This window comes from Electrophorus electricus, unplaced genomic scaffold, assembly GCF_041902795.1.
Source record: "Electrophorus electricus isolate QZ-2024a unplaced genomic scaffold, ASM4190279v1 Scaffold37, whole genome shotgun sequence".
Lineage (NCBI taxonomy): Eukaryota > Metazoa > Chordata > Actinopteri > Gymnotiformes > Gymnotidae > Electrophorus > Electrophorus electricus.
In genome coordinates, this window is record NW_027658660.1 from 1,554,021 (window position 1) to 1,626,109 (window position 72,089).

The 72,089-nt window shown below is 40.9% G+C and overlaps 2 protein-coding genes across 2 annotated transcripts; both read left to right on the forward strand.

Annotated features, from left to right (window-relative positions):
* The first annotated feature begins 1,485 nt into the window (after positions 1 to 1,485).
* On the forward strand, positions 1,486 to 4,023 carry LOC145655855 (uncharacterized). Its single transcript, XM_081709319.1, has 3 exons — positions 1,486 to 1,556; positions 1,647 to 1,702; positions 1,794 to 4,023. The coding sequence occupies exons 1-3, from the start codon at positions 1,525 to 1,527 to the stop codon at positions 3,941 to 3,943; spliced, it is 2,238 nt and encodes a 745-aa protein (XP_081565445.1). The 5' UTR covers positions 1,486 to 1,524; the 3' UTR covers positions 3,944 to 4,023.
* Positions 4,024 to 5,739: 1,716 nt separating this feature from the next.
* LOC145655851 (ubiquitin carboxyl-terminal hydrolase 29-like) lies at positions 5,740 to 48,804 on the forward strand. The gene is made up of 10 exons (XM_081709316.1): positions 5,740 to 5,790; positions 43,906 to 44,188; positions 44,280 to 44,319; positions 44,541 to 44,711; positions 44,959 to 45,090; positions 45,213 to 45,339; positions 45,498 to 45,634; positions 46,063 to 46,156; positions 46,285 to 46,364; positions 46,483 to 48,804. The coding sequence occupies exons 1-10, from the start codon at positions 5,740 to 5,742 to the stop codon at positions 46,610 to 46,612; spliced, it is 1,245 nt and encodes a 414-aa protein (XP_081565442.1). The 3' UTR covers positions 46,613 to 48,804.
* Positions 48,805 to 72,089: the final 23,285 nt, after the last annotated feature.

Sequence of the window (72,089 nt, forward strand, 5' to 3'; positions counted from 1 at the left end):
TACTAATCTCCTTCCCAGTTGTCTCTGCTCTCCCACCGTCTCCCCTCCTCTGGTGCTTCTCTCCATTATCATCTAAGGCATCTCTTAAATTGTCACTTGTCCCTGTCCTGTTTAGTGGCTTCATACCCTCCTTTTTACTCTCAATGAACCAGATTGGACAGGAAAAATATATTTTAGTCAACAAGTGACAGCCTCTCGGTGCATCTATGAAGCCTATATGAGTGTGTACAGCAGGATGAGAAGAGTGTAATGGCATTATGGGCTCTATCTCTCTCCTTCACCTACCGGTATCCTCATACACTCTCCTTTGAATGAAAGCATGACCATGAAAAACAGCAGTAAACAATGAGGAATGGATTATTGGTGATTTATCTGATTGGTAGTTGTCAGGAAAGACTGAGGACTCTCTTCAACATTTGTATCTGACTAGTATTCATTTTCTCACGGTGAATTTTTTTTTTTCTGAAAATATGTTATTGCCACTCTTCCTCTTGTGCATGCCTTGCTGTGAATGAAAGCTGACTAATGAGAATCTTTCACTTTTTAAAAGTAACACCAATAAAGCCATTTATCATAAACAGGTACAGCTACACAGGATATTATATGAGCATACAATACATTAAAACTGCTACTCTACATGTTCACATGCATCACTACAATGACTGACGCATTAGACTTCATGTGGGATTTCTAATATATATAACTAAATATCAAAGCATTGTTAGTTGGATATGACGGTGAGTGTTGTTGGATTCTGCATGGACCACCACAAACCCAGAACTGTACAGTACATCCCTCCCCTACCAGATCTCTATCAGGTCCTGTAAAATATACAGAACACTTCTACATGTTTATCTCTGTTTAAAGTGAAGAGACACGTCCATGCAGTGTCTCTGTTTAAGCATGTCCATCTGACATTAATAAGATCAATGTAATACATTTTCATGGAAAGGAAAAATAAAATTCTATCTGAAAAGGATGTTAGGACGTTTTGAGAAACAACCTTCATGTTGTTATAATTTTGATCATAATTCTGTGTCTGAAAGATAATTTTGTATTCCTCACAACTCCAGCCTACATCTAACCTTCATCAAGACTAGATGTATGAAAGGAATAACAATGGCTCCAAAATATTTCTAAACAAAAATAAAGTGAAACATGGATATTTGATGGATTCAAATGCTCAACAAACAAACAGCCAAACTCAATTCCACCCATGTGAGAAGGAAACAAACAAACCAGAAGTGAACATTAAGGCCTGTACAATTAATGCAGCCTCTGGTACTACCGCAATATTACTGTTATGCTTAATATCAGCCCATTATCATTTCTAGCTCTTGGTACTCACTCGTAGGTTCCTTTAATTGGTTAGATAATGGCTGAAAAGAGTTTGAACAGGTGATTCTTATGAGCTAACTTTAATGAGAGGCTTAAAAGGAATGCAGACAAACTGGGATCTTGTGTCTGTCTGTGCTTCTCCCAGGGGGAAGGGTTGGTGTATGAAACTGGGTATTGGGGTTTCCCATGTCTAGCAGTACAATGTGGTGGAGCAGAAGGTAGTCATATCCTATGCTTATGTTATGGCGTTACCTTGTATGTGTTTAAGAGAGTTGATTTTCATGTTTAAATGCCTTTTTGTCTTGTAGGTTCTGGTTACTCCTCCCTGTCATATTTCAGCTGAGGGATGCAGAGGGGCTTGGTGGTAAGAAACTGTTCAGATCAAACCACAAATGGTGATGCTTTGTGTCTATTCAGGAATTTAAGCAATCTCTGCTCTGTTCATCCCCTTCAAGTGTGGAACAAATCTGCACCACATTGGTATGGTGTAGCAACATCAGCTTCTGTGGCTCAGCCCCAAGAAGTTGGCTACCTACCTTATCTGACCAAGATGGAGGGCTCTCCTTCCAGTGTTGCATCTAAGCAAAGTAGCTCTGTGTTCCCTCAGCAAGGCCTGGAACCCAGTCAGACTGCGGGTGGATGTTTAAGGAGCGGTTCCAGAAGTCAAATGGATTCAAGTGCACAGACTGCAAGTGGCTCTGCTGGGTATTACCAGTCTGTGTTCCAAGGTGGCCAGCAATTCCCTGGACTTGTAGCCAAAGCTCAACTGCAGGATTCTTCTGGTAATGGTGAAATTCAGTTTCAGGGGCAGAGTGCTAATCGTGTCTTTGGCACCCCCCAGACTTCTAGTGGTCTGTTTCAACAAGGTGTCTGGCATCAGGGGTCTGCTGGCAGCTTGGACTCTATATCCAGTGCTCAAGGTTCCCCAATTCAGTATACTGGTTCAACAATGCACACTGTGTCTGTTCAATCTGCTCCTACCCATCAGGGAGACTACAGGGCTCCATCCTCAGGCCACCCAACATACCATCCTTCAAAGAAGGTCCAACCTTCTCGTGTTCCTTCCCCTCAATCTCAAAGCTACACACAGCTGAAATCCAGACTCTTAGCTAGCCAAAGTGCCAGTGGGAGTTCTGGTGTAACCTCTACTAGCCGACAGCCCGTCAAGGATACTGAACAACATGGCAGCTCTCGCGGGGCTGTTCCTTTTCGGTTTGCAAATGGATGGCAGACATGGAGAGGGCAGACTAGCCAGTTGCAGATGCAGGGCTCCAGTGCTGGTTCTTCTATTGCCTCTACAAGCCAACAGTCTGCCAGTGATGCTCCACAAAAAAGCAGCTACTATGGGCCTTTGCCAGCCCAGGGTGCAGGTACAGGGCAGACCACTGGCTGGCAGTCTGCAATGCAACCTGCCCAGTTCCAAATGCAGGGCTCCTGTGTGGATTCTGGCTTGACCTCTACTAGCCAACAGCCTGTCAAGAATGCAGCGCAACATGGCAGCTGTCGTGGGTCTGGTCCTTCTCAGACTGCAAGTAGATGGCTGACATCGAGCAAACCATTTGCATCACAGACGCGGGGCTCCAGTGTGAGTTCAAATGTCTTTACTAGCCAACAGTCTGCCAGTGATGCTCCACAAAAAAGCAGCTACTATGGGCCTCTGCCAGTCCAGGGTGCAGGCACAGGGCAGAACACTGGCTGGCAGTCTGCACAGCAAGCTGGTCAGTCTCAAATGCAGAGGTTGAGCTCCACCCACCAGCAGTCAGCTGGTGATGTGCAAAAAAGCAGCAGTTATTATGCACCTGTGCTTACCCACAGTGTAGGAACCCAGCCCTCTAGTTATGATCATGCTTCAATACAGACTGGACCTGTGCTGGGTACAGGTATGTGGCAGTCCACTAGCCAACAGTCTGCACTACAGACTGCCCAGTCCCAAATGCAGGGCTCCAGTGCTGGTTCTGGTGTGACATCTAGTAGCCAACAGTCTGTCAGTAATGCTCCACAAAAAAGCAGCTCCTCTAGGTTCCTCCATTCTCAGGTTGGGAGTACATGGCAGACAGGAAGCCACCAGTCTGCCCAGGCCCAGTTGCAGGGTTCCGGTACAAGTTCTGCCATGACCTCCCCCAGCCAGCGATCCAATGATGCTGCTCAAAGCAGCAGCTCATGTAGGGCCTCCCCTTCACAGGTTGGGAGCGTGGGCCAAACTTGGAGCCACCAGACTGCATTGCACACTGACCAGTCCCAGAAGGGGGTCCCAAATCCTCCCCAAACTGCCTCCCGCACAGTAACCTTCAACCAATACAACCCAGCAAGTCAGACCCCATCCAGCATGAATGGGTTGTCCAAAGGGCATCTTGGCAGCTACTCTAGTGGGTGGGGACAGAATGCTGTGATGCAGGCAGGTAGAAGACAGCCAGTATTTGCTGTAGATTTTAATGTGGGCCAACAGTCTTCTGACGTGCAGTTACCCTACACTGGTTCCCCATCAAGTGTGTCCAGTGGTTCTAGCAGCTACAGCTTCACTCAGGACTTGCCTAGTCACTCCAACTACCACCACAGTAAACCCCAACTGCCTCCTACTCAGTTCAGTGGGATGGTCAAGCACTAGGCTCAGGCTAATGCTGTTCAACAAAATGATGCTGAAACTATTCTTGGTTCTTCTTAATCCTGCTTTCTTAAATAAAATGTGTTGGCAACACTGCTGTCTGCTTGGTTTCTGTTGGTTAAACAATGCTGTGTGAAATTTGAAGGGGACACTAGACAAACAGGGGACTCTGTAGTGAGGTGGCTCTTTGGTTTGTTTGTTTTTTTTGGCCCCCTTTTTCTTGTATGCCACAATTACACTAGTTAGAATGAGGATGTCCAAACTGCTTGAGGTCTAAAGCTGTGTGGGTTTAGTGCATGTTCAGCAGAATTCACTCTGACTGTTTACAGTTCACATTTTCACATGGACCTTCATAAGACTGTATTTGAAATGGGACCTGTGAAGTACACTGACAACTGTGTGGAAGTCCTCATTCTGAATTGAGGGTTGTTTAAAACTGGCTCATGTTTACCTAAATGGTGTTCACTTTAAGGTGTATGGGAAGTGTTTTCGTTTAGTTGGTTGGTTCCTCTGTAGTGATTCTATTGAGGCTGAAGGAGCAATGCAGTTTTAGTTGAACTTGGTTTAACACACAAATCACTTATGTAAAAATTGCGTGAGGTGCTGAGACACCACCCAGTCATTTTTAGAAGAGGGTGATTTTGAAAGAAGGTGAACATCCTCTTAAAGAACACTACAAAGTCTTCCTTTCTTGAGAAACTTATTTTTTTTCTTTTTTAAAAACATTTGTTGAAGGAAGAGGTTGGGGGCACAAACTTAAATCATTAAATTAATCTAATAGATAAGTCAGATTTTTTAAAAAACACAAATGCTTTATGAAACCTGGTTAAAGAGCTGGCTGAGGCTGTGTTCAACATAAAGTGCAGGATCTACAGTCCCTGTTTTCTCCTTGTCTTTATTGTTGATCTGTGTGAATGATGTTTCCACTTGTTTCTTGTAACCTGGCTCATGGTCCCTGTAACTTCTCTTTCCTAAGAAAGCAAAACAGGTTGAGCCTTATACTGAAATGAGGATGTAAACGCGTATGTACAATATATATTTATTTCAAGATGGCACCAGTGAAGTCGGCTGCCATCACGACTGCTCCATCCACACCTGTCACTTTTCGCTATCTTCTTTGCCCTTTTTGTTCTTCCTGCTATTCCTGACATCTATAAAGCCCTTCTTTCTTTCTTCACCACGATACGCATCTCATACAGCAGAGATGCTCTTATTTCTCTTAGTCTACATAGCACTCACCTCAAGCCGTCTCTAACCCCAGACCCAAGATGGCCGACGGAGATCCTGAAGGAGAACAAAAGACGCGACATTAGGAAAAGGCCTCGAGGAAAACGAGCCACCGTCAGGAACAGGCTGAGGGCTCAGGCACACCAAGCTCCCTTACCTAGCATCCTGCTAGCCAATGTCCAGTCTCTGGACAACAAGCTCGACGACCTCCGGGCCAGGATAAAGTTCCAGAGGGACATTCGGGACTGCAACCTCCTCTGCTTCACCGAGTCGTGGCTGAACTCAGCGGTACTAAGCTGAAACGGGAAACTCCAATTCAGAGGAAGGTCACATGCTGGACAGACCAATTGCTGGCTACTCTGCAGGACGCTCTGGATGACATGGACTGGGACATGTTTCAGTGCAGCAATGATGATGTCAGCGAATTTATGGAGGCAGTAGTAGGGTTTATTGGGATTCCAAGAGCCACTATCAAGAAGTTTCCCAACCTGAAGCCCTGGGTGGACAAAACCATCCACGAGGCTCTGAACTCTCACACTGCCACCTGCAACGCGGGGATCATCAGTGGGAACATGGAGGAGTACAAGTCTGTGGCATACAGAGTGTGCAGGGCAGTGAGGGAGGTGAAGCAGTGCTATGGGAGGAAACTAGAGACATAGTTCCAGCAGAGTGGCTCTAGATCCCTGTGGCAGGGAATATGGATGATCACGGACTACAGAAGCCCACCCTGCGGACTGATGAGTGCAGATGAGTCTCTGGTGAATGAGCTAAACATGTCCTTCGCTTGCTTCGAGGCTACATCTAGCAGTGCTAATGCTAACAGCGCTAGCGCTAACAATGCTAATGGTGCTATCGGAGCAGCCAACATGCGCAGAGCCCATCATAAGCCAGCGCCCTCTCATCATCATGGAGAGTGACGTGAGGAGAGTATTTAAAAGGGTGAATACCAGGAAGGCGGCGGTAGAGTCCTCAAAGCCTGCGCAGACCAGCTAGCCCTGGTATTCATTGACATCTTCAACCTCTCCCTGATGCTCGGTATCGTCCCATCCAGCTTCAAGTGATCCACCATCGTCCACGTCCCAAAGAAAGCTCGACCCTCTGGCCTCAATGACTACCACCCCATTGCCCTCACATCAGTCGTGATGAAGTGTTTTGAAAAGGTAGTCAGAGACTTCATCACCTCTTCACTGCCAGCCTCCATGGACCCACTGCAGTTTGCATACCGCCACAACCGCTCCACTGATGATGCAATTGCACATCTGCTCCACACCACACTGACCCACCTGGACAAAGGGAAGGGTAATTATGTTAAAATGCTGTTTGTCAACTACAGTTCAGCATTTAATACCCTCATCCCCTCCAGACTCACTACTAAGTTGGAGGATCCAGGATTGCATCCATATGACAAGAGGGCCTACCTGGAGGAGATTAAACACCTGGAGAGCTGGTGCCAGGAAAATAATCTCCTCCTTAACATCAGCCAGACAAAGGAGCTGATTGTGGACTGCAGCAAGAAGCAGGAGCGGCACTACCAACCTGTGAGGATCAATGGAACCACGGTGGAGAGAGGAGACAGTTTCAGGTACCTTGGAGTTCACATCTCGCAGGACCTGTCCTGGTCCCGCCACACCGACTGCCTGGCAAAGAAGGCTCGTCAGCGTCTTTACCACCTCAGATGCTTAAGAGAAAGAGATCATTCCAAATTACCTCTATAAGGCTTCATATAATAAGCTCTGTTAGCTTCAGAGATGTACTATATCTGTAGCCTTTAACAGCAGGCTACGCTTCACACCACGTCTCTTCTGCCCTCAGGCGGTTGGCAGAGATTGCTAACCTGCAGGAGTACCTGGAGAAAGAGGACATCAAGAAGGAGTTATCAACAATTCTTATCAATGCACATGTTCTGGAAAAAACTTATGTGAGGGAAAGGCTATCATGTTATTTAAATAGTCAGAATTTTAGCACAGAGTTACTGTGTGTGGTTCCCACAAGTGGATATATTTCAAAACACTATAAAACTCTTTATGACAGTCCTGTGAACTTGAATAAAGCCTTTTCCAACCCTTCAATGATGCACCGGTGTGATGTTGAATTGTCTTTGAAAACTGAAACATTCTCACAAAACAAATTCAGTGCATTGCAAGCATGTTTTGCATCGATTCTAGTGTTAAATCAAAGATGAGAAATAATACCCGTTTCTTGAAATATTGCAAAATTTGTCTTTGAATTTGGATAAGCAATGCTATTTACTCATATTTACATAGTGCACTATGTTGTCAAATTTTTATACCAGCGTCTGATTAGCTTTCGATTTCAACAGGAAAAAAAAGGAAAAAAGAAAATGGTATATATTTTGCAAAATGAGTGAGACCTTTCTCTGGGACAGCTCCTTTTTAAACAGCATGCTGATCTCTTGCCAATAAATTCATTGAATGAACTCTAAATTGATAAAAGGAAAATTGTAACAAATCAATAATACCAACTGACCAGAATGTGGACAAGAGCCAAAAGTCGAAACACTAACAAAACTAGCTGCAGGAAATGGGCTCGTTGGTCTAGGTGTCTGATTTTTGCTTAGGGTGTGAGTGGTCCCAGGTTCAATTGGTTGATGAGCCTTTCATCTTTACTTCTGATACATAGTTGCACTGCACCATGCGTCATTGTCTCCTTATGAAATGAGCAAAATAAATGACTTCTGCTTCTTACGAATGTCCAGTAAAAATGGCACTAGATTGCCCTACTAAGAGGCTTGTTATTCTAGGCTTGCGATAGTAGCTTTGGGTGCAAGAGTTCCTATGTTCAACTGGCCCAAAAGCCCACCTTGACCTTGAAACACTGGTTGCTGTGAGAGCATTTAGGTTTGTGTTTAATTTTGGTAAGTGAAGTTCAGCTTCAGACAAAGCAATGGTGCCCACGTCCTTTCCTGGTGATCCAGTTTCCCACAGAGAATACATTTTGTACTGTTTACTCTAAAATAAATGAAAGAGTGCATTAACTCTAACACTTGTGTTACCTTGGGTTTAGAAATAAACTCTCTGGGTCCAAAATTGGCTTGTTATGTTTTTAGGAATTTACAATGGCAACCCTCACCTTAAAGCAATGTCTATGTCTAGAGATAAATGGGTCGTCCTAGGAACAACATTAAAGCTAGCGCTTTAAAAGTCGGTGACTTCCCTCTGTCCAAGGCCTAGATTAAAGCCATTAAATTTCATGTGGCTAAATGAAATCATTGATGCACAAGCCTCACGGTCATGTTTTTTTTTTTAAGTGCATTTTGCCCTGTCATTTCCAATGTGTATTTCACAGGCTAAACACGTTGAGGCCGAATGATGCAGCGCCAAGAAAATCTCCGTGCACCATCTGGTCAAGGCTTAGATTAGAGCCAGCAAGTTTGGTGTCGATAGGTCAAAGCACTAGTGTGCAGGCCTTAGGAGTGTTCTTTTCAAAGGCTATGTAAAGATGATATCGAAGGACTGGCTATAATATAACAGTCAAGTTATATTTGGCTTGCAACTAGACTCTGTAGGATGGAAGAACTACAGGGCCAGAAATGGGTTGTCTTTCGGTACCTATTACAGATACACCTCTTCGTAACAATTGGGTGAAGTAAGAAAGCCAGCTATGGTCGAAACACAGCATAGCCAAAGGCATAAAAAAAGCCTGAAATTATCATGCCTTTGATAGCCAAATAAGACAGCTCAGCACATAGAAGGTCACAATGAGAAGATGGCTTGGATTCCCTCACAGACAGCAAAGTGAGTTTTGAGTGCAGACTCACAGATCATGAACAGTAGAGCACACTCACATAGTCAGCAGGACTCAAAACTGCACAGGGAAACCCCAATGGATTTCTAGTCCATTGTCCTCTCGGCCATGGCTACGACATAAATCATCAACAATTCTTATCAGTGCACATGTTCTGGAAAAACCTTTGTGAGGGTAAGGCTATCATGTTATTTGAATAGTCAAAATTTTAGCACAGAGTTACTGTGTGTGGTTCCCACAAGTGGATATATTTCAAAACACTATAAAACTCTTTATGACAGTCCTCTGAACTTGCATAAAGCCTATTCCTTACCCTTCAATGATCCACTGGCGTGATGTTGAATAGTCTTTGAAAACTGAAACATTCTCATAAAACAAATTCAGTGCATTGCAAGCATGTTTAGCATTGATTCTAGTCTTAAATCAAAGATGAGGAATAATACCCGTTCCTTGAAATATTGCAAAATTTCTCTTTGAATTTGGAAAAGAAATGCATTTTAGTCATTTTACATATTTTTGAACCCTGAGTGATACCTTAAACCGTGGACAGCTCCTTTTTAAACAGCAGGCTGATCTCTTGCCAATAAAGTCATCAAATGAACTCTAAGTTGATAAAAAAAAATAATTAAAAATTGTAACAAATCAGTAATGCCAATTAACCCCTATATGCGCCAACGCCCCCTAGCTGGCCAGCCCAAAAGGGCATACTCAAATAAATAAATATTGAATATTCTTAACGTTGTGAGATGGGGTTAGTGATGAAAGGCACGTGACATAGCATGAAGTATAGAATGTGGGCGAGTAATTACATTGCATTATTAAAAGGGTGAGCGATATTAGATAATGCATAGGCTTGTTAACTTCTAACAATACAGCGCATTTGGTAATGGGACATCCAATCACGGTACTAACCACACAAAGTGTAATAGCATACGTGAACTCACAAGCCTTCACCTTGACAGCACTAAGGCAACAGAGGATCAGCAAAATTTTGGAAGCACCACACATCACGTACACGCATGACGGAATCAACATGGCAGACATGATGGGAGGAGAAGAGCCTCATCAGTGCGAACAGGAAGTCAAAAAGCAGGAGAAGGTGAGACCAGACCTAGAAGGAGAACCAATTCCAGGAGCAGGGAACATGTTCACTGATGGATGTGGATTTAGACGACCAGATGGGGATATAAAAGCAGGGTGTGCAGTGGTGGCAGAAACACAGGGAGAAGTAGATGAATTTTGGACGGTGAAAGCAGAAAGGCTGAAAGGTTAGCAATCAGCACAGCGAGCTGAGGTAATGGCAGTAGTGGAGGCCTTGAAGTTAGCAAAGGGCAAGGAAGTGAATATTTATACTGACTCTGCTTACACGATAGGGGCAGCACATGTGGAGCTAAGACAATGGATGAAAGCAGGGTTTAGGACAGTGGGAAACAAACCAATTAAACATGAGGCAGAAATGAGGGAGCTGGGAAAGGCCTTGCAGGGACCAAAAAGAGTAGCTATCATAAAGTGCAGGGGACATGTAGAGTATGTCAACAGTACAATCCCAAACCTACAATTAAGGTGGCACCCGGTAAGTATCCGTTGTCAATAACACCAGGGGAAGAGATAGTAATTGACTACACAGACATGGTGGACTCAGCATAGGAAGACAGTGCTTCAGTGGTAAATTTCCTGGTGAACCAGTACATTCCTCACCATGGGTTTCCGAGAAAAGTGAGATCAGATAATGGCACTCATTTTACAGTGCGCAATTTGCAGGAGTTAGAGAAAATGCTGGGTCTGAAACATTCATTTGGGGCAGTGTATCATCCTCAGTCTCAAGTTAAGGTGGGAAGGATTAATCTAAATGTGAAAAACAAAGTGGCCAAAATCTGTGCACAGACAAAATTAAATTGGGTTGACGCCTTACCTTTGGCATTAATGCAAATTAGATGTTCAGTAAATGCAACAACTGGTTTTACCCCTTTTGAATTGCAGACAGGTTGAGGATTTCCAGGACCGCAGGGACCCTTAACAATAAATGAGAAAAGAAAAACATCTCACACACACATCATATTTTAATGAATTGCAAAGTATAGTTTCAGCTTTCTCCACGCAGGAGGGGGACCGGACGGGGAGCAGACAAACACAGACGATACCCGTTACGGACTGGGGGCTGCTGAGAGTCATCAAGAGAAAATGGAGTGAGCCGAGGTGGACAGGTCCATTCCAGGTGACAGAAAGAACCAGCCACGCCGTACGCCTGAAGGGTAAAGGGGAAACGTGGTTTCATCTGAGCCAGTGCGCCGCCGCAGAGTCACCGCAGAGGAGTCTGCAAGAGACAGCGAGGGACCTTGCTGAAACATCACCTAACTCACCTGACCCGGAAGGGGCAGAATAATCCCCGGGAGCAAAAGGGTCAAGGTAGTCCACCCTTAGACCCCGAAGTAAGAAGAACAGAACACCAGTGATGACTTCTGGACAATTGTGTTGTTTGATTATTTGTTGGTGTATTGTGTTGTGTGTTTCCATTTACAGTTTGGTCACGCTTGGGTTAAATAATAGCATGGCAGTAGGAAAGGATTAAAACATTAACAACAAGATGGTGAAGAAGAATGGGGGTAGAGATTGGTGGATGTGTAGCATGTGCAGCCGCAAGACCCAGACTTATAACCACCCCGGCACCCCTATTCCCACAAAAAGACCCCAAGGGTTATGCGTGCATGATTGGCCTGACTAAGGAAAGAAACCCTAAGAATTGTGACACTTTGAGCGTTATTTTCCCCCCCATCAGTAACAGAACCAGGACAGGACTATTTTCACCCGAAAAGGGGGAGGGGAACTACACGTGCTTCGTTAGAAGTTCAAGCACACCTCAAGTACGCTTGGGGCACATCCCGGCGGAATGGTGTAACCGCACGGTCACTGGGAACGAGTCTGTGGGTTCATGGGCAAGAGCAGGATTGTATGATTATTGTGGAAGGATGACTTTGGTTGTTAACATGCCAGAGAACTCGGAGGGGACATGCGCCATGGTCAGGTTAGCAGCTCCTTTATTACTGATAGGCAAAAAACTACACAGGGACCCGGTAACTGATGCAGCAAGACAGTAGCGAGAGGCATACCATTTTGATTTAACAAGGAATACCCCACATACATAGATGCAATAGGAATACCTCGCGGAGTTCCGGACAGATATAAGTTAGCAGACCAGATAGCAGGGGGATTTGAGAATATTCCGATACTTTCTGCATTATTCCCCATTACTCCAAATAAAAATGTGGATCGGATTAACTATGTACATTATAATGTCCTCAGGCTAGCCAACCTGACTAGGGATGCAGTGGAAGGACTTAGAGATCAGCTGGGACCAACCTCACTGATGGCGGTGCAAAATCGTATGGCATTAGACATGTTGTTGGCGGAAAAGGGGGGTGTCTGCGCTATGCTTGAGGATGTGTGTTGTACATTCATTCCTAATAATACCGCTCCGTATGGGTCAGTTAGAAGAGCATTGGATGGTTTGAAGACCCTATCAGAGGAAATGCATGAGAATTCAGGCATAAACAACCAGTTGGAATCCTGGATGGTGAGCCGGTTCGGTCAGTGGAAAGACTTAATTGTGTCATTGATGGTTTCATTAGCCACATTCACAGGAATTGCTGTGACATGCGGGTGCTGCTGTATTCCATGTATTAGGGCGTTAATGGTTAGACTAATCTCAGCTATGATAGAAAGGAAAGATGTGCATGAGGGTACGACGATGATGCCACTGATACAGGGGGAAAGGGACGTAGAGACAGGAGATGCCAGAATAAAGGAGTGTGATTGGTGATCTCTTTGTAGAGATCAGAAGGGGGAATTGTGGAGTTTCAAAAATTAAATGAATGCTAAGCTTACACTAGTAGAGAATAATGTGCAGAATGGAATAGGACTAATGCTTGAATAAATAAAATAATTACTGTATGTCCAGACATAACAGGAAATGCCCTAGACGTGCATATGTGTGATTATGCAAGAAGACGTGTGTACGAGACGGTCAAACAGAGGTGACGGCTGAGATGGAAAAACACAAAAGCAGAAGTGGCACAAGGCGAGAGAAATATAAGTCTGTCTGTTGCAAAGTTATGCTTTAGATCTCACTCGCACTGTGTTGTGAAGTGACATCTCCAGAGCTCTGCATTAATAAAAGGCCACAGGGTAACGCACTGTTTCCTGTCTCTTCTTTCCTGCATCAACGGACACGACACTAACTAATGATATAACAGAATCTGGCCCTTAGATATTTTATTAGCTTTTTATCAGGGCACGCTTAGTAAAACGTCACATCTCTACATCAACTTTTTTAAAAAAATTAACAGGCAATCAAATTATTTTGGCTATACTAAAACCTGTCCTGGAGCAATGCCTAGCTAGCTGGATAGCTAACACTAACATGCAAGACTGGGTTTGTTTTGCAGAAGTAGCAGACGCTAAATAGCTGCCTTGTAAAAGAGGTTTGCATTGGGGACTGTTTGAATTTGATGTATGCACTTTAGGTATTATTGCATAACGCTATTTGTGATGTATTTTTGTTTTTCAATCAGTCACATTCCGAGCCAAACTTCTCTTAGGTATCTTGTATCAGTGGAGAACTACTTTTGAAGGCATTGTTACTAGCTAACTGTTAGCTAGCAAGGTAACAAGGTAACTCTTTTTAAACAACAAAAAGAAAAAACACTTTACTGTGATTAACAACTATGAATTTACTAAGTTGTGATTGTTTCATAGAAGGTCTGATTAGCTAGCCTAGCTAAAGCTATGTTTGATACGTTTTGATACGTCTAACGACACTGGCATTTTTGGACAAGAGTAGCTTTATAGTTGCTTAGCTAATGTCACAGAATTAAAAGTAGAATCAGAAGGAAATGTTGAATATTGTGTCATTGCACCAGCCATGAGGCATTAAAGTGTCTGGACAAGAACATAGCTAGCTAGCTAACTGGCTTAGATCACTACTGCAGCTCTCACACCTCGGTTTATTACATCATAATAGGTAATGTGGAATTTTTAAAGACCATTGTTGCGTCCGATAACCCGTTCAGAAAAGGTGTTCTTCAGCTGAATGAACAGATACTGAAACGAACACTAAAGAGATCATCCAACATTCAAGATATTTCAGTAGACACACTAGTGGAAGAGCTGCTGAGGTTCCTGAGCCATGAATGTCCGGCCTCCAGCATCTACTCTGGACAGGTATGTCACCGCCTTGCACCAGGACGCAGAGATCCATGAGCATGACTGAGATGTAATTATAACTATATACACCTCATTAGTCTGATGCTAATGAGCACACATGCACACCTGCCGTCCAGTTCTTTAACATCCATATCCGTCACCTTGATTTATCTTAGTAAGTTGCTGCTGAAGCTCTGTCTCTCTTTCTCTCTTTCCCCATGCCTCCTTCCCTTCCTGTAGGAGTGTGGATACACCACTGGCGTTGTTGCCTGATGCACCTCCTTTGGAAGAGGACACGGTCCACTGTCAGAACTGGCAGGAGACAGTGGAGCCGCACACACTCGCCTCTCTCGGCTCCCGGGAGATCGAACGGCAGGCTGTCATATATGGTAAAACAGCAAATGTGGTGCACAGCAACTGACTATAAAAGACAACTCCCAGTACACAGTTAACATGTAAAATGAAAACAATTATTTACTGATCTAACTTAAACTAAATAGCTACTAAATCTTTTGAACATACAGTATTCTATTTATTATGCACATATGATAATTCTATCCTGACTCATGAAAATGTGGAATTCTGAATTGTGTAACGTTTGTAAGAAATTGTAGTGACTTTGCTATATCCTCTTCCTCAGAGCTGTTCACAACGGAAGCATCTCACTTGCGGACTCTCAGGGTTCTCGATCAGGTGTTCTTCCAGAAGATGAGGAACCTTTTGACCGTCGAAGAACTTTCCTGTATCTTCCCCAACCTGCCCCAGGTCTACAGTCTTCATGGTCAGTCTCTCTGTGTGCGAGCGTGTGTGTGTGCGTGCAAATCTGCTCTATTTGTCTTAGTGTGTTTTCAAACCTAAATTTCTGAAGCCTACTTGGTGTCTAAATCATAATCAAGATTAAAGAAGTGTAAAACCCACCCAAACTGAGAATTTAATGACAGAACAATATCAGCTATCGGCACCATGCCATTACTGTGAGCAGGTATGGACTGGAGGCTGTACATGTTGTTTCTGCGGTGGCCTTCATGACACAAGTAGAGTTCTGTTGCCCACTGACACAACTTTCTAACAAACCACATATACACTGGCTCGCTTAAACAGATTCTGTTTTGTGGTGTTGCATTTGTGTTTCAGCGAATCTGTGTGAGTCCATGAAGAGGCTGAGGGACTCTTCTATAGTTCAAGGCATCGGAGACATCATGGTGTCTAGAGTGAGAGCTGGCTAGTGTTACTCCCTTTCTAGTTCACATCATCTTTTGGTGCTGTCTAAAATGAAGGGGTTGTTCTGTGTAGTGTGGGATATACTTGTTGCTTTACTTGATATGTCAGTAGCTCATGTGTTTGTGTGTGTGCATGATAGTTTGAAGACGCTGCAGGAGAGGAGTTCCAGGAGCAGGTGTCTCACCTGTGCAGTCAGCAGAGTCAGGCACTGGAGCTCATTAAAAATAAATGCAAAGACCCGCGTTTCGCGCACCTTATACAGGTAACACTTTTTAGAGGTATAAAGCCTTTGGACAAACCTACAAACACTAGAGCTTCTGCCATATTTGTTAGTGGGCTGGGTTGTGAATTGGTTGACCCATACTTTGAATTGGAGACTATCCAGTCTTTTATATTTGACTTTTATTGCAGCACATAACTTCTAGTGATGCTGTTTTAGGTATAAATTGGTGTTGCAGTCAACAGAATCCACATTTGGACTTAGATGTCCTTGGCTCATTCGTGTGTGTGTGTGTGTGTGTGTGTTAGGAATGTGAAGCCAGCCCTCACTGCCGCCGACTGCAATTAAAGGACCTTCTAGTGTCTGAGATGCAGAGACTCACCAAATACCCCTTGCTGCTGGATAACATCATCAGACACACAGAAGGCATGTATAGAAACACTCACACACAATGTATTGAACCATGAAAACACTTCAGTATACACACACATACCAGTTTACCAAGGAGGCAAGCACACACACCCTTTCTCCTGGATTAACACTAGTATGTGCCCCCACAACAGCTGGTTCTCCAGACCTGCAGACATTGGTGAGGGCACAGGCGTGCTGCCGTGGGATACTACGAGCTGTCAATGAGGTCGTCAGGGAGACGGAGCACCGGCGACTGCTCAGCCGTTATCAGCGCAGGCTAGACTTGTCCCCTCTGGAGAGGCAGGCCAGTCCTGTCGCTGCTCAGTTCAAGGTACGGCCTTACTATGTATCCACCATCTGCCTTCCAAACAGCTTCTCTGGTCTTGGAGCACCTGATCCAGAGTATGAATTATTAACTATATTCTTTTTCTATGTAGAATCTGGACCTGACCACTAAGAAAATGATCCACGAAGGACCGTTGACTTGGAAAGTTAGTAAAGATAAAGCTATAGGTAAGAGATCATCACAGCTGAACAAATCACATTTTTGTTTTTCCTCTTGCAAATGATTACTTGACAGGTCCATTCTCACTCTGTGTGTGTGTGTGTGTGTGTGTGTGTGTGTGTGTGTGTGTGTGTGTGTGTGTGTGTGTCAGACATTCATGCTCTGCTTCTCTCAGACCTGTTGGTGCTACTCCAAAGGGGTTCAGGTGACCGTTTGATCTTGCGATGTCCTGCGCGCTCACTGGGTGGGGTTTGGGGTAGGAACACGGACCTCAAAACCCCCTTTTGCCCCGTTGTTCGCTTGGATTCATCTCTTGTCAGATCTGTGGCTACAGGTATATTTGTAGTTATTCTTACAGCTATGAATAGCCAGAATAGATGAATGGGTCTGGAATAACTATGTCTTTATTTTATTTTTAAAAAATTAAGAAGCCAGTTACAAATTGCATTTGGGTTAGTTTGAATACATTGTTTGACAGCCTGCTCTTCTCTATCAGATAACAAGGCCTTGTATGTGATCAGTACATCAGAGAGACAGATATACGAGCTGGTGGCTGGGACTTCCTCTGAGAAAAACACGTGAGTTTGTTTTTTTGTCTCTCTCTGACCCACCATCTTCTCATCAAGGTCAACCAGTCAGCACTGCTGTGTCTGTTTTGTGATAACATTTATGGTGTCAGGCCATTTATGTTCAGATGATTTTAACAACATTGTGCTGTTGTAGAAATTGGGACCTGATGGCTTTAGCGATGTTTCCACAGATGGAAGAATCTGTTAGAAAAGACCATCTCCTCGGCCTCTGGAGGCATTGAAGCCACCGAGCAAGGATCAACAGCTCCGTAAGTACTCAGGATTTTTAAAGTTTTCTAATGCTGCTGTAATGCTGTTAAGAGAAGGCAGAATTTCAAAGATGCACTTACAATGATTGGACTCCTGACATCTCCTCTAGGTCTGCGGTTCTACGGTTGCATGGTAATCAAGTCGGTCGTCTAGGTAAGCCCATGTTTGTTTTTGTTTGTATACAATGTCATAGGATTTGCTCTCTGTGGTACTTATGGCTGATGCCTTTGGTCCCTAGATGGCTCCCTATCAGAAGAGTCTGGTTCGATAGAGAGAGATTCACAGAGTGATGATGAAAATGTTCTCACACCTACTATCCCAACTGACCAATCAGAAGCCTACATGCATACTGGTGGGCAGGGTTATGTGGGAGGACAAGCTAAAGTGGCTGATGCTGCTTTTCAAGATGGTAAGAATTTGTTACACTCCGTTACACAGTCATTGTTGCACTATGATAGTTAAACAGTATATTTCTGGTGGTGGTGGTGTTTTTATAAATAGAATTTTAGCAGGCTCAGATATTTACCAACTTTTTTGCACCCTTTGTGTTCTGCCAGTCAGGACACTAAGACTGTTGATCCTTGGATCCTTGGATCCTTTAGAGGCTGCCAGTCAGAAGCAGAAAGTGACATCATTGTCCTCACAGCAAGAAGGGCAGGAGATGCCTTGCCAGTCACCAAAAGGCCGTTCACACCTGGAGATGCTGAGGCATGAAACGAGGCCCTGCCAATCACGAGCAAGCATACGGCAGCGCATGATAAAAAATGTGGATGGAATCTTTCAAAGAATGGAGGGACTGATGAAAAACCTGCATCAGCTTAGGGTAAAGTGGATATATTACTCACTCTCTCTCAAACACACACACACACACACACACACACACACACACACACACTATCATTGCAGCTAGCTAGCACTTTCATGTTATGTTTTAAAAGAATGGCTTTGTGCACTTGTGAGATCCTGGTTAACTCCTTGTTTTCATTTTCATAGGAGATTGAAGCAGACCAGTGTAGACTGCTCACAATGGTGAGAAAAAAGTCACCTGTCAGTCAGTTCAGATGACACCATCCATGGGTCTTCCTCCATTATCAGGACACCATCTATTTATCTTGGGTTGAGCGATGGTAAGTGTGTCAAAGAAGCAATTTATAAATACTGGGGCTAAACCTGTTTAATGCTGTAGCACAATTCTTTTTGATTGTACCAAACAAAAAGAACTAATCTGGAATCACTGGGATAATTTGGGGTTGAGTTTAAATGGAGCACACAGTTGAATATTAAAACATTACCGCAGATCTTGGGTCTTGCTATTGCCAGACTGAAAACTGGCCTTCAAACCTGTAGCAATTCCTAATTTCAACTTTAAGAATTTTATGTATGTATTTGAATAATGTTTAGTATTGATTTTGGAGTTGATGTAATTATGTTGCTTATGGTGTACTACCCCTGCAGACTGTGACAATTGTATGGTCATCTTTCCAACCTGTTTAGGTAACGAAGAAGGGCCAACAGAACCAGCTCAGCCCGAGATCCATTCTACAGGATTCTGATTTATTACACGAGACATTGTAAAGAGTTTTACTTACACATTTGAAACATGAACACACACAATAAGGGTGTGGCATTCCTGCCATTTCATACATCCGGTGTAGCTCTTTACTAGAATCCCAGCATGCCTTTCTCCTGGGAGAAACCTGCAAATATTGTATTGTCTGCAACTGAGAAGAGAGAGACAGGACAGACGAACCTTCAGCACATGCACCGAGTTGGAATAAAAAGCATTCAAATGAAAGTCCAGATATGTGAGGTGTTTTTTTTTATCAGGTAAAGCTAAAGTTGGAACAAGGGAACTGAGGTGACAGTTTAAAAAAAAAATTAGTCAGTGAAGATGAAGAAGTGGAACTAAAATGAGACTGAAAATGTATGGCTGAGGAAATGAATCTGCCCACTAAAGGGACCCCCCCCCCCAAGCACTTTGCCCAATACATGTATGTTAATACTCACTCACGCCATCAGTGACAAACTGGCAATCCAACAGGTGCCATTTTGCTCGAGAACCCATAATGTGCCCATGTCAACTTGAGGCAAGATGGTGGTCTTCATCTCTCTTCGCCTTATGGAATGTGTGGATGGGTGACTTAAACAAATTCAGGTTCTTTTGCACTGGGACCCCTGCAAGACACATGGGCTCCAAGAGGGTATTTTGCATTAATATCATCATATGTCTATGTTGTATCCTTTATTTTATAAATTAACACTATGCGAGAGCAAAGAATAAAGAGTGTGGAAGGAGTTTATTTTATTTCTTTAAGCGTTCTACAGAATAGAAAATAAAGGTTTGGCCTCTCTTTGCGCACAATGGATAAGGCAGGGCTTACTGGGATTGCCATTGTGTTGTGGCAAGACATCATCTTCACTGCTCATTACTGTATACTTATTTGTGCAGCCCTGTTCTGGACTGACTCCTGTCAACATTGCAGGGGACATAAAGGAACATATTTGTTGTCTGATATCATGTCATTACCGATGAAGAGGCACATTCTGTGTAGTGTAAATACTGTGAAGCTCGTCCCTCACCTCTTGAAATGGCTCAGTGATGCCAGGGTTGGTTTTTGACACATATGAAAGGATTTATACTTTGATCTGTTAAGATGTTGGTAGAAGTGGCTCCTTTACACTGACTCCAGTTTGGCCTTTGTTGTATAATGGCTAATGTTATGGTTCAAAAAAGAATGAAATCGTCTAAGATCAGTGTTAAGGACTAAGGATTATGGTACTAATGTTTTAATTTAGGATTAGTTAAGAAATCAGTATTTGGTGGAATATCTCAGATTTTGATTGCAGCTTGTTCATGCATCTTGAGGTGTTCTCCACCAGTCTTTCACACTGCTTGTTAAATAAGCTTTGATTACCTAATCAGAATCTCATTAAATACAAAGAGCTGTACATGTGGTGGAATTCAACAGACTGTGGAATTGAAATCATTGCCAAACGCAGAGATACTAATTTGGACTGATCTCTTAATTTTCTTCGAGAGTTATGTTTTTATATATGAGTTTTTATTTTAAACTTTATCATAAAATGTATGGGGTTATGGTCCCATTCTATTCTGTTCAAATGTAGGCCTACTGTTTTTACAATTCCTGTGAGAAGCGTGTGTGTGTGTGTGTGTGTGTGTGTGTGTGTGTGTGTGTGTGTGTGTGTGTGAGAGAGAATCCAAGAGCCCCTATTTGAGATTGATGAGTGGCATGTGTTGGGAGTCTGCCCTCGACAAATAGTATCCTTGACTGTATTATCAGTTTTGTAAACAAACCCTGACAAGTGGGTGAGTGAGTAGTGCATGCACATAGACACAGCAGAAAGAGGAGGTCTGTGTTTTTGGCTTCCTAATCAAGTTTGCGTTCCCTTCATATACAGCCAATCAGAGAGAAGGGGACAGACATTTAGAAATAGAAAGTGAGGAAAGTTGTGGTTCTTCATTAAAGGAATTGGATTAAGAGTCACTATTCTTAAGAATGTGTTTAGTACCTACTCAGGCACACACAACAGCTTCTTCAATGACAGTTGCTGCTGTTATTTTAGAGCTGACCACACACACAAAGACCCAGGTAAACATACAAACAGCTCACTGACATATTTTTGCTCTCCCCAGAAATAGGGTTGTGTGGTTAAAGGTCATGTAACCATAGAAACCTAGCCCCCACACTGTTCACTGCTCCTGTACCCCCTTATTCATTCCCTTGGTAAGAGCCAAGCTTGGTAACCCTAGAGATGATGGGAGATGGCTGGGGAATGTGTGTGTGTGTGTGTGTATGTGTGTGTGTGTGTGTGTGTGTGTGTGTGTGTGTGTGTGTGTGTGTGTGTGTGTGTGTGTGTGTGTGATGAGACCTTGTGGTGAGTGTGAGAATTGTGAAAGCACTGATTCACAAAGTTGTTGAATGATGGGCCTGTTTTTGTAAATTGCTTCCTTAGGTTGAAACACATTTAATACCTTGAAGGTGAAGTAGTGTGTAATGCTATTTTCTGGTTTGTTCATTATTCTTGCACAGTTCAATTAATAGATGAAGACTACAACCTTTGTTTGAATTTTCAGTGTGTATTCAAGATGTTCATTTTCAAAATGTGACTTAATTTTATACTATCACTGTTCCGGGACATTAATGGATTCATTGAAATATATAAAAAGAGATCTTTATAGATCTCTACATATTATGGTGTTGCTCTGATTTTATATGCACTTGTTAATTCTGAATGAGAACAGATTGTAATGAAATTGTGGGCACTTGTAGCTCACCTTTAAGAGCAGATAGAGCTTTGTGCTGACACCACCAGTCTTTGGTTTGATTAACAGGGAGCGTGTTCACTCTGAGATGTGTTGCTCTGGATTATGGTATTTGCTTTAAAGGTATACTTATTTCTCTTCCTCCCTCAGGTTAGTCCTCCTCCTCTTCAGCCTTCAAAATAGATTCTCTCAGGAGTAAGGTTGAACTGCTGCAGCTGCCGCTGGCTCTATCCTCTAAATCTATCTCAGAGCGCAAAACTCAAATGCGCAGAGCAACAGAACGTTCCAGTGGCGGAGCTGGGGTCCACAAACCCCAGGCACTGGCCCCAGACATGGACAACGAGTCACAGTACTCAGGCTACTCCTACAAGTCCTCCCATTCCCGTAGCTCTCGCAAGCACAGGTGCGTATGCCATTTCCCGACATTCTTCCATTTTGCCTAAATGTGGGCGGGCATTGATGTTTTGTCTAGAACATACAAATGTGAATGTACACTACTGCAAACACTGAGGGTACCACCGTATCGTTATTTAACGATTATCCATTTTATGTTGCTTTATGTACCAACTTGGAGTATACTGTGTATATAAATGTTTATATACATCTGTGTGCGCGTGCGTATGTGGTGGTGTTTCAGGGATCGGAGAGACAGGCACCGCTCTAAGAGCAGGGACAGCAGAGGGGACAAATCGGTCACTATCCAGGCTCCTGGAGAGGCCCTGCTGGACACAGAGTCCACACGTGGAGATGATCGAGTCCGTGTTTTCACTTCATACCTCGTCCAGCCTGGAAAACCATTCCACTATAGCTTCAGACCATAAAAAGTCTATAGTGCTTCAAAATATGATTGACTGACTTTTTTTTTTTTTTTTTTACTGAAATGTTGGACTGGGCATCTCATGTCTCCTCATGCAGTGTCAGAGATTTTGCTCTAAAATCTTGCAGTACACATATACGCAACACGCGTATAAAAACAACCGATAAGGAACAGCCTGCCTTTTTGATGTCACATTTTTGTGACAAAAGCACAATATCTTAATGATCTAGCATGATAGTTTCCAGAAAATCTTTATCATGTAGTCTGATATTGAGAACAACCATCGATGTAGCACTGTGCCATGGAGTTTGGTCAAGGTTTCAGATGCATCATCTTGTACAGTTTGAAATGCAAAACAATGTGTAAGACTGCTGGAATTACACAGTGCAAAGGCAGGTTGGGGTGAGTACCAATGTTGTACTGCTGCTTCCTCAGAAATGTCCCACCTGGGCCCAGTAAAGTATTATTTGATCTTCTCACCACCAGCTCTGTATTGCATCAAGTGAGGATGAATTTTGCTGCACTGGTTTGTAGCTAACTGGGTTGACCTGAGAGGGTGAATGAGCAGGGTCAGACTTTCCTATTGAATACAAAGCATTTCTTCCACAGTAGTGGAAGTGTGTTTTTTGAACACACTCAAAATGCTTATTAAGTGTTATATTGGCACATATTTGCCATTCTCTTGTTGTGCCTTGCAAGTGCAAAAGAAGCAGCATGCAAAATGAAACTCTTGGCATTAAATTCATACTCATGTTAGCTGGCATGCTTTTGTTGTAGACTTGATGGCCGATTCATTGTCTTTTTTCCAAGTCAAGCTTCCACACTTTCACACTTGACACTGTAACCTCATCAGCATGGTATGTTTCTCTACCAGTCAAGTTTTCAAAACCAACTGATGGTGAATGACATCTCAAAACTATTCTTGAACGTACTTTTTCAGATTTGAATTCCTTACTGAGAAGTTTGAAAGAACTTAGGAGTCGTTGTTGAGTTACGAAAAAATGTGTCTGGAGTGTGAATGGCCATCATAACTTGCGTTTTTCATCGGAGCCTTGCTCACTAAAGCTGTTATTTTAACTAAGCCTACTCGCTGGTTGAGTTAGCTAAACAGGCAAGCTTGTTAAGGTTTAATTCCCGAAGTTTGGGCCCTGCTGTCGGCTTGTATGTCGACACGTAGCCCCCAGGAGAGAGAGTTTCGCCTGGTTTGGGCTCCTACGTGACAGCAAGGATTGTATTTTGCACTGGAAAACTTAAATCAGATTGTGAGCTAAGAAAAGGGGGAGAGAGACAAGTACTCATGCATGTGAGCACACAGCTTGACAACATGGAAAAAAGACACCCAACATGCAGCAGGAGTGGCTAAAGCCATACAGAAAACAGCGCATCTGGTAATGGGACATCCAATCATGGTACTAACCACACACAGTGTAATAGCATACGTGAACTCACAAGCCTTCACCTTGACAGCACTAAGGCAACAGAGGATCAGCAAAATTTTGGAAGCACCACACATCACGTACACACATGAAGGAATCAACATGGCAGACATGATGGGAGGAGGAGAGCCTCATCAGTGCGAACAGGAAGTCAAAAAGCAGGAGAAGGTGAGACCAGACCTAGAAGGAGAACCAATTCCAGGAGCAGGGAACATGTTCACTGATGGGTGTGGATTTAGAGGACCAGATGGGGATATAAAAGCAGGGTATGCAGTGGTGGCAGAAACACAGGGAGAAGTAGATGAATTTTGGACGGTGAAAGCAGAAAGGCTGAAAGGTTAGCAATCAGCACAGCGAGCTGAGGTAATGGCAGTAGTGGAGGCCTTGAAGTTAGCAAAGGGCAAGGAAGTGAATATTTATACTGACTCTGCTTACACGGTAGGGGCAGCACATGTGGAGCTAAGACAATGGATGAGAGCAGGGTTTAGGACAGCGGGAAACAAACCAATTAAACGTGCATATGTGTGATTATGCAAGAAGACATGTGTACGAGACGGTCAAACAGAGGTGACGGCTGAGATGGAAAAACACAAAAGCAGAAGTGGCACAAGGCGAGAGAAATATGTCTGTCTGTTGCAAAGTTATGCTTTAGATCTCACTCGCACTGTGTTGTGAAGTGACATCTCAAGAGCTCTGCATTAATAAAAGGCCACAGGGTAACGCACTGTTTCCTGTCTCTTCTTTCCTGCATCAACGGACATGACACTAACTAATGATATAACAGAATCTGGCCCTTAGCTATTTTATTAGCTTTTTATCAGGGCACGCTTAGTAAAATGTCACATCTCTACATCAACTTTTTAAAAAAATTAACAGGCAATCAAATTATTTTGGCTATACTAAAACCTGTCCTGGAGCAATGCCTAGCTAGCTGGATAGCTAACACTAACATGCAAGACTGAGTTTGTTTTGCAGAAGTAGCAGATGCTAAATAGCTGCCTTGTAAAAGAGGTTTGCATTGGGGACTGTTTGTATTTGATGCATGCACTTTAGGTATTATTGCATAACGCTATTTGTGATGTATTTTTGTTTTTCAATCAGTCACATTCGAGCCAAATTTCTCTTAGGTATCTTGTATCAGTGGAGAACTACTTTTGAAGGCATTGTTACTAGCTAACTGTTAGCTAGCAAGGTAACAAGGTAACTCTTTTTAAACAACAAAAAGAAAAAACACTTTACTGTGATTAACAACTATGAATTTACTAAGTTGTGATTGTTTCATAGAAGGTCTGATTAGCTAGCCTAGCTAAAGCTATGTTTGATACGTTTTGATACGTCTAACGACACTGGCATTTTTGGACAAGAGTAGCTTTATAGTTGCTTAGCTAATGTCACAGAATTAAAAGTAGAATCAGAAGGAAATGTTGAATATTGTGTCATTGCACCAGCCAGGAGGCATTAAAGTGTCTGGACAAGAACATAGCTAGCTAGCTAACTGGCTTAGATCACTACTGCAGCTCTCACACCTCGGTTTATTACATCATAATAGGTAATGTGGAATTTTTAAGGACCATTGTTGCGTCTGATAACCCGTTCAGAAAAGGTGTTCTTCAGCTGAATGAACAGATACTGAAACGAACACTAAAGAGATCATCCAACATTCAAGATATTTCAGTAGACACACTAGTGGAAGAGCTGCTGAGGTTCCTGAGCCATGAATGTCCGGCCTCCAGCATCTACTCTGGACAGGTATGTCACCGCCTTGCACCAGGACGCAGAGATCCGTGAGCATGACTGAGATGTAATTATAACTATATACACCTCATTAGTCTGATGCTAATGAGCACGCATGCACACCTGCCGTCCAGTTCTTTAACATCCATATCCATCACCTTGATTTATCTTAGTAAGTTGCTGCTGAAGCTCTGTCTCTCTTTCTCTCTTTCCCCATGCCTCCTTCCCTTCCTGTAGGAGTGTGGATACACCACTGGCGTTGTTGCCTGATGCACCTCCTTTGGAAGAGGACACGGTCCACTGTCAGAACTGGCAGGAGACAGTGGAGCCGCACACACTCGCCTCTCTCGGCTCCCGGGAGATCGAACGGCAGGCTGTCATATATGGTAAAACAGCAAATGTGGTGCACAGCAACTGACTATAAAAGACAACTCCCAGTACACAGTTAACATGTAAAATGAAAACAATTATTTACTGATCTAACTTAAACTAAATAGCTACTAAATCTTTTGAACATACAGTATTCTATTTATTATGCACATATGATAATTCTATCCTGACTCATGAAAATGTGGAATTCTGAATTGTGTAACGTTTGTAAGAAATTGTAGTGACTTTGCTATATCCTCTTCCTCAGAGCTGTTCACAACGGAAGCATCTCACTTGCGGACTCTCAGGGTTCTCGATCAGGTGTTCTTCCAGAAGATGAGGAACCTTTTGACCGTCGAAGAACTTTCCTGTATCTTCCCCAACCTGCCCCAGGTCTACAGTCTTCATGGTCAGTCTCTCTGTGTGTGAGCGTGTGTGTGTGCGTGTAAATCTGCTCCATTTGTCTTAGTGTGTTTTCAAACCTAAATTTCTGAAGCCTACTTGGTGTCTAAATCATAATCAAGATTAAAGAAGTGTAAAACCCACCCAAACTGAGAATTTAATGACAGAACAATATCAGCTATCGGCACCATGCCATTACTGTGAGCAGGTATGGACTGGAGGCTGTACATGTTGTTTCTGCGGTGGCCTTCATGACACAAGTAGAGTTCTGTTGCCCACTGACACAACTTTCTAACAAACCACATATACACTGGCTCGCTTAAACAGATTCTGTTTTGTGGTGTTGCATTTGTGTTTCAGCGAATCTGTGTGAGTCCATGAAGAGGCTGAGGGACTCTTCTATAGTTCAAGGCATCGGAGACATCATGGTGTCTAGAGTGAGAGCTGGCTAGTGTTACTCCCTTTCTAGTTCACATCATCTTTTGGTGCTGTCTAAAATGAAGGGGTTGTTCTGTGCAGTGTGGGATATACTTGTTGCTTTACTTGATATGTCAGTAGCTCATGTGTTTGTGTGTGTGCGTGATAGTTTGAAGACGCTGCAGGAGAGGAGTTCCAGGAGCAGGTGTCTCACCTGTGCAGTCAGCAGAGTCAGGCACTGGAGCTCATTAAAAATAAATGCAAAGACCCGCGTTTCGCGCACCTTATACAGGTAACACTTTTTAGAGGTATAAAGCCTTTGGACAAACCTACAAACACTAGAGCTTCTGCCATATTTGTTAGTGGGCTGGGTTGTGAATTGGTTGACCCATACTTTGAATTGGAGACTATCCAGTCTTTTATATTTGACTTTTATTGCAGCACATAACTTCTAGTGATGCTGTTTTAGGTATAAATTGGTGTTGCAGTCAACAGAATCCACATTTGGACTTAGATGTCCTTGGCTCATTCGTGTGTGTGTGTGTGTGTGTGTGTTAGGAATGTGAAGCCAGCCCTCACTGCCGCCGACTACAATTAAAGGACCTTCTAGTGTCTGAGATGCAGAGACTCACCAAATACCCCTTGCTGCTGGATAACATCATCAGACACACAGAAGGCATGTATAGAAACACTCACACACAATGTATTGAACCATGAAAACACTTCAGTATACACACACATACCAGTTTACCAAGGAGGCAAGCACACACACCCTTTCTCCTGGATTAACACTAGTATGTGCCCCCACAACAGCTGGTTCTCCAGACCTGCAGACATTGGTGAGGGCACAGGCGTGCTGCCGTGGGATACTACGAGCTGTCAATGAGGTCGTCAGGGAGACGGAGCACCGGCGACTGCTCAGCCGTTATCAGCGCAGGCTAGACTTGTCCCCTCTGGAGAGGCAGGCCAGTCCTGTCGCTGCTCAGTTCAAGGTACGGCCTTACTATGTATCCACCATCTGCCTTCCAAACAGCTTCTCTGGTCTTGGAGCACCTGATCCAGAGTATGAATTATTAACTATATTCTTTTTCTATGTAGAATCTGGACCTGACCACTAAGAAAATGATCCACGAAGGACCGTTGACTTGGAAAGTTAGTAAAGATAAAGCTATAGGTAAGAGATCATCACAGCTGAACAAATCACTGTTCACTCTGGGGAATGCAGCTATTGAGAGCATGGTGCTATGCTGACTTGGAGTTATTTGGTTCCCTGCTACCTCACACATGACATCGTCTGAATAACTGTGTGTGTGTGTGTGTGTGTGTGTGTGTGTGTGTGTGCACCTGCATCTGCCTGTATGCTCATATGTGTGTATGCACATGTTTCAAGGACTTTTAATGTGAATGGATGCTTTCAGTGATCTGTGTGCAAGCTTGCATACATTTTTGTTTTTCCTCTTGCAAATGATTACTTGACAGGTCCATTCTCACTCTGTGTGTGTGTGTGTGTGTGGGTTCCAGACATTCATGCTCTGCTTCTCTCAGACCTGTTGGTGCTACTCCAAAGGGGTCCAGGTGACCGTTTGATCTTGCGATGTCCAGCGCGCTCACTGGGTGGGGTTTGGGGTGGGAACCCGCACCTCAAAACCACCTTTTGCCCCGTTGTTCGCTTGGATTCATCTCTTGTCAGATCTGTGGCTACAGGTATATTTGTAGTTATTCTTACAGCTATGAATAGCCAGAATAGATGAATGGGTCTGGAATAACTATGTCTTTATTTTATTTTTAAAAAATTAAGAAGCCAGTTAGAAATTGCATGTGGGTTACGTTGAATACATTGTTTGACAACCTGCTCTTCTCTATCAGATAACAAGGCCTTGTATGTGATCAGTACATCAGAGAGACAGATATACGAGCTGGTGGCTGGGACTTCCTCTGAGAAAAACACGTGAGTTTGTTTTTTTTCCTCTCTCTGACCCACCATCTTCTCATCAAGGTCAACCAGTCAGCACTGCTGTGTCTGTATTGTGATAACATTTATGGTGTCGGGCCATTTATGGTTTAAATGACAAACCAGGCACCCAGAAGTATAGAAACCAAGCCTTAAGTGAAGTAGATATTGTGCATGAATGGATAACCATTTGAATTTCCCGCAAAATCAGCTCAGAAATATGGCAAGTATTTCTTTGAATACTATGCCCATATGTTCAGATGATTTTAACAACATTGTGCTGTTGTAGAAATTGGGACCTGATGGCTTTAGCGATGTTTCCACAGATGGAAGAACCTGTTAGAAAAGACCATCTCCTCGGCCTCTGGAGGCATTGAAGCCACCGAGCAAGGATCAACAGCTCCGTAAGTACTCAGGATTTTGAAAGTTTTCTAATGCTGCTGTAATGCTGTTAAGAGAAGGCAGAATTTCAAAGATGCACTTACAATGATTGGACTCCTGACATCTCCTCTAGGTCTGCGGTTCTACGGTTGCATGGTAATCAAGTCGGTCGTCTAGGTAAGCCCATGTTTGTTTTTGTTTGTATACAATGTCATAGGATTTGCTCTCTGTGGTACTTATGGCTGATGCCTTTGGTCCCTAGATGGCTCCCTATCAGAAGAGTCTGGTTCGATAGAGAGAGATTCACAGAGTGATGATGAAAATGTTCTCACACCTACTATCCCAACTGACCAATCAGAAGCCTACATGAATACTGGTGGGCAGGGTTATGTGGGAGGACAAGCTAAAGTGGCTGATGCTGCTCTTCAAGATGGTAAGAATTTGTTACACTCCGTTACACAGTCATTGTTGCACTTTGATAGTTAAACAGTATATTTCTGGTGGTGGTGGTGGTGTTTTTATAAAAATAATTTTAGCAGGCTCAGATATTTACCAACTTTTTTGCACCCTTTGTGTTCTGCCAGTCAGGACACTAAGACTGTTGATCCTTGGATCCTTGGATCCTTTAGAGGCTGCCAGTCAGAAGCAGAAAGTGACATCATTGTCCTCACAGCAAGAAGGGCAGGAGATGCCTTGCCAGTCACCAAAAGGCCGTTCACACCTGGAGATGCTGTGGCATGAAACGAGGCCCTGCCAATCACGAGCAAGTATACGGCAGCGCATGATAAAAAATGTGGATGGAATCTTTCAAAGAATGGAGGGACTGATGAAAAACCTGCATCAGCTTAGGGTAAAGTGGATATATTACTCACTCTCTCTCAAACACACACACACACACACACACACACACACACACACACACACACTATCATTGCAGCTAGCTAGCACTTTCATGTTATGTTTTAAAAGAATGGCTTTGTGCACTTGTGAGATCCTGGTTAACTCCTTGTTTTCATTTTCATAGGAGATTGAAGCACTGTAGACTGCTTACAATGGTGAGAAAAAAGTTACCTGTCAGTCAGTTCAGATGACACCATCCATGGGTCTTCCTCCATTATCAGGACACCATCTATTTATCTTGGGTCGAGCGATGGTAAGTGTGTCAAAGAAGCAATTTATAAATACTGGGGCTAAATCTGTTTAATGCTGTACCACAATTCTTTTTGATTGTACCAAAAAAAAAAAAGATCTAGTCTGGAATCACTGGGATAATTTGGGTTGAGTTTAAATGGAGCCCACTGTTATCACTCATAATCCGGTTTCAGTTGTGAACTGTCTTTTGTGATGTTTCTTTAACCCAGTCCCCCACTGCGAGTAAGCCTGAAAGGCTGGGCCAGGCCGGCACTGAAAGCATGCCTAGACTGCTCATGCAGTCCTCCACCAACGAGCTGCTCACATGCCTGGGTGTGTTCTTGTGCCGGCGTTGCTGCCTGCTGAAGGACCTGACTGCTGACGAGCCTGTGCAGTGGCTGCACATTGTGGACCGCTACGTGACACTGACAGAATGGCAGGAGCAAAGCTTCCTCATTCCAAGCACCGTGGTCTTTCTCTACATGCTGTGCCGTGACATCATTTCAGCTGAGGTGGCCACCAAGGAGGAGTTGCAGGCCGTGCTGCTCACATGCTTGTATGTGTCTTGCTCCTACATGTGTGAGGAGATCAGCTACCCAGCCAAAGCTTTCCTGGTGGAGGAAAACAAAGGGGCCTTCTGGGCCCGATCCCTGGACATTGCTAACCGCATGAGTGGCAAGATGCTGCAGATTAACAATGACCCGCACTATTTTTGGCAGGTCTTCACTGACCTGAAGAACAAGATGGTTCATTAAAGGATTAAACAATAAAATATTTTATTAATTAAACATTTTGTTAAAAAGTTCAAGTTCAAGAGGTTTTATTGTCATTTCAGCTATATACAAGTACACAAAAAAAACAAGACAATGTTCCTCCAGGACCATGGTGCAACATAAAAACAACAGTGCAACAGACAACATGCTACACAAGTGCAAACAGTCCAATATACTGCAAAATGTCATTAAATAAACATTAAATAAACAATAATAAATACAGGACAGGACAAATACAAAATACAAAATGAGTAGACAGTGCAATTTAGTACAGTACACAGTACTGGGCATATGTAAAGCGAGTTGTGCATAGCAATCAGTGATATGCTACCCTGAACATAGCAGTCACCGGTAGCAGCCAGAACAGTTCAGAGTACAGTGCTGGTTTAGTACAGTACTCTAGCAGCAAGTAGGATAATGTGCAAGACTGCAACAGGAGTGCATAGTTTATTTGTGTGATGTTTGACTTCAGCACTAGTCCGATGCAAAACAATGTGTGAGTGTGTGTATAGATATGTATGTATGTACGTATGTATGTGTGTGTGTGTGTGTGTGTGTGTGTGTGTGTGTGTGTGTGTGTGACTGTCTATAAGCATGTATAAAAGTGCCCATTTTGGAATCTGAATTGGAATTGGAGTTAGCCAGAGTTCAGGAGTCTAATGGCTTTAGGAACGACACTAGCGTTGATTTTGATTCTAGCCACAGTTCTAGTAATAAGCAGAGTTACAACTCTGCATGCAAAGTCACTGAACGTTTGACTGTTAATTCTGTAGCAAGCATAATTGAAAAAATTACATGTCCTAAATGCATGTGTGGTAAATACATTGACATTAGTATTTTTAATTAATTTCTAACATTCGGAGACATTCAGAGGTGTTTCTATTAGGCCCAGAGTTAGCTAGGTCCCCACTGTCTAATTACTCAATGAACCTCAATGGTCTCCCAATCACATCTTATCTAACGGTTAAAGATCTTGGAGTTATGGATCCCACTCTCTCGTTCAAAGCTCATGTAAATAAATAATGTTTCTAGGACCGCCTTTCTCCATTTTTAAATTGACTTTATTAAGAAAATTCAATTCAATTCAATACAAACACTCCATCACAAAAACCTCACAAACAATATCTACCAGAGGACACAGACTACCTTCACTCTATACATTAATAATTAACAATACAATTTACATCTGTAAATTAGGTATACATCCATTTATATGTCCAAAAGAGTCCAGGGAATTTTTCCTCTCATATCAAACGTCTTCAACCTTTTTAACTCACACACAATCTGTTTAAAAACTATTTCTGCAGGTATTATACATTGCTCAATAATCATCTTACATTGTGTTTTCCAAATCTTCGAATTTGGCACACAAACAATCATCCAACAAAGGTCCTTCACATTCTCAGTCAAATTCTCATTAAACACTCCATACATAATACTTTTCCTGTTACGATCCCATTTAAACCCAATACCTTTCATTTTCTCCCAAATTTCAATAGTCCTTGTGCACTGCAGTAATATATGTTCTATCATTTCATCGGCTATGCAATTTTACATCGTACAGGCAATCTTCCAACAGATATAAGCCATGCAGTATCTCGAACATTTTCCGAGATACTTTTAGACTGCACATCTTTAACACAGGTTTCACATTCTGTCACTGTCAGACCCTTATAATTGACATTCCCCCAAAATCACAGTCTTGTATTGTTTTATCTATCATTTTATTTGGGGACTTATTCCAATCAATATTAAGCTGCCCATATTTAAACAAAAAATCTCCATATAGTAATTTAAAATAAGGAGCATGTTTCCTTGACTTGCCTCTTTTCTTTCCACTGATTTACATCTCCTACCCAAATTTCTTTCCGAAATATAGCTTTCGTTACATTTTTGCAAAAGGCATTTTCTAATTTCTGAGCTAACTCAACTCCCCCTAATCCGCCTTTATTTTTTGACTTGTACATAATTTCCCTTTTTGTCACTTCTGTTATTTCCCCAAATAAAACCAACACACATTTTATTCAGCCTCTTAATACATTTCTCATCCGGAGGGAAAACCATAGCCAAAAACAACAATTTCGAAAAAATAAAGGTCTTAACCTCCTGTATTCTAGTCTTATAGTTTGACACCCTCCATTTTCCCAATTCTAGTTTAATTTCACACTCCTTTTTCTCCCAATTCCGTTCGCTACATCTACCATTTACTACCATCAAACCTAATATTTTTATTTCAGTTTTTATTTCTACATCTATTGGTACAGGTTGCCCATCTCCTATCCATACCCCTTCACTTTTACTTTCATTTAATTTTGCTCCAGCCACAACTTCATACATTTCAAAGTGCCTCTTAACTATATGAAACTCATTTTGATTCTTGACATAAGCCGTCACATCATCTGCGTACGCAGATATTTTCCATCTTTCCATACCTAACATGTGAACACCTTGTAATTGCTGATCATTTTTAATTTTATATAATAGTGGGCTAATAGTGATGACATATAATGCAGCACTCAATGGGCATCCTTGTTTAACCCCTCTATGTATTTCAAAATCTTCAGTTAACACACCATTAACATTAATTTGGACTTTTGATTTACTATACAATAATTTAATCATATTTACAAACCTCTCTGGAAATCCATAATGTTCCAATGTACACCATAAGTAGTCTCTAGAAATATAATCAAAGGCCTTTTTCTGATCCAGTCCTATTATATAAAAATCCCTCTCAGACCCTTCAATAACCAAACTCCTTATTACCCCTAAACTATCCCACATGTATCTTACTCTTATCACACATATCTGTTCCAACTCTATGATATCATTCAATATTTCTGACATCCTATTAACAATTATTTTTGCACAAATTTTGTACTCCAAGTTTAATAGGCTGACCTGTCTCCAATTATCCAACTTACAAGGATCTCCTTTTTTTATATATTAATGATATCACACTATGATAAAATGAATCATGCAATTGCCCCCCATCTAATGCTTCATTAAAAACATCAGCTAGAAGATCAGCAATTTCACTAACGCACACCTTATGAAATTCAGCAGGTAAACCATCGGCTCTAGGATTCTTGCGTGGGTTTCATTCCTCTATTGCTCTGATAACTTATTTTTTCCTAATTCATTCTTCCAACTCCTGCAGCTCCTCCCCTTGAATTCTAAAATAATCACTTGGAATGTAAACCTAGCCGAGGTCCACAACGAGGTGCAATTTGTAAAAGGACTTTTTTATTTCTCTCAGAGATAGAAATCTGGAGAAATAAATATATAAATGTATTACCCCCCATCAGAGGACCTTTAGAGCTTTATTATTAAAAATAAGACAGACAGATGAACAGACAAACGCAAAATGTATATAGAATATTTTTAAGCATTCGCCATCTGCACCATTACAGGAATGATGTGCGTGTGTGTATGTATGTATGTATGTATGTATATATATATATATATATATATATATATATATATATGTGTGGTTATGTGCGAGTACATGTATGTTGGATTAGAGTGTGATATTTATCGTTTATTGATTCGCTCTGTATGGATTTTATCAAAGGTGTCCAGTCTAGATTATTGGTTCTGTTATTGATTAATTCTGAGAATTATTCTATAGATATATAGTCTATCAATAGATTTTTCTAATGGGTGACACTAACATTATTTTTTGTTTTCCAGTTCATGAGTATGTTTTTTTTTGTTTGCTGTTTTTTTGCAATAATATTTTTATTATATCAATATAATAATGTTATACATAGTATCCTGTCATATTGGTTGATGATATGTCTCCTAGGAGACATAAAGATGGTGTTGGATGGATATGGTTATTTAAAGCATGGGATATGTTGGTGATGACGACTTGCCAAAATTGCTTGATTGTTGTGCTCTGCCATTGTGCGTGAATGTAATCGTCAGCTGTGTTTTGAGTAAAGTATGTACAGATTGCTGAGCTTGTGAAACCAATTTTAAACATCCAATGTGTAGTATAATGTACTCTGTATTATTTTGTACTGAATGCATTGTAGGTTAGTGTTGCTGTCACGTGGTAATTATTATTACACATTTTAATCCAAACTGCAGCGTCGGGGGCTGGTAATAAATCTTCTTCCCATTGTCTCGATGGGAGGGTAACTGTGAGATTTGATTTCACTATTATTTTGTATATCTTAGATAATAGGTTTTTTGTATTAAGAATGTTTGTTTATAAATTCTGATATGGATGTAGGTATCGGAATTGATTTTTGAACACATAGGTGATTTTAGCTGATGGTATTGTAGGAACTGGGTGCTTTCTATTCCGTATTTTGGGGCTAGTTGTGGGCGTGACATGAAAGAAGTCTTATGATAAATATGTTTAAGGTGTGTAATGCCCTTTTCTATCCAAGATGTAAAGTTTAATATTTTTGTTCATGGTAAAGTCTGGATTGTTCCAAATGGGAGAATGACTAGTTTGTGTGAGTGTGGAGTTTGATATCTTGTGGAATTTCCACCAGACTGTTAGTTTCATGGCCACCTTCAAACTGTCGAAACATGGAAATTTTTTAATATGAGTCTGGGCACATTTGAAAAACCTGCCGCAAACATTACTGACATTATATCTTGTTTATGTGATTGACTGTGTTCGTCTAGCCACAAGTACTTTTTGATTTATTTATTTTTTAATTTGGTAATTTTATATATAACAGCAACAACTGACATCTTAAGTTTTATGACAAAATGTGCAAACAAGCTGGCCTGAGAGGTTTGTAGTGGGATATGACTCAGTGCATCTCTGGTGCTGCTTTTGATGAGTACAGTGTCATAAGTGTGTCTGTCCAGCAGTGCAAAGAGGGGATACAGCTTCTTCTCCCAGAGGTTTCCGATAAATATGTAGATATGTTAGTATGTAATAGAAAGACAGCTGCCCAGCCTCATAGTCTAGGTACATGCCCGCATTCCTGGGCAATTGTGTCAGGGGCAGAGGGGTCTCAGGCTTGGTGCAGGTGTACAACTTCGGGGTGTTCCTCCAGAGCACCCAGAAACCCTCACAGTGGCTTTCGCAACTTGCTCAGACTCAAATCTGAATATCGGCGTCCGAAAGGTCTTAGAGAAGAACAAAAAACACAATACATTTGATTAAATCGTTCCAGTATAAATATGGTTATCAAACATACTTTTAAAAATATACTTCCATGGAGATGGTGCCCTACAGGGTGGTGTTGGAACAGTGTGTACAGGCTTAGTGTCATGTTGTGGCCCCGCCCCCTCCTCAAACATATTGGTGTGTGTGTGTTCGTCTGTGTTGCCACACCCTCTCGTGTCGTTCGCCTGTTCTGTTATGTGTAATCGGCTTGGGTGCATATATGTCTCGTGTGTCATAGTACGTGTGTTGGTGTTTGAGATGTGCATAGTGTTTGAGCTTTGTTGTATGTTTTGCATGTTTGCAAAAATAAAAGTGCGTTTCATCGTGCCTCGTCCCCGCATCCTGCTTATCCTTGCAACGTCACAACTAGACCACTTTAGATGTAACTTAGAACCTCCAGTGACCTCTGTATGTGTTTCTTTAGTTGTATGAGCTCCACTGGAGGACTCTGAATAGTTGACAATGGAAGAGGGCTATATCAGATTCACCCCTTCTGCCTCGGTGTGACAAATTAACACACTGCATTAACGTTTAGAAATAAAAAACATATGATAAACACAGTTTAGAAAATATTACCTTGTAACAATTCATTCAGTATATGAACTGTTTTCTGTGTCCTTATGTCTATAAATTAAAAGTAATAAAAAATTTAAATGATAAATAAATTACAATAAATGTATAAATGTTCACAAATAAGAAACTACATTGGTCTGCACTTTTCTCCACAGATTCAAGGAACTCATGAAAGTTGGAAGCTATAGAAACACATAATACAGAATTATAGACTGACTGATGTGTGAGCAGAAAGATCACTGTGATGTTCTCATATCTAAAGCACTCAAAGCATTGATGTTATGTAAATGAACTGTGATCTGATTGGTTTAAGGAAATAGATTCACCTACTTTGAAGTTCAAGTTTTTATCAAAAGGTTAGAACTGGTTGACTATACTTTGTCTGTTCTGCAACAGGAAATTTAAACATTTATATCCAAAGTATTACGCGATAGAAATCAATTTAAGACTACCCGTTATTGACCGCTAGATGGGGGAAGATACGAAGAAATAATTGAGTCCAGATGCTCCTGCCCGACTTTACGGTGAGACTCTGCTTTTACGTCATTAAAACGTTAAAGAAAAAAGGCCGCCATATTTGTAGTTCCACAACGTGAAAAGGCGTCATTTTGTATGCCAAAGAATGAATAAACACCATGCCATGCCTTGAAGACGACGAAATTGCAATCTATTTAGCTAGCCATAAGAATAAGAATAGCTGTTTGATTTACATATTCACAAATATATTGCATGTACATACATCTACATTTCAGCCGATCAAAATGTTTCACGTACTTATAACCGCAACTTTATGTTACAGCGGTCATATCAGAGATTTACCAATATAAAACGCAACAGGTGTCGTGTTCTGTAATAGAACATTTTAACATTCATATCCATATTACACTGCAGAAATCAATTCAAGACTGTAGAGTCGTCGTACCAAATGACGTAAACTCAATATAAACCGCTGACTTAATTTAATGAACAGTATTAAGATAATGAGTGAGTACAGCGAGTCTTGTCTTACTGATGCCTGTTCTAACTGAACATAGGCAGACTCCTGCATGCTGACTGGTCTAGTCACCAAACACCTGCAGCTATGGCAGCTCGTAGCAGGCAGTTACCCCTGCCATAGAATTAAAAAGATTCAATTTCAGCAAATGTTAGCGCATTTGACAATGGGACAGAGACAGAGCAGGACGAAAACCCACCCTCTGTCGACTGAACATGTGCGGCGGAGGATGAGCAATGACTGGCCCATTAGACCAATCTTGAAGCGTGTCGAATTCTGCATAGAAAGTGACCAAAGCTGGAGGTTCCCTGCACGAAGATCAGGCACTAGCAGGCAAACCGAGCATTGCAAAGGCCATATTTGAAATTCCCACAATGCTTTTCTCACCGGGCGTATGTCGGGGCAATAACATTGTCAGTTGGTCCTAGCAGACAATTATCAGCATGACAAGAGTCTTTCATATCAATAAATTCTGACAAAACTTTGAAAGCGATAAGCAGTGGTTAGCTCGAAAGTTATTCATAAACAAGCATGTTGAAAATTACGAAGCAAGAGACTTAGATCAGCTGTTGTCTCTATCGATGGTCTGAGTGAACCATGTGTTCTTAGCATGCAGGTAGGGTCTAACGCCTTCTGTGCTGAGTTGCTGTTTCCAGATTTTAAAAATAGAACTCATTGTTAAACGGCATCTGTAATAGTTAAGGAAAGTGCGTTATAAGTATAAAGTGTTACAGTAAGTGTTTTGGCCCCTGACTGCCATTAGGACAAGCCAAGACAACCGCTCACTACGTTAGCTTATCTACTTGTTAAATCAGCCTGAAATTAAGATACAGCTAAAAGTGTTGATTTTTATACTAACATTTTCACAACTTCAGCCAAAGTATTCAGAATGTAAATGTTTGGTCTAGCAGGTATGGCCCACAACTGATGCAGAGAGTGCATGACATGGCAGAGGGGATTCATGTTGGCAAAATGCCCTCCTACGAATTAGTCCCAAATACTGAAGCAAAAAAGAGGCCGAATTCATCTGATGGAAGTAAGTCTAAAAGGGCTTCTTGATGTTACCCTGGTGACTTGCATTCTTTCCAGATGCTCAACAACCACTAAAAGTAGTGCATTGCTAAAAACTACTACTTGTGCTGGAGGTGTTGAAAATATGGTTTCCTTGTCATTGTCAGTTTGATTTTATAAGGTTCTACGTGGGTATCGATAGGAGCTGAAACTGTGCATGTGTTGCCCCTCTGAGGAGATGAGCCAATGAGGAAGATGCCCGTGTTGAAATTTGGCTCTAGACCACGCTTTGAGCTGGTGCACTTTGTCAGCGGTTGAAGTTGCAGCAGCATTGGCGGAGTGGGACGCAATGGGGAGAAGGAGAGCGAGAAGGATCTCAGGAGTGAGAAGCTGAACAGCAGCAAGCAGCGGGAGGCTGGAGACAAAGCCTCTCCTCTCCCTTCTCTGACACAAACACAGTCACGTGTTATATACTCACATAATCCAAAATCCAGCATCTTTTATTTGCTGTTAGCTGGCGAAGAGTAATCAGTATAGTCAGATTCCTTTAATGTAAACACTTGGGAAAATTCCTGCCATGATACCACTTTGGACACAGGGAAGATTTGATAGTAAATATTCTGGCAGGGACAGGCCATGACGACTAAGGAAAGTTTATAATGAAGGTTAATTACACCATTCCATAAAATATAGATTCAGTTAAAATGATCAAACTTTTAAGTCATTCACTTTTATTTTTATGTAGCTAACCCTTTCTTACCGACTTAGTACAATGACAGGAGTTAATCAGAAACGCTCTCATTGGCATTTCTGCTTGAATTGGCTTGACTTGGAAATGGTTGGCTGGAAAATTCCTGCCATGAGATCACTTTGGACACAGGGAAGATCTAATAGTACATATTATGACAGGGTGAGGTCATGACTGCTTAGAAAAGTTTATAATGAAGGTCATGAAAGGTCAGTTTTGACTAATTGCAAAAAACACCATGTAAACATTAGAATGGGAAAGTCAAGCGGTCTGAGCGAAGCGAACTGCGAACGAGGCATGGAACAGACTAGCTAGGACCAATATTTTGAAAGTGATCAGAAGAGGATGACATCAAGAATCATTCTGATGATCAAGTGGCGCACGGTCAAGCAAATTGCAGCCAGATACAATGCTGTTGCTCCAACTAACATGTCTGAAGGCACACCATGGGTCCTCTGAAATCAGTAGATGTTTGAACAGAAGGGCTTACCTATGTATTGTGACCAAGTGCATCCCTTCATGCAGCTGCTTAAACTATGGCAGAAGGACACTTTCAACAAGACAAGAAACCCTGCCGCAAGGGTTGTATAATCACGGATTTGTTCCAGTATCAAGACAGCAAATTTTCAATGTTTCCCTGGCCTTCACAGTCCCCAGATCTTAATCCTATAGAACATCCCTGGGTAAAGGTATAACAGGCAGTTTAGAACATGTCAGTCCCTCCATGTAATTTGAGAGAAAATATCCTAGGAAGATTGGACCAAAAGGAAAAGCACATTTGGTAAATATGGGAAAAAGAAAAACGAAAAGACAAGATCCCTACCAGAATATTCACGCAGCTTGTGCTATTGTTCACTTGCTGCTGTCGGAAGGGTGTTAAGAGAAGGAACACGACCTCAGAGGATGACTTCTTTAAGGGTAAGTTCTGACCACAGCCACCACTTGGATGAACTGTGTGTGTGTGTGTCTGAGAGAGAGAGATCTACGTAGAAGTGTTCTAAGTATCTATACAACGCTAATAAGACATTTTCTGTTACTTTTTAAACAGATACTAGAAGAAAGTATTTAATGAAGAATTACTTGACTACTGAGGGAACTGAATCAGCCATAGTAAGTAAAGTAGAACCAAGACAAATGATTTAAAGCCAAACTGAGGCAGGGGACAAAAGCCACAAAAAATGGAAAAACGGCTATGGTGAACAGTGATGCTAATTTAATGCTTGTACTTAAGTACACTGAATGTCTCTGAATATAAATTACAAATGCATTTCAACAAATGTTCGAGAAATTAATTAAAAACACTAATGTAAATGTATTTAGAATATATTTAGGACACATACATTTAGCATATGCAATCTTTGTCAGTTACAGGAAAAAAAAATACTGTTGGTGGGTTTTTTGTTTGTTTGTTTTACATTCTCCTTACTATAGAATTAACAGTCGACTGTTCGGTGACTTTGCATGCTGAGTTGTAACACTGATTATTAGTATAATTGTGGCGAGAATCAAAATCAACACTAGCTAAAATGACTGAGCGCATTGGAATTTATTATTCCAATAGCACAATTTGAATGGGTCTACGGTACCTTAGTGTGTCAGGTCCTGTTATTTCTGTTGAACATTTGATGTTTGGGGGCACATTTTTACATCATTAGGCCTGCAGGCTATGTGATAACGGCTATGCGATAAAAATTGTATTTGTTTCCTTTCCAGTCCAATACAAATTATAAATTACAAATGTATCAAAATGTAATTAAAGTCATATTTCAATTAAATGTATTTAAATACTGTTCAACAATATTTCTACTCATATCTACAGGTGGAACCTAAAGATATGAATTTCAATGAGAGGGATAAATGTATTGAGGACATTTGTTTGCTAAAGTGAGAAAGTCTGCAGTGGAGCAGAGCAATCCTAACGCTTTCAAAAGGTACTCAGAGCTGAAATGCCTGAGAAAGGCAATTTAAGTGGGTGTGCTAAACCTCTATAGGCTGAATAGGCAGAGATAGGTAAATAAAGTGTTCTTGTGACATTAGAAATACAAATTTCAAAAGGGGCATTTTTGGCAGCTTAACTGACATAGTTAAGAATTTTAACATTTAAAAAATATATATTAAAAGGAGAATGTTACTTATTTCACTCTGACTGTAAAACAGTGCATATTGTGTTAAATGGGATTTCCATCCCATGTTTTTAAGGCTGCCTTATGTATAAATAAATATGCAAGAATGCAGAGCATGAATAGGTCGGTCTTCCATTCTGTATCACATACCTACCCTTGATAACACCGTGGTAACTGGAAAAAAAAACAACCCTTTTTACTCAGTTGTCACTACTTCCAATAGACTTCACGCTAATCTCATAGAAGTCCACCCCTTTCCGTGTCCTCCGGAAACAGCACTTCCGTTGTGTTGTGACAGGATTTGTTCCTGAAGTTGTATGCGTTTTCTAAATTTGCACCGCATTTCTAAAGTGTGTTACCACTTTGATGAATATGCTTTGTGTATTTGCAGCACGATGGGTTTTCCAGGACACCGTAATTTATGCATGTTTAATTCCATCTTTTATTCACGTACTAAGCCCAACTCTATAGGCTAATATTTATAAAACCGAGATAACCATAGAAACGTCTTCATCTGTGCTTGATACTTTCATGGAAAAACGGAACTGCTGCTTGTCAAGCTTGTTTCATCAGGTTTTATATCATCGTCATGACGTGTTTGAATTGATCCCAGGCATATGCAGTCCTCATCAAAATCCATTCAAGTCCTAGGCTGTGAGTAAGGTAGCTAGCTATGTTCTCTCTCTGGTCACAGTTGGCAAATAAATTATGCATATAGATTGTGGGGAAAACACTTTAGCACGTGTTCTCCAAAGAAGTGTCTTAATATGAGCTATCTAGCTAGTTCCAATGTCAACTGTAATCATAACACTGGGTTTCTCTCTGTGCTCAGGTGTCTTATTCGCATGCCAGTAACATGTTAGCGATATTGCAGTAGTGTGATTTTTTATGTTGCCCGTGATGAAAGGTGACAGCGAATAAAAATCCAAACATTTTTTTTGTTCAGGTCTTTTTAACGGTCATAACCCACACATATTTATCTAACAAAAAAATCAGGTTCCCTAAACTATCCCACATGTCATACTGAAGAAAAAAAAAATCACTTGTTGCTAAGAGATAGTAGAAGCACAGTAATCCTCTACCTGTAAAAATAACTGAACGTTACAACTCTGGCTTTGAATACATTCTTATGGATTCTATTTACAGTGTGGTTATACAATAAAATAAGTTGTACATTAAAATAATTGTAATTATTTACAGGTGCACACGTTTGCCAGAGCGCAAGACTAATTGCTTCTTAAAGTAACAATGCTTATAGATGTATGTCTAGAGAAATTAGGGCGCAAATGTAACTTTGTAGCCAGTTATCTATGATAAAACGTAACCTGTCATATTTGAAACATTTCTCCTTACCACAGGGCGAGACAGTGAGGATTTTAGGAAAAAACATTACGCTACCTGAATTTACCAAACTATACTGCGGAAGTTAAAGAATCTTAACGTTTGAAACGCTTACACACACACACACGTAAATAATATTTATTTTCAAGAGGGTGACAACGTATGAGAACTGAGAACTTGCATCAGTAATGACGAAATAATACATATTCAGAACATCTAAGAGTCAAAACTCCGTTTTAAAACAAAATGAGGTGCGCTGTATCGCGAATATCAGTTAAAGGACCTGTAAAAACCATATTTGATATTTTACTTAATTCTCTAATCGAGTAGATCACAGATTCGAACAGGATGGGCTGTGTTTGCTCGTGTATGAAGGTATGTATGTTTTTTCCTACACTTTGGGAACGATTTTAAATACGATAATCTGAAAAGGATTAAGATTTATTGTGCATGTCACGGAACGCTTCCACTGGTCACGTGGTATGGCCCGCCGCGTGCACTGGGAGTTCTTCGTTGACTGTCTCGTGTGTAACCTTGCCTATGTTGTTCAGCACACACCTGCATCGGTTTACTCTTGTCATGTTTGTATGTATTTAAACCCTTGTTAGTGTGTGCCTTATTGTCAGTCGTTGATCATGTTCGTGTTCACGGTCACAGTTTGTGTTATACGTGAGTGCCGGTGTCTGTATCGTATGTTAATAATCGTTAATAAACGTCTCCGTGGAGCTAGTCTGTACGTCCTGTTCCTTGACCAGCGGCACTCGGGCCGTTACAGTGCGTAACTAATTAGCATTTTCCTGTTAAAAAAACTAGCGCAAATGCAGATGATTAAAAAGTTTTGTTTTGTTTTGTTTTTTAAATCAAAATGAGATTCTTGTAAGAATACCGAGATATCGCTAAGTCGCGATAATACTTCATATACAAATCAATACGTTTCTACAATGCTTTTCTACAGAAAAAGAAGAAGGAGAAAACGAATAGAAGTTGGTGGAGACACATAATCTCATCCTCCAAAGTGTCTGACTCCTGCGTGGCATTAGACGGTCACGCCGCGAATGTGACCACCTCCACTTCTTGCCCCTCTTCCTCTGAGGGGTCCCTGATCTTCAGTACTGCTTCTTCCTTTTCACCTGTGGACATATCCCACAATGCCTCTTCTACCCAGTCGTGCCTTCCTGGTCAAGCCTCCTCCTCCTCCTCATATGAGTCGCTCAGGACTACAGCAGTGATTGTTCCTGGTTAGAGCTCAGCAGATTTGATCATGTTGTTCAAATGCATAGTCTGTTTTTGGTTAAGGACATTTACTCCAAGTTTCTGTTCTCTATACAGAGGCTGCAGATAAAGATGTGGACTCCGTGCGCATTGAGAGGTGGGTACATTATCAAAATTAATCTTCGTGGCAGAGAAAAGTGTGGCATGGTGGTTACCCAATGGCACTGCCATTGTAACTTCCTTGGGGCATAAAACGAGAAAAAACATCATTGTATTTTTCATTCTTCACACCTTTATCTGTCTAAGGGTTGTTATGTGAACATTTTGTGCATAACTGGCCACTGTGTATTCATCTCTCCCTTCTTTTCTGTCTCTCAGGTTTCCGGCTGTTCTGATGCAAGCAGACACTCATGTTCAGCCGCAGAATTTATTGGGACAGCTGCTGCACGTCCTCAGGAGTAAAAGGAGGCGTCAGATTGGTCAGGGTGAGGGCCAAGGCCACACCCCCATCCATTCCGCTGTCGAACACCTCAACATTCGGCAGCTCGGGTAAAGACGAGAATACACACCGCGTTTTACTACACAGCCTATTAAGAGTAGATGATTTTACAGTTTACACAGGTGAAGCTCAGTCTTTTTCTCCTATACAAATACAAACATATTGTAATTAAATGAGCAGTAAGTCATTTAGCAGTTCTTCTTCACATTATGAAACAGCCATTATACTGACATGTAGTGGCCTGGATGTTTCAGAGCTTGTGCACTAAATCTATTTTTAACATGGATGACCTGTTAGGTTTCCCAACATTGGGAACAGCTGCTATATGAACGCCACTCTGCAGTGCCTACTGAGTATCTCCTGCTTCTGGAGACCCATCAGAGCTCAGTCATCCTGCTTGACGGATCCTTCTAGTTGCCAGATGCTCAGGTACCCGTTCAGAACCAGAGGCTTCACATGGGTCTAAATGAACTGTTTAATCATGAGTGCTTAAGGAGGTGCTGTGATGCTCAGAGATATAAACCACTTGGTCTCCCTGTTGCTGTGTGAAGATGTTTTTCAGATCTGCAGCAGGCCCGGCTCACCACTTGCAGCACAAAGCAGAAGGTGCAGCTCCTGGGAGCCCTGCTTGAGTGTGTTTCAGCCCGCTGCCCTGCATTCGAAGAGGACTATGAACAGGTCCAGCTAAATGGCCCCCTCAGCCATTCAGAACACATCAGAACCTCACGCAGTACCCTGCAGGAACTGCACACGGCCACCTTTGTTTTCTCACCGTGCTGCTGTTGAAGTCCAGGAGCAAATCCTCCTCTGATGTTCTCCTGTGCTGTCCTCCACAGGATGCTCATGAGTTCCTGATGCTCTGCTTACTGCAGCTGAAAGAGGAGGGAGAGAGACTCAGGGCCTCTTTCTTCTCTTACATCTGCCCTGTGGCAAACTTTGAGTTTCATATCAAGTCTGTGCTCACATGCACCAGGTAATTAGGTATCACTGTTGCATATCTCCTTTGTGTTAATGGACTGGTCTTAACCAGTCTTAACGTGTTTGTTTAAAGTACATTTTCTCACAGAGAGTAGGCGCTTTCTCCGGACATCTCTGTTTAAAGTATTCATGAAAGTTTCATAACATACATAACTTAAATATGAACATTTAAAATGCTCACAAGTTCAGCTTGTATTCATCACATAGCTTTCAAATCTCAGAGAGTGTGTGAGTTTGGGAAAACATAACAGACATGGACTGAGCATTCTAAATGTTTTCTGCTCTGATGCTTCACATTAGATAAGATGTTATCTACTTGTAAAACTGAGCATATTAGCATGTGATAACTCACACTGTATAAGGGATGCAGGAGATTATTTCTGTGCAAATGTTGTAACATTTCTGTTCTCCATTTTGTGAAAGCTGTGGAAAGCAGAGCTGCAGAGTGGATGTTTACAACCACCTCTCTGTAAATCTGAGCCCTGCTACGACTGACAGCCTACACACTTACTTTAAGGTCGGTCACCTCACACACCCTCTTTGGATAAGGCTTCATTACCCTGTTGTAAAGGAGAGAATACAGTTATGACATGCTACCATTTTGATTTTATCACTCTCAATGAAAGGGCCTCTTTCTTTTTTCAGCCAACACTACTGGAGCGTTTTTGTGAGTGTGAAGCAGGCTGCGAGGCAACTGAAGAGGTGGAGTTTTTCACACTGCCACGGTGAGTCTCGTCTGACGTAGATGACCTTAAAGAATGAGTTTTAAACCAGTCCAACACACACACCCTCCTCCACTCACACACACTTCCAGTCCTTAAGTCACTTTTCCTCTTGGAACAGTATTTTCGTCCTCCACCTTAAGCGGTTTGACATGCTGGGCCAAAAGCTCTCAGACGTGATGGACGTCCCGTCCGAGCTGGATCTCTCTGCCCTTCCTGGGGTGGCTTCTCTCAGGCAGCAGTCGAGGTGAGCTCGTACCATCAACCCGTGCCCACATACTTCTCTGTCCACCCATTCCCATTTAGCTACAAAATGCCGACTGAATGGCTTTGTGGTTTGTCCTCAGTGGAGCAGCGGGAACCCAGGACAAACCGCAAGAAATGCAAAATGATAAACTGGGGGAAAACTCCAGTCCCCAGCCAGGTAGAGCTGTGCCATTTTCTTACAGTGGAGTGATAATATGGCTGTGTATTAGTATCTGCCATAATGACTAAGTTCTTTTAACCCATCAGTAGTAAATGAGAGAGGAGAAGGACAGGGAGCTAGAGGACAGCAAGTAAGCCTACCGGTGAGGAGAGAGAGAGACCAAAAAGAAGAGAGATGCAAGCTGAGAGAGACACAGAGACAGAATGAGAGAGAATGAAAGAGGCCTGTTAATACAGAGATGGCGTTCGATCCGTGATGCGTTTTCAGTTAATCGTATGAAAAAAAAGATGTATTTGTTTGTTGCAGGAATGTGCACCCACTGGCACCTACAGACTCCAGGCGGTGGTTTCTCATTTAGGTGACAGCATGGACCATGGTGAGTAATCTGACATTATTTATACACGTGCAGTAGAAACTATTAAATGACTAAGGACCACCGACTACTCCGACAGGCCACTATATCAGTGACACAGCTGAGGGAGAAGGACAGAGCTGGTTGTCATTCAGTGACTTAAAAGTATCAAGAAGCACTGAGCCAGCCATCCTGAAGAGCAGGACAAAAACAGCCTACCTGATTTTCTACGTGCACAGGTAGAATCTCACCTTTCAGACTTAGGAATGTAGGTACCTCAGTCTAGGAGCACTCTAACAGAAACAAGTTTTACAAGCTTATATATGTAGGGAGTAAATTAGCCTTTACTGTGCCCTGGGACTGCAGGTCTCTTGTGCATGACAGGTGAGTGAGGCCTACTCCCAGCACCGGTTGGCAGGTGCTAACCTTCTTTCTCAGTCCTTTCACCCTTCCCTCTCTGTAAAAGAATTAAAAAAATTTTAACCCATTAAAATGAGCCATTTTTTATTCTCCACAAAATAGTAAATGCCCCCTCTGGCGTTCTTGTTAAAACACTTTTTCCATATTTTTATGCCATAGATTTATAACATGAATAATACTATACTTGTCAAGTCAACATATTTAGATGAGGTGTCCTAGTGTCAGCTATTGTCTTCTAATCGCTATTGGAGATGTACAAGTCCCCATTCTTTATCCCCAACATTGTTCATACTAAAAGATTAATTTCTTTTCCAAGTAGCACATGGCAGGGATTAAACACCTATTTACATGGACGTCACTTCCATCGCCACATATGAGAACACTACCAGGGTGCTTCACTGACAGAGGAAGAGCTTCAGTCCTTTTTGAGAAATAACCAACTTGTATTTTAATTTGCAGATGTTAGGAGTGAACCAGCATCTGTCTATAGTTCTTTTAATTGTGAGCACACATATTTAAACCCTTGTTTTGTTGTTGCTTGTCAGTGTTTGACCCCATGTATGCTGCTTTGCTGTGTTTTAAGACTGCCTGTTATGTTCTAAGTAGTGTTAATGCTTAATGTTCTTCGTGTTTGGTTTTGTCTTGTTCTGTATGATAATAAACGTCTGTGGCATCTGAACCGCAGCTCATCTTTGCATCCGGCTTCACGTCACAGGAACACCGACCGTTGAAGGTTGCCTCGAGCCAAGGGAAAGAAGAAAAAGGGGAAACCCAACCCATGCAGGAGAATCCTCCATGCTTGTGGGAACACTCCCTGTCATCACATCGGGGGAGAGTATCTCTGGAGGATTTTGGGGGGGCCCTGGTGGTGGTCCAGGATCAGATGCTGCAGAGTCCTGCCTACCTTCACTGGATTACCGGGACCCGTACGATTACGACTACCAATATCCAGGGTCTGACTCTGCAGGGTCCTACTCTCCCCCCACGGACTACCAGGAGGACTATGAGGATTACAGCAGGAGTGAGGAGTATGTTGACGTCGGCCTCAGGTCGGACACCGAATCCGACCGCTCTGAGGATCCATCAGTGGAGGTGGAGGAGGCCCGCCATGAGGATCCTTCCTGTGGTTTATAGACCGGGTCAGAGGACTCTGAAAGCAACGAGCCTCCGATGTTAGTGCTTAATGTTCTTCGTGTTTGGTTTCATTTTGTTTTGTGTGTTAATAAACATCTGTCTCATGTGAACCACGGCTCGTCTTTGCATCCTGCCTTGTCTCCCACGTCACAGAACAGCAATTCATCTACACTTCTCACAGATAAAACTATCGCTAACGGCGAAGAATAAACATGTTGCAAAAAAGCAGTAAGAGCTAGTATGCAGAAACAGTGGTGTTAGCGTGAAACAGTTTCAAAAACAGGAGTCTCCTTATGAAGGAAGGAGGTCCTTATGAACCTCTGTATTTTGACAGCAAGTATTGACCATGTGCCATTAAAACCATGCCAGGTATGGTATTAATCCACAAAATAGCACATCAAATCTAATTATTTGGCTAGTACAGGGTTATGCAATATTCCCTCAACTCAGCAAAATGCAACAGCTTGAATTACTTAACTGATTAATAATAATAAAAAATCTTTCCTGACTATAAAAATATAGCTGACCCATTCGAAAGATTAAACATCCAGTGAGTGTGTATCCTGGCATGTTAAGGTAAAAGGCATCTCCGACTGGAATACATTTAAGCGGTTTCGGGCGCCATCTGGTGGCGACTTGGAGTCCTTATCACGCTCTCATTTCTTTTGTATGGCGGGACAAGTGTTTTGTTATCCTACCTATCGAACAGTTCTACCTAGATTTAATGCACTTATGTACATTAGCATTAGTCCAGGCTTCTGGTGTTTATTTTGGATGCATATATTATAATTAGGCTACTGTGGACATTTGTATTTTGTATAGCTACAGCACCTGTACTTCACACACGTGTAGTAATCGGATCTAGAAAGTTGCCAGCCCTATTAAAATATTAGATTTATAGTATAATAGTTTCATTAAACAGACAACGCGTTAATCACAATAATTTGCATGATGATTAATCTTGAACCAAAAATCTCGCCGGGAGCTGTAGTTCTCTTTCCAGACACACACCCAATAAAACTGTGCTTGATCATTTCTTATTGATAGCCACTGACTATAGGATCAATAGAATAGTACAACCAAATAATCTTTAATGTTTTGCTTTACTGTAATACAATTTAGAATTGCGATGTTACCCTTTTAAGAAGAACTGAACACACTGTGATAAGAGCAACTGGATGTAGCTTTATTGACATGCTGGTCAAGGACTCACATCTAATATGTTTAAAATACATTAATTGAGGCCAAATGCAGCATAAAAACTTTTTTAATTTATACAGAACCAAAACAATCAACATTAAAATATATAAAATATATAATGTATAAAAATATGGGTATTGTTAAAAAAAAATAATAATAATAACCCTAACTCTACCCTAACCAAACCCTAATCCTAACCCTAAACCAGTAGCACAGACGTGTGTCCCAATTTGTCTGGGACAGCAAGAGATAGATAGATAGATAGATAGATAGATAGATAGATAGATAGATAGATAGATAGATAGATAGATAGATAGATAGATAGATAGATAGATAGATAGATAGATAGATAGATAGATAGATAGATAGATAGATAGATAGATAGATAGATAGATAGAGCTACTTGAAAAGAAATGTGAGCTATGTCCTATTTGCCTTTCTTTACTGCAACACTGTCATGGGACCCAATGTTAATGCCTTTCTTTTGTTCCACTTTCCCACTGTTCACTTTACTATGTTATGAGATGCTATGAAAGGAAAAATAAAACATGCCACAACTACTGTACGCATAATAAAGCACAAATAGAACATGAAAGTCCAAGCTATTGTGATCTTTGGCGTCCAAGAGCTCGTCTGCGACTGCCTCTTGCCGTAGTTGTGACAAGTCACCACAAGAGGTCTCTGTTAAAGCAAACACACAAAAAAGACAGGTCTTCTGTGACCTACGGCATTAATTCTGCTTACTCCAGATACAAAAACAAGTATACAATTTTGCAAAAGGTGCAGTCTTGTATGTGAGATTTGTTTATAGAGCTGGGAAATGTCAAAGTATATGTATCCATACCCTGCCTGTTCAGACACAGAACAAATGTGTAAATATAATAGATAAATGCATTTATTATAATAATTTTAACAGAATTCAATACATATATTTTGCATAATTGATGAGAGAAACATTATCAAATAAAACCAAGACAAACAGCTGGAAAAGAATCGCGAGGATCCCTTTTTTAAGTGCACACTGTTCAAGTTCAAGTTTGGTTTATTCGTCACATACATAGTCATACACAGTATAACTGTTTGCACAGACAGCAGTGCGAGCCACTGCTAACCAGACTGGATCTGCTTCTTCAGAAAGTTGGTTATTTCAGTGATCAGTAACATATCATTTTCTAATTTAAGGCATATGTTTTGAACAGTTTGCATACTTTTAGGGCACGCACACTGGCTTTGAAAATTACGTGAACTGGCTTTGATGTGGTATGAATGAACAAACAGAAATAAAATGGATCATTAACAATGCATTGGTCAAGGAATGTGCAGTCATGCAACTCGCAGTCCCTCGCTCGCCCTTGGCCAAAACTAGTCGAGGAATAGCAAACCCATTCCTGATACGGTAGGCTTGGACAAAACTCCAGTTGTTTCTGCACAGTCCGAGTTCGCTACGTCTCAGCGCCACCGAACCAGAGACAGTAAATCCCCTGGCACTGCAGGTACACGGGCATCTCGTTGTTCACGGAAAAAGCAGGATGTGGTTACTTTACAAGTTTTATCACACTAGGTTCTTGTCCGTTATCACACTTTGGGCCCTTAACACTTTTCAGTGCATTCCACATCTGAGAGTGGTGTTGGGGAGGGGTGGATTGTAATTTACAGCTTTTATCTGAAAACCATTTCTTTTTTTCCCACCTACACTTCTTTCTTAAAGCCGTGTTTTACGGTACTTCACTCCTTTAGTTCACAGTCGTAATTGTAAGCGATACATCTAAAAACTTTTGTCAAGACCTCTGAACGAACATGGACATGGCTCATCCGTTTTGAACAGGTAAGCAATTCAGTAATGCTTAACTAATTCATGCTATACTTTATATTAGTATAAGTTACTAAAAAGGCTGACGTGTATCTAGTTATTTATTTAGCTAATGGTTGAAATAATTTATCATGCGTTGTGTGATTTAACTCGGTAGGGCTTAGCGTCATAATTAATTTTTAGGTCTAGATAAAACATACATCTTAACAAACGATCATTACATATTATGTACATTATGTACGTATCTATTCTTTTTGCGAGCTAGGAAAGGATATTATCTTTATTCTGATTATTTTTGATCAATATCAAATATGACCATTGTGTTTTAGAGTACGTGAAACATTTTGATTGACTGAAACTCGATGGCTATTCTTATTCTCATGGCTAGCTATACAGAAAAACTTGAACTTCGAAGTAGGTAATTCTATTTCCTTAAATGAATCATTAAATGATGTAACATCTATTTGTTCTGGTAAAGAAGATACCATCATGATGATCTTTTTATGCTCACGGTTTATAATTCTATTTTATGTATCTCCGTAGGTTCACACGATCACGAGTTCCGTGTTCCTGATAACATTGTATGGTGTTATACATGTTGGCAACCTCTGTATGATGAGCTGATGAACAAAATAAACCCGAGTTACAATTTTTTTTTCAGTTTTAAAGGCCACTAAAGTCTTTTGCAGCTCCTCTTCATAAAAGATCCCATCTATATTTTCCCCATCAAAATCCCGTAATTTGTATACAGGAGGGTCTCTCCTTAGACATTCAGAAACGGTAAAATATTCATCCATAAAGTGATTCATCCTGCTCGTGCCCTTTCTCAAAATGTCTTTTTAATCGTGACATTCTGATGGTATCACCGACTCTAAACTTCAATCTTAGTTTTTCCACCTTTTTCAGTTGAAACAACCCATACAAGGTTTTAAACACCGTGAAGGAATTTCCTTCGTTCACTTCAACGGCTTTCATTTGAATGCTTCTGTGAAAGCTGTTGTTATAAGCATGAACCAAGTCTTGTACCACATCGATGTATTTTCTCGTATTGATAGCTGTGAAGTATCTCCACATTCTGGTTTTCAACATCCTGTTGAACCGTTCACACACTGATGCTTTTTGTCCCGTCCCAGTAGCAAATTGATTGACGTTGTTTTTTTCATTAATGTTTTGAAACTTTTATTAAAAAATTCTTTCCCTTCATCAGTCTGAAGTTTTTTAGGAACTCTGCCTTCTTTTAGAATTGAAACAAAGGCTTTGGTAACCTCAGCACCTGTCTTGTTTTTCATCATGCATACCCAAGCATACTTGGAAAGTATATCTATACACGTTAGCATAAATTTCATGTTCCCGTTATGTTGGTCATGTCCACCAAATCGGCCTGCCATTGTTCATCTGTGTTTTTTTTACAATGACTCTGTTTCTTTTAAATTTCACAGAGATTGGTTTATGTAGCATGTATGCATCCTGAGCTGCTAACCAGTTTTTGATTTCCTTATCATCAATCCGTTTACCGATTTCATCCACCACGGACCTTTGCAGACTCTTGACCCCTCCATAGGATCCTGGGTTTGAAGGAGTGTAGTAAATATTTTTCAGCAGACGTTCAGTCATGGCGAAATGATTGAAACACAATGAAAAGAGTGCTAGATTGGATTATGGTTTTATTATCATCTTTTTGGCAAAAGAGGTTATGTTTACGTTACATTCAATTAAAAATGAAAGCATGCAATCAAAGGTTTTATATACAGCAACCTTTTCATCGTTACTTAGTTTCAAAACACATACATCTATTACATATGTGAATATATATATAATATATGCCCGTTTTTACATTCATCGGGTTTTCAAACATATGTGAAATAACATGACATATATATATATATACATATACATATGTGTAAAGGATAACATGTATTATTGGCTTCCGATACTAGAGAACTCCACTGACTAGACTCACATACTACACACATCAGCTTTTCCAAATTATATGCGGATTTGATATTATCGATTTACGGTTCTGACTCTATTTTCAAGGGTTTTACAGAACAGCGTGATCAACTTCGTCCTCAGCACTCTTTTTTTTTTCTCGGTTAAAGGACCAGCGCTGGTGTCCATGCAGATTCCCATTTGGCTCAAGCACCAGGGTTCAGGCTTGTGTGCAGCTTCCAGTAGTATTTGACATCGCCGTGTACCTGCTCCCCGCACGCTATCGTTTTCATTGTTCAGGTTTTCATGCAGCTTCCAGTAGTCCATGACGTCGTCATGTACCTGCTCCATGCACATGCTATCGTTTTTTTCATTCAGGTTTTCGTGCAGCTTCCAGTAGTCCACAACGGCGTCTTGTACCTGCTCCCCGCACACGCTATTGTTTTTTACTATGAACTCTTTGAGAGTGGATTTGATATTCTGTTCTTCCTGCAGGTCGGTTACCACTACCTCAGCGATTGCCTGAATCTTGCTAGAGGATGGAGGTATCTGAATGCCGCACAGCTTCAAAGCTCTGGCTAGAGTATGTATGAACCACGGCTTGAACAGTTTATTGTATCAGCTTAGGTGTGTTGAGGCTGAAATAGGATTCATCCGGATCGTACAGGCATGTGTGCTGACGCTGACTAGGATGGTCAATAGCACAGCCGTGACAGTTTTCTCTCATATCTTCATCAATATTTCTATACATCAGATTCCTGATCACAGCTCGAACGACGACTGCTAGCACCGGTGGGTTGATGCACCCATCGGTTTCGTTGTTATTCATGTTTTCACTAAAGCTTGTTTCAGAGGGTCCGCTCTCACTGTCATTCACACCTGCAAGAGCCACTTTATTGTCATGAGTTCATTGTTGGAGTATAAAATATCGGACCTGTTTCTAGACTCATCGTTTCAAGCTGTAATATTTCGGCGGGTCCATGCCCCCCCTATGCATATTAGATGGGCGGGGGTGTGTGAGGTGGGGGTAGGAAATGTTTCTCTTTGTCTGTTGTTCGTAGGTAGTTGGCAAGGCAGAAGGAATCGTGGGTCTGACCAGGTGGGACCACAGACAAGTTCAAGTTCAAGTTCGGTTTATTCGTCACATACATAGTCATACACAGTATAACACGCAGTGAAATGGTGGAGAGTGCTCTGTCCAAACTGAGGAAGAGAACCAGGGGTGCATAGAGAAAAAAATATATATACAGATAAATATATATATTCTATGTATGTACAAAAATATATTAACAATGTATGTACAATATATGTATATTATGATTATATACACAATGTACAATGTACAATGACAGCACAAGGGACCTTGCATCAATAGATTAAAAATTGCTTCACCAGAGCACTAAAGAATCAAGTTCATTTGCGTTTTTATTACATTTTGCTGTTACTTCAACCCAACCCTGCTGGAAGCAGCTTTTGTGCATTGCCAATGGGGGGAGCCTTGCAATGCCATCCATGGTTGAGCACTTGTTCACCAACCTCTGACATTCAGAACTCTAAGGATTGGAGACACCATTCTTTTACTTTGGGAGGAGAAATTTTGAATGAATGCAATTTTAAATATAATCAGTAAATTAGTCAGCCTGTGATATTGCTGTTTCTGTCCTTTTCTATCCACCTGTTTCCTGTAGGATGACTAAAGAAAGTTTCGTTCCTAGAGCTTCCTAAGTTCAACACTGTTTGGTCAATACACAATTCAATTCAATAGAAATAAAGATCCAGACTTTGAAATAATTGAAGAGAACTGCTGGTCCTGTCTTTATTCTGAGCTCAATGTTACAAATGAGGCATTGACAGGAGAATGTCTAATAGTCTCAGGTGGGCACATCTTTTATACATTTTCTTCAAGGACCCTTACATAACCATTTTTATTTTTTCATAATACTTGTCCAGGTTCCAATATTGTTCTCCAAACCATACATTATTCAGTGTTTGCAAATTGATATTCAATACTTACACCAACCGGTTCTTGGTACCATTATGTTCTACCTGAACTACTTTTTTTTTTTTTTAAAGGCGATCCTATTCTATATCACCGGATGCCCATATTGGTTCTTCCAGTGATGTCCATATTGTTTCTACCAGTGTATTTTTCCGCTTAAGATATCTTTATTACCTCATTTCCCCTCTTTCATGACTTTTGTCATGAACCCATTATAGTCAGCGTTTTTGTTTGCAATCTATCGATATATTTTTTTGATAGTGTTTTAATAGTTTGTTTATATACTTAATATAACTCAATTGGTTAATTGACTATCCCCAACCTTTCATTCCTTCTTACCTATACGTTGTGTCCAAGGTGGCTATCTCTGCCAGCAGAGACCCTATCTAATCATCATCAGGCATGGGGCAGGATAGTTGAGTTGTTCCTTCTACTAAGATATTACACTTCATAATTTTACTAATACTGTGAGTAACTGTAACCTATTGATATGAACTACTGTATGTGAGCTCACTAATACATTCCTAACCATCTAGGAAGTCAGGAAGGTTCTCTTGCTGTGCTGATTCGGTACACTGGATGATTAGACATAATGTATAAAGCAAAGTAAAAGAAAACAACAAAAGTAACTGGGAAATGCGAGATAAGTAGGAACAAAAAACAAAATTGGATAAAATAAAATAAAAACATAAACCGCCATCAAGTAGGAGCTGAATTTATATCCTTACCCAGCAAGACAAGACAGTATTACCATCGCTCTAATTTAGAACGAAATCTACTGCATCATCATGAATGGTCATGCTAAACATTTTATCCAGCCTCTACCTTAAACAAAAATGACCTAATGTCAATCAAATAGAAGAAGACTAAAACAAAGAAAGTCATCATGTAGTCAAACAGTAAAGAAATGATAACAAAACAAAAAACAAGAAAAAATAAATAAAACCATAAAAGCGAAAAAGCCATCATGTAGCCTCCATGCTCCTCCTCATTTCCCCGAATATCAAATACACAAATTTAAAGACATAATTTATGCTGAGGCCTAGAGAGGTCTTTCCTCTATGAAACCAGTTTATTCCGGACCATCCACACTTTTCTGATACAATATCATTTTATTACCTCAAAAGGGCCCCCAGTACAAATGTAGAAATGTGTCTACATATTTGATCTTTTTATTAACCACTGCTCCTCTAACACACATAGACACATATTTCTTATTGTTTAATTTCTTTCTACTGGACAAATTTGTAACTTGCTATGTTTTTCTCAGAACGACGACTGGTTTCCAAAGTTCTGTCCAGGCAACGAGCAGCTTTTACCTTCTCCTTACCGTCATTACTTGGTCTTAACCATCAATATTTGCTCCTTTTCTCACTCACATCCATATCACCCACTCTCTCTGACCTGTCAACATCCTCATACTTTCCGAATGAACCAGAGTGAACAGGAAATAAAAAGTATAGAACGAAATCTAAAAACATTAACGTTGTCTGAATATGACCGAGACCATTGATGAACACTGCATGAATGTGTGACTATTTAACTTTCCAGGAAACTTAGACATGATAAGCTAAAGTCAGTAGTAATGGTTGATTGATTTCGCATTTACAAACTGACCCATTCTCACCAAAAATGTCTGTTTCCACTTAACACAATTACTGACACTTTTAAGTAAAATATTTATTTCTACAACTACAGTTTCAGCGCGAAAGGCCGTATTGACGTTAAGGTTGCCTTTTCCTGCAAATCAAGCGTTAGATAGTCAGTAATAGTGAGTGTTATAATAAAAAGTGAATCATTAGCAGATGAGAACACTGATGCATCCTAACACAGCTGGTGAGTGGAATATTTAAATGTATTACCTCGATAAAAAGGGGGGGGGGCTAATTTGAGCATATCTGAATATCTGGGGGGGATGTGTCTCTCACAATATGGATTGTGACTACAGTCTTGCCTAACATTTTTGCAGACTTGCCCCTCAATTAAACGATACACAAAATCAGCTAGCTAGCAAGATATAGAGTTAACCTAGCTAGCTAATTCTGGTTCATACTGGGTCATTTGACATACAGCTGGTCATAACGACATAGCTACAAGTTTATCCTTCGGTCATACAGTTTGATGCATTAATGACATTTACCATCTCCAGTTAACATTTTACTTCACGTTTTGGCATTTTTACCACAGGTTTTTACCATAGCGTTTGTGTACTCAAAGTTTCGTTGAATAGTTAGCTAGCTGGCTAGCCTAGCTAGCGCTAGACCAAAGGCAGTGATCTAACAGAAAGAAACAAAGCAGAACAAAAATGGATTTTCACATGAATCATTGAAAAATAATTAATCATATTGGTGACCCTTGTTAATAAAAGGGGACAGAATAGCCTCGCCATTACTGGAATTTTCTATGTTTACATTGTGTTTTAGTGCCATTTCTGACGATTTTGTATCATGGCAAGTTTTAGCCACCTACCGTTAGCTAACTGAAGGCTAATCGGTTAATGTAGTTATAACAGGAGGAAAGCAGCATAGGCTAGGGTGAAATTTAGGTTACCTTCACATTACGATATATTAATTAGTTAACGTTAGTTTAGTTTGTTTAAGATAAATAAATAATACGATTAGTTTAATTTTAAGTAATTAACATGTCACTGGCCAAATGAACACAGAAGTATCAAGAAGACGTGGGCGAAGTAATGTTAGCTTTATTACTGGCTTGGCCCACAATGTGAGGAGGGTCGAACTGCTGGCGTGTGGTTCAGTTTAACATCAATATTAACGAAAAGGTAACCAGTATTCTGGTTATTCGATGTATCCTGTTTTGTCGAAATGTCATTTTACTTTTTATGTTATGGTTAAGCACAACATCGAAAAGAACTACGCGGGTCCACCAGAAACCTGACCTGATGGTGATTGATGTACCTGTGTGTTAACGCGTGGTTGCACCGCTCCGTAGGTAATAGAAATCGACCGAACACTGGCGCTTTATGTGGACATAATTTAAGCCCTGCCCTTGAGAGAAAGCAAGATATTTATAACTTGGCTATAGAGCAAAACATCCGTAACCCAGTCCCGTAAGTAGCATATTTTAATCACGATAAAACGAGACAGTCGTGTGTATATTTATGGCATTTGGCGGAGGCTATTATCGAGAACGACTTACAAAAGTTCTGTTGTCGTTTACTCATAGAATGAAAACATTCTAGCCAGTATAGTAGGTTAGATACCAATGAACTAGAATACAGTATATTAGCATACAGTAGAATACAGTATATTAATGTGATGCCTAGAAGTGCAAAATACATATAATCTCTCTCAGACAACAATCGGTGCAATAAACAATAAGCACTAGAGCTTCCTTTAGTCAGCATCAGTGCAAAAAACAATACCCTATAATAAGTACTAGAGTTTCAGTTAGTCAGCATAGGAGCATGGAAAGTGTTCATTTAAATATTCCACAAATAGATTGGTCTTCAGTCTGCGTTTGAAGATTGCAAGGGACTCTGCTGTCCAGAGAGCAAGCGGACATTTGTTCCACCATCTAGGATACAGGACAGAGAATAGTCTCCATGCTTCTCTTCCATGAGACTTGAAGCATGGTGTTTCAAGGCGAGCCGTACTTGAGGTTCGAAGTACTCGAGGTACAGATCAGGCTTTTACCATTGACATCATGTATTGAGGGACTGGTCCATTTTTGGCTTTGTAGGTTAACATTAAGTTTGTAAATCTGATGCAGGCAGCTACTGGAAGCCAGTGAAGGGAGCGCAGCAATGGAGTAATGTGTGAACCTTTGAAGACTGAAGACCAGTCATGCTGCTGCATTCTGGACAAGTTGTAGAGGTCTGATGGCTCTTAGAGCAAGACCACCTAAATGCTGTCACCTAAATGAGAAACCACAGCCAGGAGTCTGTAGGTGGGTGCACATTCCTGCAACCAACAACTACATCTGTTTTTTTCATACGATTAACTGAAAATGCATCATGGATCGTTGAAACCCCATCTCTGTATTAACAGGCCTCTTTCATTCTCTCTCATTCTGTCTCTGTGTCTCTCTCAGCCTGTATCTCTCTTCTTTTTGGTCTCTCTCTCTCCTCACCGGTGGGCTTACGTGCTGTCTTCTAGCTCCCTGTCCTTCTCCTCTCTCATTTACTACTGATGGATTAAAAGAACTTAGTCATTATGGCAGATACTTATACACAGCCATATTATCACTCCACTGAAAGAAAATGGCACAACTCTACCTGGCTGGGGACTGGAGTTTTCCCCCAGTTTATCATTTTGCTTTTCTTGGGGTTTTTCCTGGGTTCCCGCTGCTCCACTGAGGACAAACCACAAAGCCATTCAGTCGGCATTTTGTAGCTAAATGGGAATGGGTGGACAGAGAAGTATGTGGGCACGGGTTGATGGTACGAGCTCACCTCGACTGCTGTCTGAGAGAAGCCACCCCAGGAAGGGCAGAGAGATCCAGCTCGGACGGGACGTCCATCACGTCTGAGAGCTTTTGGCCCAGCATGTCAAACCGCTTAATGTGGAGGATGAGAATACTGTTCCAAGAGGAAAAGTGACTTAAGGACTGGAAGTGTGTGTGAGTGGAGGAGGGTGTGTGTGTTGGACTGGTTTAAAACTCATTCTTTAAGGTCATCTACGTCAGAAGAGACTCACTGTGGCAGTGTGAAAAACTCCACCTCTTCAGTTGCCTTGCAGCCTACTTCACACACAAAAACGCTCAAGTAGTGTTGGCTGAAAAAAGAAAGAGACCCTTTCATTGAGAGTGATAAAATCAAAATGGCAGCATGTCATAACTGTATTCTCTCCTTTACAACAGGGTAATGAAGCGTTATCCAAAGAGGGTGTGTGACGTGACAGACCTTAAAGTAAGTGTGTAGACTGTCGGTCATAGTAGGGCTCAGATTAACAGAGAGGTAGTTGTAGACATCCACTCTGCAGCTCTGCTGTCCACAGCTTTCACAAAATGGAGAACAGAAATATTAAAACATTTGCACAGAAATAACTTGCTGCATCCCTTATACAGTGTGTGAGTTATCACATGCTAATATGCTTGTGTATGTTTTACTAGTAGATAACATCTTATCTAATGTGGAGCATCAAAACAGTAAACATGTACACTAATGCAAAGCCAGCAGAGCACGTAGAATGCTCAGTCCATGTCAGTTATGTTTTCCCAAACTCACACACTCTGGGATTTGAAAGTTATGTGATGAATAGAAGCTGAACTGGTGAGCATTTTAAATGTTCACATTTAAGTTATGTATGTTATGAAACTTTCATGAACACTTTAAACAGATGTCCGGAGAAAGCGCCTGCTCTCGGTGAGAAAATGTACACTTTAAACAAACACGTTAAGACTGGTTAAGACCAGTCCATTAACACAAATGAGATATGGAACAGTGATACATAATTACCTGGTGCATGTGAGCACAGACTTGATATGAAACTCAAAAGTTTTCCGCAGGGCAGATGTAAGAGAAGAAAGAGGCCCCGAGCCTCTCTTCCTCCTCTTTCAGCTGCAGTAACTCAGGAACTCATGGGCATCCTTTGGAGGACAGCACAGGAGAACATCAGAGGAGGCTTTGCTCCTGGACTTCAACAGCAGTGAAAAAACAAAGGTGCCTGTGTTCAGTTCCTGCAGGGTACTGCGTGAGGTTCTGAGGTGTTCTGAATGGCTGAGGGGGCCGTTTAACTGGACATGATCATAATCTTCTTCAAATGCAGGGCAGCGGGCTGAAACACACTCAAGCAGGGCTCCCAGGAGCTGAACCTTCTGCTTTGTGCTCCGACTGGTGAGGCGGGCCTGCTGCAGATCTGCAAAACATCTACACCCAGCAACAGGGAGACCAAGTGGTTTATATCTCTGACCTTCACAGCACCTCCTTAAGCACTCATGATTAAACTGTTCATTTAGACCCATGTGAAGCCTCTGGTTCTGAACGGACATGTGTGCTGGTGTGTGTAGACATGCCTGGAAGAGCAGGATGTTCAAATATATGGCACAGAAATCCAACCGGAGGGCTCTCGATTGGAAGAATGTGGTTGGACCAAATCCATATAAGAGTCTGAAAGTGTGTGAGTAAAGCGCACTTTTGCGGCAATTAAAGTGTGTAAGGCTCACTCTAGCAATGATGAAAGTGTGTAAAGTGCACTCTAGTGACGATGGTGCGCATAGCTTTAGCAGGCCCGTCCAGAGCGCTCTGTATTTGTCCATGACGTCTGCAGTGTGGATCAGCGCTCAAGGAACAGCTCACATCACACCTAACCTCAGCAGAAAACACCAGACTCCACATGCTGATTGCCTTGCAAAAGCACAGACTGCCTGCATGATCCCAGCAATGTTCCTCTTTAGGACTTTGGGAGCAAGTCCCTCCTACCACACAGTAAGTCCAGTGCTCCCAAATTATATAATCATTTCTGCATTAACCTTTGAGTTTTAATTGGGTTTTTCAGCAAAACATATTTACTGAGCTTTTGCTGAAATTTAGGATATTCTATTAGTCATATAATGCTAATGTTCTTCTTGCTGTCCTGGTTGCCATGCTGGTTGCCATGCTGGTTGCCATGCTGGTTGCTGTTCTTCTTGCTGTCCTGGGTGCCATGCTGGTTGCCATGCTGGTTGCTCTTCTTGTTGCCATGCTGTTGGCCGTTCTTGTTGCCATGCTGGTTGCTTTTCTTGTTGCCATGCTTGGCGCTGTTCTTGTTGCTGTGCTGGTTGCTGTGCTGGTCGATGTGCTGGTTGCCATTCCTGTTGCCGTGCTGGTTGCCGTTGTTGTTGCTGTCCTGGTTGGAGTGCTGGTTGCCGTGCTGGTTGTGGTTCTGCAGAACTGAGTCTTTGCTCCTCCATTTCCTGTACCATGTAGGTATGCTCAGAGATTGCCCTGTATGCACTCTCAACATCATTTGGTCTTTGCAGCCTTACAGCTACTTCCAATTCATTCCTCATGATTGGTGTTGTGTATTTTGAATACGCTATGTCTGCTTTTTCCCTGGCAATTTTCTTCATTTCCTGCAACAAAATGCTGTTGGTTGTCTCAGAGAGGAGTGTATCGTAGTGCTGCTTGTAGCTGTTCCATTCACAATTGCATTTAAAGCAAACCTAAAGGCAAAATGAGTCGTGAGTAACACCACAGCTGCTTAAGAGGTACCATAGAAACAATCCACCAGCCATGAGGATCAAGCCATACGTCTACATTTTCTCTTTCATGAGCATAATTTCTTTCTCTGTTTATAAACAGTATAATTACAGGAGGTAAAAGCAGATACAGTACTCCATTTACATGTACACCAGGTTTGCAGGAGCAATGAAATTCCATTTCAAAGATGCTCTGGAGGATGTAGAAACTATGAAGATGAGAAAAGCGTTGGCAGCCGTTGAGAGGAGGCTGAATAGTTTCTGTGGTACATGAGGTTACTTCACTCAATTCACTCAGTTCAACTTCAGATGAAGAAAAATTGTGAGAATAAGTTGATGTCCAGCTGCCCAAAAGCCCTGCATCCCGTCTTTAACTTGTGTGATCGCTTTAGAGGTGTCAGCAGTCCAAACAGAGTCTGATTCCAAAGGCGAATCCCTCGGAATGCTTCAATTATGGTATGTATCATGAGGAGGACATTGGGTATCCACAGGTTCCTCTTGGAAATATTTCCAACCACATCAGCAAGTTTCAGTATAAGTAACTTATGTTAGAGACTTATTGTTAATTTCATATTGATGTGTAAAATTTCTTTTTGTTTTCAGTACCTATGAAAGATTGTGTCTGTTTTCTTGATTTTTTTTTACCAAGTTTATTTTTCTGTATGTGATGTTATTAATTCCATTCTTTTCTAGGCTTATTTACATTTCCATTCACGATATTTAGCAGATGTTTTTATCCAGAGTGACTTACAAAAGTGCTTTATCATTTACTCAAGGAATGAATACATCCTAGCCAGTGCAGTAAGTTAGAGTCCAAGATACCATTGAACTAGAATACTGTTGAAATACAGGGATCAGTGCTGATGCCTAGAAGTGCAAAATACTCTATAACAGATATCGATAAGTTCGGTAAACAATACTCTATAATAAGTACCAGAGGTTCAGTTACTCAACATAGGTGTAGGATCAGTGCTCATTTAAATATTCCACAAATAGATGGGTCTTCAGTCTGCGTTTGAAGACCATAAGGGACTCTACTGTCCAGACAGTAAGCAGACATTTGTTCCACCATCTAGGATCCAAGATAGAGAATACTCTCGATACTTGTCTTCCATGAGACTTGAAGCATGGTGTTTCAAGCCAAGCCATACTTGAGGTTCGACGTACTCAAGGTACAGATCGGGCTTTTAACATTGACATCAAATATTGAGGGACATTTTTGGCTTTGTAGGCAAACATTCAGGTTTTAATCTGATGTGTGCAGCTATTGGAAGCCAATAAAGGGAGACCAGTCGAGACCAGTCTTGCTGATGTGTTTTGGACAAATTGTAGAGGTCTGATGTCTCGGAGGAAGACCAGCAAGTAGCGAGTTGCAGTAGTCTAGCCTTGAGATTACAAGAGACTGCACAAGCACCTGGGTAGCTTCCTGTGAGAGAACGGGCCGAATCCTTCGTATGTTACAAAGGAGAAATCTGCAAGACCGTGTTAGATTAGAGAAGAATGTCAAAGGCTGCTGAAAGGACTAGAAGAATCAAAACACATGACAGTTTGGCAGCTTTAGCAGCAAATTTTTCCGTCACTGCTATGAGGGCCGTTTCTGTAGAATGTGCCGGTTTGTAGCCAGACCGATTGATCACTTTATGCAAGTGCATGTACAACCAATGTTTCAGGAACTGCTTAAATATTAGGTTTCATACCTCAAATGTTAATCAAAATGAAGATTTTGAGGAAAATAAGTTTAATATGTAACTTTTCTCTGAAATATACCACCACTTTACTGGATATTATTGTTACTGACTTGTTCACAAACAGTAAATGTCATTCTTTGCAGTACAAATCTTTGTAAACTTTGCAGAGAATTAATTTATTATGATTATTCTTTATGTCTTTGGTTTGGCCTTTTTTGGGGCAAATATTGTTTGAAACTGGATGTTTGACAAATCACATTATTTTTTTTTACACACAAAAGGGTCTCTATACGAAAAAAAAGTTGATAGTCATATAAGGGTTCTTTTGAAGAAAGATGCGCCCATCTACCAGTACCCATCTATCAGCTACTTACTCGGCTGCTGCTAAAAATAGGGATTTCAAATATTTTTTGAACTATTGACTTATTTTCCCAATAACCAAAATGTCAGTGCAGCATTCTAGAAATGTCACAATGCATATGACATCACAACAGCTTTGACGTCACTACAAGTATATAAAGGTGAGCGCAAGCATTTATATGTCATTTCACTTGACAGATTTCAGCAGTTATAAAGTTGGAAGACAATAGAGTGAATTAAACCTAATCGTAGGTCAACTTTCCAGAACAAGGTACGGTTGAATAAGTCAATTTTGTAATTACAGAAGGCTATTTTCCATCTAATTGTATGTGTATGTATCTGTCTGTCTGTCTAAATGTCCGCTTAGCTACTATAGCTAGAGCTTTTCTAATTTTATGATGAACGGTCTGTCTGCTGTAGTTTTATATAGTTATGGAATGCATTGACGTTCCACCTGTTTCTCACACAAGGCTTTATGTCAAGCATAAGCGACTGCTTTTTATGCTATTTAGATTTTGCTGTTTTAAAGGTACAAGACAAGTAATATAAGTGATTAAACCAAATTTCATCACCATACCTGCCCTTTCTCGTCTGCCCACAATTGGTGACGTATTTCGATGTGGTACGTCCACGCTGCAGGTGCGTATAACGTTCCTAAGTGCGGGCAGTTTGAGACGAACAGCTCTACTTAGCAGAGAAGAGTCGATCCACAGTAGCGCCCCTCTCTCTGCGTCTACCTCTGTTCACTCACTAGAGAGAATCTGCTTAATATAAACAATTTAATTTGATAATTTTGACCATTAACACTTTGTGCGCTGTGTGAGTGAAAACAATGTATGTATTCTGTGCTTTCTAACTTTCACAGCAGTTGTCGGTTATGTGTTGATTCTGTCAGATGCCCTCACGGTTATAAAATCATTTTAGCGGTGCCGAGCCACAGGTTGAATATTTGGAAGTGACTGTTGGTTAACACGTAAGCTAGTGTTAATGGGTGCGTTTCAGTCGCTGTCATACTCGTCCCGTTGTCTGAAACGGAAAAAAATATATGTAATAGAATTATCAAAAAAAAAAAAGGACTTATTACTTGAAGCAGTGAAGCGAAAACGGGTTTTATGTTATGAGCAAATTTTTTGGCCCTTAACTCAAAAGAGAGTTCCATTTGAGAGTTCCAAAGTCTAGAGTTTAACAGTACCTTGTTAATGGCTATAAATGAACAGTTTAAATGCGTAAAAAGAGCAGCTGACCTGTTGCTTGCCATATGGGCTAGTTAGCTCACCTTCATATGTACCGCTAACCTGACTGGTTACTTATCTTAGTTTGCCTTCTCCAACAGTCACCATTACGTGGGGTCAGATATTTGTTAGCTAATAAGTTACTTCCATATACCCACCAACACATTCTACAGGTCAACACATTCCTGCTGCCCCTTTTGTGTATGTGTCATGACTGTTTACTTAATGATGTTTAAGTTGTTTGTGACCTAATTATTAACCACTAATAAAATCAGTTTAAACCATTCATAAACTTTTTGTATTCAATGCAGTAAGATTTAGCCTTTGGAACTAATGGTTTAGGGATATGCATACCCAGCTGCTTGCCTGTTGAAATTTGCCTGTAAAGGTGTGCTGCCATTCTGATTGCTTTCTTGCCTGTTTTCTGTCCTCCATGAGTGTTGGTCTGCATACTGACAGTCTTTCTGAACTGACTGCCATTCACATGTATAACTGTCTGCCTTCTGATCCTCAAGCCTGCCTGCTTACATGTTAGATTGCTGTCTGTCCACCAAACTGTAAAAATGATTTATGCTTTTGACTTCATATCGCCTTTTCAGAACAAAGTATTCCAGGAGAGTCCTAAGAAAACTTGGACCAGGACAAATGGAGAAACAGAAGCGTCTTTTTGGCAGGAAGATGTAAGGCCTTTGCACTACAATGTTAAAAAATCTTAGAATAACAATATTAATTTAAAATGATTCTTATTTATATAGCATATTCCTTATAGAACCCAAAATCTCAAGGTGCTTTACACTGCAATGAACGAACAGTATTCAGTAATAAAACATTGATCAAATAAAACAGTTAAAAGTCACAAAATATAAATGTAGAAAATGAAATTAATTGAAACAGAATTTAAATTAAACCGGCTAAACAAGCTGAACAATTAGATCAAGCTAAACAAGCCACTCTTTAATCTGTATTAAACACCAATAGAGCTTGCACTCTAAATACTTTCTGGACTATTCCAAAGTATCGGAACGATGAAACATGAAACAGATGAAACATGTTTCATCAGCCTTGTTATTTTAAAAGATTAGGAAGTAATGTTAAAGGAATTAGTCTTATTTTCCTTATAATGTGCTAAAGTAGAATAAAATAATTTTGATTGTATTGTGCAATTAACAAAATACAACATGGACCTGAGCTCTATGAGTGATTCATCCATTAAATAGAGAATAAGAATAACAATCTATAAACTTAGACACAAGCTCTCTCAAAATAATTTGATCATGGATTTTAGTTCAGGCTGTTGATGTTTGAAGAATAACAAACGAACAACATTTCCTTATATATTTTTGTTGTTTCCATAGTAAAATTCCTTCACCTCCAAAAGTGGCACGGGCTTCTTCAGTATTTAAAAAGGTGAGTTTAAAATGGCCAAATTTGTTTTTCATCAGAAAATCGAATTGTTGCTAATAAGTGAGATGTCAGCACAGTTGTTATCCTGATATTTAATTTCTTTTTATTCAACCTCTTCTATGGTTCTCAAAACAAGAGCAAGTCAAAAAGCACAAGACAAGACGAGAATAAACCTGTGAGGAATGACAGCAAAATGCTCCTTGATAGAGCCAAAAAAATCATCCCAGACTTGGAGAAGCTCGATATTGCACCAATCTTGACCCATTTTGTGATGGATCTGACTAATGAGTATGCCATTTTTAAACCTTTTCTTCTTCTTCTTCTTCTTCTTCTTCTTCTTCTTCTTCTTCTTCTTCTTCTTCTTCTTCTTCTTCTTCTTCTTCTGCTTTTTCAATTTATCATTTTTATTTTTGGTATACTTTTGAATGTATGAGATTTTTAGAATAAATATTAATTGTAGTTCTAAAGAATGCTTTTATTCACATTCTTTTAGGCAGTGGACATCTATCCGGAAAGCAATCCCTAGTCCAGTAAGTCATACTACATTGCTTACACATCAACATATTTTAAATGGGATTCATATTAATTCTAAACCAAACAACCAAAACCATTTTGGAGCAATTTTCAATGTTCGCCTTTCTATGTTATCTCTCCTTTCTTTCACAGGAGACAAAGGTCATGATCTCTCATATGGGTTCATTCATTGCCGACATTGTCAGTGAAGTAACTGTGATGGGTCTTCTTTCATCTCTGGAAGAAATGTTAGATGTTGATCTAAGATCAGTGTTGCTTGCAAATTCCAAGAAGGAAACTGCAGATTTGCTGAATGCTTTCCGTACCAGATCTTGTGAGATAAATCATTCAGCTTCAGTCCACGTGAAGGAGGGGACAGCTCATATAGACTCTCTAAGCAGAGATGTTAGGACTGCAGTTATTGATACGCATCGCAGTTGCCTGGATGACCATGAGAGAGACCAAATTGTGATGAAATTCCACTCGACTATGGAAGATACAAATTCAGAAGCAATGAGTGAGCTTCTGATAGGAGATACTGAGAGTTTGACATCGTTATCCTCAGATGTCCATGACGATGGTACATCTAGACCTATAAGTACCATTCCTATAGCTGGCTCTCCGGTTTCGGATATGCTTCAGCGCTTTGATGATGAGATGGAGGAATTTGCTGAACTGTCGCAAGACATCAATCCCCGCATAAAAGGAAGGACACATTTTTTGTCCCGTCATTTAATAAATCCTGACCTTGAAGGGGTCTCATCTTGTGAGCTCTGTGGTATGGTCATGCCAATCTACCTAGAGCAGGATGACTTGAAATCATCACAGGCATCATCAGAGCTATGCACAGATAGTATGAACACCTCCTCCGACGTCATGGCAAGCCAAGTTATGGAGTTGGTTGTCCCACCCTCTGTGAAGAAGGCTCAAGAGTCCCCCAGTGTACACAATGACTGGTCTTCCCTGTTCAGCATCGATATACATAGCTCTCCATCACTACAGTCTGAGATGTCTGCTAGGTCACCATGTACTGAGCCTGCTCTGGACAATCAGAGCAAAACCATGAAAGCCCAGAAGGGGAGATTGCATTTTCTATTCCCCTTCAGTAAGGTCTCAAAGGACTTAAAGGTAAAACATTTGACTTATTTCTTATTTAGATTTTGTTACATTATTCATTTTTAAAGTAGTGCATATTTGAATTTCATTTCACACTGAATGTGTATATATCACTTTGCATAAATGACATAATTTGTTCTAAATTATATTCTGTTGCATTATTACTGGTGTGTATCTGTACTTTTAGTTATAAATTTACTTATGCTCTGATATTTTTCTACTAAATCATTGTTTTGTTTTTGTTAGAAACTCAAAAAGAAAAGCAAGGAGCACCCTAACACTGTAGCTGCTGCTGCAACTACAGGTAAGAACATATTGCTAGAAACACATATGACAATTTAGTTGTTAGACAGAATATCACAGTTATATCCATTTTTTAAAAATCAATAACTTTTTTGTCTTATGATAGGTAGTGAAGATGTTTCCCCCATCTCGTCACGTTTCACGAGGATGTTATCGTTCTTTACAAGGCAACGCTCAAATCATCAATAAAGCCTGAAACATCAATTTGCTGAAAATGTGCAAAAATGGCTGGTTTTTGATTACATTTACATTTACATTTACAGCATTTAGCAGATGCTCTTATCCAGAGCGTCTTACAAAAGTGCTTTGTCCTTTACTCATAGAATATATCCTAGTACAGTACAGTAGGTTAGAGTCCAACATACCAGTGAACTAGAATACTGTAGAATACAGGGATCAATGCTGATACCTAGAAGTACAAAACACATAAGGTCTGTCTTAAACAATGATAAGTGCAATAAACAATAAGTGATAGAGATGTAATGTGGCCATAATTATCATATTTTTACATTTGATATTGTTTTGCAATACAGCAGAAGTTCAAATTTGGTTATGCTGCTGTGTTGGTTACAGATCATCACAGACTGGTCCCAAACAACAAACAACAAATTAGGGCATAGTTCACAACATAATCTACAAATAGTTTTAACGAAAATAAAGCATCTGCAAGTCCTAAAATGTGTTTTATATTTCTGTTGAAACATGAATCATATTAATTGCCAGCCCTTTTAAAGTTTCATATATTTTTTTTTCCTATTTTAAACACACAGAATCCCAAAACGATTTCTCTGTAGTAATACAGTTCACTACTGTAGTTGTAGATTTAGCTCCATTTAGCCCACAGTATCCCTTTAAATGAAACAAAGATTCAAAGTCAGAAGTTAAAATCCTATAGGAGTTAAATAAGAGCTTGATGTTGGATGTGAGATGTGTTCTGAACACATACTGCCAGTAAGTGCCAAAGAACCATTTTTAAATACAGTTACACCTCCCATTGAATTCAAAATACGACAGCCATCTTGTTAAACCCAACACTCACACATTGTATTTCAGATACATTTAATAGAGTTTCTCTGCCCAGAAACTACAATAATCAACTTCAATAATCCATCTGATGTTCAATGCAGGAATCCCTCCTGTCTGTCGCTGTTCCTCTTCCTCTCACAGGTAAGGGTACCAGTTGACTTTCCTCCGGCCGAGCGAGTAGGCTGCGGGCCGGTGGTGAAGAACGGAGCCGCTTCCTGACCTATCGTAGGATGACATCACAGACTGCTGGAACTGTGGCAGGAGCCAAGGCAAAAAAAAAATGGCAACAAGATATCGATAGGCATGTCAATATTCCCAGCACCCAGGTGAACTACTGCCTACCATGGGACTGTTGGAAACCTATTAAGATAGTATTGAGATTTTTATTTTAATTTTTTTACAAATCTATAAACTAAAAACAACATTATCTACTGACATACAACAATGTACAAAACAAGACACAACATATAAGAATTTGAATTTTAAAACATGTAATACATATCGATCTTCTTTCAGCCCTACAAAAGACTTCTTGATGAATCAGAAAAGAAGATCGACGGCCGTGGCCCGACGACGGAGGTGGTCGTAGCAGTGGTGTTGGTTCGGGCGGGCTGAGGACTCACACAGTGGCATGCCCTTGAGGTAATAAGGAGTGTTTACAGGCAAAAGAGACCGAACAATGCATTAGACATATTAATAACATAAAACATAAGGGAGTATAAAGATTCTGTGTCCTTTCAGATTGATTTGCGTACAGGGCAGAGGCATCTGCAGGCTTAAGCAAAGGATCCTAGGTAGGCTTTGGTGGACCTCAGGGTAAGATATATGACCTCTCCACCAGGCTCAAGACCATATAGAAAAACAATCTTCTTTAGGATAAGGTCAAGAGAAGCCTTCTCTTGGAATGTGTTGGAACATATTGATTAATGTATGGTTTGTATATAATAGTGCCGAATGCAAATAACAATATGTAAAAGTAGATTTGGTGAATACATTGTAACATTGGTAGTGGGATGGACAATTCTTTGTGCAAGAATGATGTTATTGGTTCATTTTTCTGCGGTTGCATTTAATATCACTATCCTTATGTATTTATATATCGCTTTTTACTGCAGATGTTGTCACAAAGCAGTTTTACAAATGTCCAAGTCCAAGCCCCCAGTGAGCAAGCCAAGGGCGACAGTGGCGAGGAAGAACTCCCTAGAGCATGAGGAAGAAACCTTGAGAGCAACCAAGACCCAAAGGGGAAGCCCATCCTCCTTTGCCTGGCAACGCTCACCACAATAATATCAATTTTAAGAGAGAAATAAATTAAAAAATGAAAAAATAAGCAGTTAATGTCCAGTCCAATTTGCTAGAGGCCCTAGTCTTGACGCGATGGTGTGCATGTGTCCAAAGCCCATCCCACAAGAGAGCATCCATTAAGGGCAAGGGAGAAGCAGTTGGCTAGGGTGGAGCTGTGGTGGCCTACAGCAGGGCACATCAGGGGGTGGTGGGAAGAGCCATGGCAGCTGAGACGGGTTGAGGCTCAGTAACATCATGACATCAGGAGTAGGTGTACCTCGGCAGAAAGAGAGACTAGATTATTAGGCATGTCCAGGTACAAGGGTGTGTAAATTAGGGAACTATAATGTGCAAAGATGGGCTCCGGCAGATCTAGCTATGGCAGCACAGC

Bases quoted from the DNA above. Each gene is read 5' to 3' on its own strand.
- LOC145655855 (XM_081709319.1), top strand. From the start codon at position 1,525: ATGTCTAGCAGTACAATGTGGTGGAGCAGAAG. The intron at 1,557-1,646 runs GTAGTCATATCC...TTTGTCTTGTAG, and splicing joins ACAATGTGGTGGAGCAGAAG to GTTCTGGTTACTCCTCCCTG. The intron at 1,703-1,793 runs GTAAGAAACTGT...ATCCCCTTCAAG, and splicing joins GGATGCAGAGGGGCTTGGTG to TGTGGAACAAATCTGCACCA.
- LOC145655851 (XM_081709316.1), top strand. From the start codon at position 5,740: ATGGAGGAGTACAAGTCTGTGGCATACAGAGTGTGCAGGGCAGTGAGG. The intron at 44,189-44,279 runs GTTAGAGCTCAG...TTCTCTATACAG, and splicing joins TACAGCAGTGATTGTTCCTG to AGGCTGCAGATAAAGATGTG. The intron at 46,365-46,482 runs GTGAGTCTCGTC...CTCTTGGAACAG, and splicing joins GAGTTTTTCACACTGCCACG to TATTTTCGTCCTCCACCTTA.